General features: G+C 37.1%; 3 protein-coding genes and 1 non-coding gene across 5 annotated transcripts; 2 read left to right on the plus strand and 2 right to left on the minus strand.

Annotated features, from left to right (window-relative positions):
- Positions 1 to 21,562: 21,562 nt before the first annotated feature.
- LOC113304309 (anaphase-promoting complex subunit 6-like) lies at positions 21,563 to 33,954 on the minus strand. 2 transcript variants are annotated; one of them, XM_026553385.1, is made up of 17 exons: positions 33,711 to 33,954; positions 32,904 to 33,171; positions 30,909 to 31,043; positions 29,578 to 29,651; positions 28,570 to 28,609; positions 28,125 to 28,170; positions 27,898 to 27,977; positions 27,599 to 27,780; positions 27,375 to 27,500; positions 26,740 to 26,814; positions 25,866 to 25,991; positions 24,768 to 24,837; positions 24,568 to 24,650; positions 24,282 to 24,395; positions 24,023 to 24,122; positions 21,931 to 21,966; positions 21,563 to 21,787 (listed from the first exon to the last, which is right to left on the minus strand). In XM_026553385.1, the coding sequence occupies exons 2-17, from the start codon at positions 33,147 to 33,149 to the stop codon at positions 21,674 to 21,676; spliced, it is 1,647 nt and encodes a 548-aa protein (XP_026409170.1). In that variant the 5' UTR covers positions 33,150 to 33,171; positions 33,711 to 33,954; the 3' UTR covers positions 21,563 to 21,673. The 2 variants fall into 2 exon arrangements, with proteins under 2 accessions (XP_026409170.1, XP_026409169.1); XM_026553384.1 differs by having other exon boundaries at positions 33,706 to 33,954.
- A 193-nt stretch (positions 33,955 to 34,147) lies between these two features.
- Positions 34,148 to 35,815, plus strand: LOC113306884 (60S ribosomal protein L11-1-like). Its single transcript, XM_026555806.1, has 3 exons — positions 34,148 to 34,315; positions 34,364 to 34,559; positions 35,315 to 35,815. The coding sequence occupies exons 1-3, from the start codon at positions 34,162 to 34,164 to the stop codon at positions 35,499 to 35,501; spliced, it is 537 nt and encodes a 178-aa protein (XP_026411591.1). The 5' UTR covers positions 34,148 to 34,161; the 3' UTR covers positions 35,502 to 35,815.
- Positions 35,020 to 35,103, plus strand: LOC113307299. Its single transcript, XR_003339090.1, has one exon. It is a non-coding gene; the product is annotated as a small nucleolar RNA Z161/Z228 (small nucleolar RNA).
- Positions 35,816 to 38,220: 2,405 nt separating the features above from the next.
- On the minus strand, positions 38,221 to 39,276 carry LOC113305814. The gene is made up of 3 exons (XM_026554813.1): positions 39,032 to 39,276; positions 38,772 to 38,837; positions 38,221 to 38,659 (listed from the first exon to the last, which is right to left on the minus strand). The coding sequence occupies exons 1-3, from the start codon at positions 39,274 to 39,276 to the stop codon at positions 38,221 to 38,223; spliced, it is 750 nt and encodes a 249-aa protein (XP_026410598.1).
- Between the last annotated feature and the right edge of the window lie 32,813 nt (positions 39,277 to 72,089).

The raw sequence follows: 72,089 nt of genomic DNA on the forward strand, positions 1-72,089 counted from the left end.
AACCCTGATATGAAAGACTATATAAAGGAGACATCTAGTATTGTGTAAAACTAATCCCCACACTTCATTTGTGATACTAGTTTGCGTGCTAGAGTGGATTCTCCTTTAACCTTTGGTTTTCTTCTTCTAAAACCAGGTTAACGACTTAAAGACTTCATTGGGATTGTGAAGCCAGACCGGTAATACTTTTATCGTAGTTGTGTGATCTGATCTTGCATCTTCTATCGTACGATTACAATCATATTAATTGTCTTGAGATTAATATCTCCGATAGGCAAGATATAAAAAGTAGTCACAAACATCTTCGTCTCATTGTTTGTGATTCCTCAACATCTTTTTTCGCTACCATACGATTAAGATTGTTGTGAGGTGATTGATTTATCTAGGTTGTTCTTCAGGAATATAAGGCTGGATTATCAATTGGTTCATGTTCACCTTGATTATTATCAAAAGACGAAACAAAAACTTTAGGGTTTTCTGTAGGAGACAGATTGATCCTTTGATAGACTTGTCTGTGTGAGACAGATTTGTTTATTGTCAAAGCCTGCGATTTTGGGTCATAGCAACTCTTAGTTGTGGGTGAGATCAGCTAATGGAATCAAGTGCGCAGTATCCTGCTGGGATCAGAGGCGTAGGGAGTACAAGTGTACCTTGGATCAGTGGGAGACTGATTGGGGTTCAACTACAATCCAGTCCGAAGTTATCTTGGAGTATGCTAGTGTCTGTAGCGGCTTAATACAGAGTGTGTTCAATCTGGACTAGGTCCCGGGGTTTTTCTGCATTTTTGGTTTCCTCGTTAACAAAATTTCTGGTGTCTGTGTTATTTCAGTTTCCGCATTATATTGTTTTATCTTTATAATTGAAATAATACAGGTTGTGCGTTAGATCATCAATTAGAGTAATACAACCTTTGGTTGTTGATTGTCATTGATTGATCCTTGGATATTGGTCTTTGGTACCATCCAAGCTATTCCTTGTATTTGATTAGTACTCGCTGTTTCTGTTTGAGGAAATCAAATCAAGAGATAGAGATATAAACTCGTTGATGTAATTTTAATTGATTGAGTCTTGTTGATTCTCTTAAAAGTATATTCGAGTTTTTCCATACAAATTGCTAAGGGAAATATTGGGTGGTGTTGTTAGACCCCCGCTTTTTCACTAACATTGACAAACATGCTTGAGATATCAACGCATGCGAGTTCGACTGAGCAATGCTCTAACATCTTATCTCTTAGAGATTTACTTATTGAGTTATCTCTGTATTCTGAGCTATCTCTGTTTACTGAGTTATCTGTTCATCAGAGATGTCTCTTAATTTGGCTTATTTGCTTACTCATCTCTGTATTACAGAGATACCTTTGATTTCTCAGCATCTTCTCTTGCGAAGTATCTTTACTTACTCAGTATATGATCTTATGAGTAGATCTTATTTCGAACATACTTTTTACTTACTCAACAGTATTATTTCAACTGAGCTATCCATACTACTTAGTATATGATCCTCTGAGCTGCTCACATTACGTAGACTACGGGAAAATGAGTAGTCACAGTTAGTGTAAGTGTATCACTTGGTGTACAAAGTACACTCTATTAAATACTTAACGACTAGTATTTTCAAATAATATCCGTTGAGTGTGTTTTTAGTATAAAATTAGTTTCAACTTCAACATAACTTAAATAATGAAAGGTTCAAATAAAGCATTACCAATTACTTGTAATCTTTGTACATTATCTAGTCATTTTTCAAGTGATTGTCCCTTTGAAGGAATAAAATGCACCATTACTAATTGTAATGGGTTCTTCTTTCTCATGAAAGCCGCAAAATTAGATGTTGTTGATGGTGGTTTTTAGCTTAGGGTTAAAATCGTAAAACCTTAGTCAGACAGTGACGTTACACTTGAGTAATAATATCGCCACTAGCACATTTATTGAACCATTCAACATGTCTGAGTAAAATTACCGGTGAACTTTTTTATATGACATGCTCCACGACAGAGCCCTCGGTACTGACTGGCATCATCTCTGCACATGCCAGCCGCGCATGCTAGCCAAACGTGCCAATCACGCGTGCCACATATTTTAAACTAGGGTTTCGACACGCTAAACCCTAATATCCATATCTCCGCGCCAAAGGCATGCCAACCATGCTAGTCGCACCACCGTGCCAATGGCATGCCATGCCAGCCACATCTCCGCGCCAAAGGCATGCCAACCATTCCAGCCGCACCACCGTGCCAATGGCATGCCAGCCACATCTCCACGTCCAAGGCATGCCAACCATGCCAGCCGCACCACCGTACCAATGGCATGACATGCCAGTCACATCTCCGCGCCAAAGGCATGTTAACCATGCCAGCCGCACCACCGTGCCAATGGCATGCCATGCCAGCCAAATCTCCGCGCCAAAGGCATACCAACCAGGCCAGACGCACCATAGTGCCAATGGCATGCCATGCCATCCACACATCCGCACGAAGGGTTGCAACAATCAACGGCCACCCTTCCTTCTGAGATGCAAATCTCAGCCGTCCAAGTTCGCCACCAAACGCGTGGCAACTTTTGGCCCAATGCCAAGATCTAATTTTGGACGCGCCTAAACTATGATAAAACCCTAATTTTGGTCGTGCCAAAATCCTAGCTTGGACGCGCCTAAACCACGCCATAGCCATCCATGCCTCCATGCCACTAGCTTCCAAACGAAGGGTTGCAACAATCAACGACCACCCTTCCTTCTGAGATGCAAATCTCAGCCGTCCAAGTTCGCCACCAAACGCGTGGCAACTTTTTGACCAATGCCAAACCCTAATTTTTGCCGCGCATAAACTATGCCAAAATCCTAATTTTGGCCGCGCCTTCAACTATGCCAAAATCCTAGCTTGGCCGCGCCTAAACCACGCCAAAGCCGGCCATGCCTCCATGCCGCTGGCTGCCAAACAAAGGGTTATAACAATCAACAGCTACCCTTCTTTCTGAGATGCAAATCTCAGCCGTCCAAGTTCTCGACCAAACGCGTGGAAACTTTTGGCCCAATGCCAAGCCCTAATTTTGGCCGCGCCTAAACTATGCCAAAATCCTAATTTTGGCCGCGCCTAAAACAATGCCAAAATCCTAGCTTGGCCGCGCCTAAACCATGCTAAAGCCACGTCGGCCATGCCTCCATGCTGCTGGATGCCAAACGGAGGGTTGCAACAATCAACGACTACCCTTTCCTCTGAGATGCAAATCTCAGCCGTACAAACTTGCCACCAAACGACTTGTGGCAATCTCTTGGCTACAATGCCAACTCTTGTCCATGGTGCCAAAACCCTAATTTGGCCACGGGGCCAAAGCCCTAATTTGGCCACGGTGCCAAAGCCATGCCGGCCATGCCTCCATGTCGTTGGCTTCCAAACGGAAGGTTGCAACAATCAACGACTATCCTTCATTCTGAGATGCAAATCTCAGCCGTACAAGCTCGCCACTAAACCAAACGACTTGTGGAAACCTTTGGATACGCTGCCAACTCTTTGGCCACGGTGCACACTTAGCTATGCCAATTCTATGGTCACGGGACCAAACCCTAATTAGCCACGCCAAGAGCATGCGCAAGCCATGCCAGCACCGTGGCCACACCGCTGGCTACCAACAGAAGGTAACCATAATCAACGGCTAACCATCCTCTCAAGATGCAAAATCTCGACCATCGAAGGTCACCACCGAGCCGGCAAGCCTCCCAAGATCAACTTTCCAAACAATAACAACATGCTACACAAAACACTCGAGACATCAAAACATGTCACAAACTGGGGGATGCTCATCAGGGTATTTGTCTGGCGGTTTACAACGTGCGGCGTACACTACGCCCGTTACAAGAAAGTGTCATAAGAGTGAGGCGGTTAGTGAATACAAGAAGTAATGGTGAAACGTTTCCTTCATTATGGAAATATCAATTCCAGGCGTTATCCGTTACCGCTTTCTTCCATTTACTCAACCGTTTCCACTTCTTACGAGACCAGGGTACGTTTCGTTGCGACTTGTATAAACAGGTATCACCTATTTCCACCAAAGAACAAGTTTTGGGCAGGAGAATACAACACTCAGAAATCACTTGTTAGCTTTCCCATCTGTTAGCTTTCTATTTTCTGATACAAGTCGTCAAACAACTGCTCTTTCCAAATCAACTATTCTGGTCTCAACACTCTCTTCGCTTCCCTCCCTAGACCAACCCTTCTCCTTCACTTTGTGACCGAAGCAAGTCTAGAACATCCATTTCTTGGTTTAGGCCGGATTTGTACAGATTGATCTCTCGAATCAAAGTACTCCCTTGCAGTACATTGTTTAGGGTTTAGACTCGTTTCTCACCCACACACTCGAAATTACCAAAATCAGCAGAAACTGTTTTCACCCTCAAACTGATGTATATCAACAGTATGCTTGAAACCTGCTATGGGTTTTTCTATTGGATAGATGAGTACGCAGCTCCGCATGAATATGAATTACTAAAATCAACTTTATACCATGTACAAATCCATGTTAAGATGGTAAGTAAAGTTACTTACTCACCAAAACAAGTGTGTAATGGAAAAAGATACTACCTTTGTCCAAAATGTGTTTTAGGGTTAAGTTTTAATGTTTCTATGCTCTATTAAGCGTTCGGTTAGTTTCAATTGACGCCTAGGGTTATGTTTTTAGCATGTAAAATAACTTACCCCACGACTTTGGTTATCGTCAGCAGGTTTCAATGTTCATAACATGACGACTAAGCTTTTATCGACAAGCTTTAGTCTTTGTACAATAACGATTCTCTTAAGGTCGTCATGGTTATTATTAATAGAAAATAACGATGTTTTTTTTTTGTCCGGGAAAATGCTAATATTTACGCGTATGGTTGTCATGTTAAAGTTTTTTTAACATGCTGACTACTAATTGATTGTTATTGTTACACCATCATGACTAATACAACATTCTATCCAGGATAATGTCAAGTTTTGCCTATATAGTCGTCAACTTAAATATTTTTGAAAAGCGGGGGTCTACCCAATATTTCGTTCGGCAATCTGAATGGAATAACTCCAATATAATTCCAAGAGAATCAACTAGACAGTCAGACTCAATCAGGGAAAGATATCCAAGAGTTATATCTCCTTCTCAGATCAATCAGCAAATTAACAGGATGGAATCTGTGAACTGATTGGTATGAGAATAACTTGGACGGTATCAAAAAACCATGTCCAAGCGTCAATCAAAATCTATCCAACAAACAAGGTCGGATTTACCAATTGATTGAACTACGCACAACCTGTGATATTTCGATTATATAAAAATATAACGGGGAAAATAAATAACACAAACACCAGAAGTTTTGTTAACGAAAAACCCGAAAATACAGAAAAATCCCGGGACCTAGTCCAGTTTTGAACATCACACTGTATTAAGACGCTACAGACACTAGCCTACTATAAGTTAACTTCGGACTGGAACATAGTTGAGCCCTAACCGTCTCACACCGATTAAGGTACAGTCGTGTTCCTTTTTCCTCTGAATCCCAGCAGAACTCTACGCACTTGCTTCCCTTAGATGATCTCACCCATAACTAAGAGTTGCTACGACCCAAAGTCGAAGAATCATAAACAAATATGTTTCCCACAAAAAAGTATATTCTGATAGATAAATATATGTCCCACAGAAGTACCTATGATGTTTTGTTCCGTCTTTTGATAAATCAAGATGAACAGGAACCAATTGATATTCCGGTCTTATATTCCCGAAGAAAAGCCTATAAATATCAATCACCTCACAATAACTTAACTATATGGTAGTAGAAGAAGTTATTGTGCAATCACAAAGAATGAGACGAAAGCTTTGTGATTAATTTTTATATCTTACCTATCAGAGATAAATCCCGAGAAAATCTTAGAGAAGATAGTAGTCAACACGATAGAACAAGTAAGACCAGAACACGCAACTATAGAGAAAATAGTTGGGGCTGACTTTAGAATCCCAAGGAAGTCTTTAAGTCGTTAACCTATAATGGTTTTATAAAAAACCTAGTTTAAAGAAGAATCGACTGTGTGGGGATTAGGTTTTCTAGTTGCTAGAGTTCTCCCTTATATAGTCTTCAAATCCGGGTTTGATAGATTAGAAACAAAGCAATCAATATTCATCGTTAGATGAAATCCTGATTTAAGATTTAAGCTAAGTTTGCTTCAAATCAAAGCAATATCTCTCCACCGTTAGATGGTCTTAGCTTGTTACAGAAAAATGAAATATTCCTTCATTTAGATATGGGTTACCGTACCTAAACGTGTATATTGGGTTGGCTCAATAACAGTTAACCGAAGTTAGCCATATGAACACTTTTGTATTAACCACATTAATATAACACTTATAGATCAAATATGATGATCAATCAACTATGGAAGATAATCAAATGAATCTAATTATGTTACTCATAGAGTTATTCAATTGTTTATATTCTTATAGAAGTATACAAGACACAATTGAAACAAAATCGGATTTGATTCATGATTGTAAAAAGTACTTATTCAAGAATCAATTCATGAACATTAAACCACGGTTTGCAAAGATTGCATTCCTTAATTTATAAATGTATTTGTTCATGAGTATGAAATCATACTTAACCGATTTTAGAACTTAACCAACTAAGTTTGCAAACGGGTACGCAAACTTAAGTTTTGGACTTTGGTCTTGTCCGATAGTTTGCAAACGGGGATGCATACTGTCGTCCCGGACCTAACCCAGGTAGAACCGTTCGCATACTAGTATGAAAACTTGGTTCCCGGACTTTAACAGTTAAAAATGTTGGCATACTGGTATGCAAATTTGGTTTCTGGACCTGAATCATACCACAACAGTTTGCATACTGGTATGCATACTATGTTATATCCAGACAATGCTTAATTGTTCTAAACTCCTATTTCAATCATTGAAACATCCTTAAAAGATGACATGCTGTCTCACACATACCATTAGCTTATGATTAATTTTGAAGTGATCGAATGATCAGTACGAAACATTCCGAGTCGACATCAAATGACTGTCTCACACAAATCATGTAAGATGTTTCAAGGCTATTTTCACATGATCATCTTTTGATTTATTATTTAGTTTCCAACAAATAAATTGTTTCCAACTAAACTTGTCAAGAATAATGATGAACGTAGCTAAAGCAAAAAGCTTCCAACACATGTTTCGAGAAATATATAAGCGAGTTAAACTCAGCTCGAAATATCAAATGTGTATAATGTAAAAGTCTATATAGCTACACGACTTAGTCTCATTAGGAGATATAATAAAATAAACTTCTGAGTGATAGATAAGTTTTGGTCTCCACATACCTTTTGTTGATGAAGTTCCTCCAAGTTCTCCTTGGTAGATCTTTGTCTTCAATCGATGAACGTCGTGAAGTCTAAAGGTCAACTACACATTTTATCCTAATCTGAGACATTGCTATAAGTAGACTAGAAATAAAGATTTATAATTTTGATCACCTAAACTTGAACAAGGTTGAGATAGCAACGCTTGCTAGTTCGACCGAGCAGTGCTCTAACAATCTCCCCCTTTGTCAATTTAACATTCCTTGAATTCTTCGTCACTCCAAGTACTCCAGTGATCCCGAACGTGTTCAAATCAACATCATTGTTGTTGAATATCCGTAGCCATAACAATAAGAAAATAATTGTTCTCAATATTGTTATACAATGCCATAGTATTATTACATAACATCAAAGTTCAATTGTATCACAACTTTGACAATAATACTATGGTGATATGTATCACTCCCCCTTAGTCAATACTTCATCTCACAATGAAAATCACTCCCCCTTACATAATGATCCATAAACCATATGTATGTAGTGTGCACTACAAAATAATTCTCCCCATTTCTGTGAATGTAAATTGGCAAAGGTACGAAACTAGCGGGATCATAATGAAATTCTCAAAGAGATTATTCATGACTAAAAGAGAACATATCAACTTTGTTTCGACGATTTCACATAGTCGAAACTTAGTGTTTTCATCAAGGAGTTTATAAAGATACAAGATAACTCCTACAATATCCCACAGCCACACTCCCCATAAAGATTTGACAATTAAGCACAAATTTAAGGACTCTCCCTCATAAAATGTCATTCCCGAAAGAACAACAAGAGCGACCTTACTTTTACAGAAAAATAATGACTTTTTTGGACATTAACAAATTACATAAAACATGAATTTGTATACAGAAAACTCGAATAGATTAACCACAAGAAGACCCTAATGATTAATTTAATCGGAAATGCTCAACAGAAAAAAACTTACGGACTCAGGCAATACCTTCACATAAAAGTGGATCAGAGAAAAATCAATAATGCGGAATATTCAAAAGTTCATTCTATCTTTTATCAATATTTGCAAAATGACATAATAGACTTAACTTTTGACTTATATGAGATAATCATAGTTCACGGACGTAAACACACATAGACCATAAAATATTTTTGCAATATATAAACCAATAAAGATTAATACTGCAAAATCATCTTTCAAATAACTTGGAATTTAAATAAATAAATCTAAAACATTGCAAGATGAAAATCGTTGGCAATAGCTATGTGTAATCACAATATTTTTTATTCCAAACCCTATTTATCCTTCTTAAAACACAAGAATAAATTTTCATAAGAAGTTTCCTAGACAAAATAAATCAACTCCTAAAAAAAAAAAAACTCAAATTAAGTCAAAAAACGCTTTCGGAACTCTCACGAGTCTTGAAACATTTGAGCTTGTGATTGACAACATAAACTGCTTCTTTGGAGAAGATATCCTCATTGACAAGATCCTTAACATGTGTTTTCATGAGAATAAGGTCAGATTTAGCCTTTTTCAACTCAGTTCGTAACACATCGAGACCTTTCATAGTAATCAGCTGCAGTTTTGCTTCCTCAAAGTATTTAAGAAAATCATGAACCACTTCAGCATAAACCATTTATTCATGCTCTACATCTTGATGAGTATATGCATAATAACATGAGACATCAGAATAACCATCAGGATTTTGAGCTTTGACATCGTCAGCATCTACTAGTGTTCTTTTTTTCTTCCCTTTGGAACCTAACCCATACCTTTATTAAGAAATCCTTTCGTAAAATCACAAGTACGAGAAGGAATTAACATTCTTGATATGAGATAACTAACCTGGAGCGAGATAACTCAACTTCAATAGGATATGGTATATAACAGATTCCCAGGGAGTATAATTTTAGGGTTTTTAGAGTCGGTCCATGACATAACACAGGGGTACCTGTACGACACAAATTTAACCCATAAGAGGAAACCAAAAAAAACATTCCTTTCACAGGGTAAAAGGAATACATCAAAAAATTTCTACGTGAAAATTTTCTTTCACAAATCTTAGCTCAATAAATTTTATATTCTCAGACGAGGAAAATTTAAAGCATAAGAGTAGCTTATAAACACTCAAATTTTTCGAAATTTAAAAAGTAGACTCTTAAAGTGAATCTCAAAACAATCAATACTTATGCAAAGATGTCTGTAGACAATAGTCTAGCCATGAATGATAAGAAAATAGATCAACTAAACATAAAGCATTTTTACAACTAAGTATACCTGATTATTAACATATCTTACTCAACATGATTTTACATGAGTAAGGTTTCAACCATTGTGATTAATTAACACAAGTATGAACTTTATGCTCATCAAATGAGTATTGTTCATGGTTAATCCTCTTTTTCCTTCTAATTTTTGGAGGAAAACCTTTTTGATGTGAAAAAAGTATCATAAAAATTATTGTCATCAAAGTAAGAGACTAAGTTTGAATCCTTACCAGAAAAAGTTTGTTTGGAGGATTTTGACAGCCCGTTGATAAGATCCTTGTATCCATCAATTATCATATTTAGGTTGTCCTTCATAGATCCATTGTTATTTTCGATTTCTGGTACTTCTCTCACATCTTGAACAACATCCTCCACCATAGTTTGAGGAGGACCTTTCTGAAATCTTCTTGACCGATTTGTGTTAATGCTACAATTACGAGTTCGTACATTGGTCGAGTAGATTGAACTGACTTTACTGGAAGAATTCACAGGGTGAGTACTAAAGCCAATTGGTTTAGATGTACGAATTTCGGTTACACCTTTGAGTATTAAATCTAAGGTGTGTTGAAGTCGACCAAAATAGTTGTTATTCAACCTCAATTTGCACTTCCGTTGAACCCGTCCTTTCGAATCACAAAAGAGACACACTTTCTGAAAACCGGTGCGATTAGAGTGAGTAGGATTAACAACATTAGAAGATTTTTTCCTTCCATGAGATGTGGTGATTCCTTGATTAGTGGAAGTTGCAACCACATCTTTAGCAAACGGAAGGTTTTGTAATTTAGCTTCTGAAACAGGTTTCATTGAAGAAACATGACTACGTGTAGTCATATTTTCTAACATCATTGTTGAGTCAGTAGCAATTTTTATACTGGACTCCATAGACCATCCTTGGATAGAGAGATTACTCAACCGACATTCTATTTCCAGGGCATCTTCCTTGAGTTTAGCCTCGAGTAAGGTTCGGGATGAACAAACTACAACATTTTCCTCACGAAGAATCCTTAATTGGGAATCACAATCTTTAACCATACCAATAATTATATTGACCTTGTGTTTCAGCCTATTGATTTCAACCGCCTGGATTCTGACAAGTTTTAGAATCGCTGCACTCTCTTGGGCTTCTTCCCTTTCTATTTCAGAGTTAGACTAGTCAAAAACAAAATCAGGATAACACTTATCAATACTTGTCTCTGGTGATGCGTTTGTCAGAGATAGCACTTATTTCCATAGAGTCAGATTGCTACAAACACAGACTTATGAGGTCTTTAACGTGTTTGCCTGCTCTGATACCAATTGAAAAAGCGGGGGTCTAACAACCACACCTAATATTTCGTTCGGCAATTTGAATGGACTAACTCCAATAAAATTCCAAGAGAATCAACTAAACAGTCAGGCTCAATCAAGGAAAGATATCCAAGAGTTATATCTCTTTCTCAAATCAATCAGCAAATCAACATAATGGAATCCGTGAACTGATTGGTATGAGAATAACTTGGACGATATCAAAAACCAATGTCCAAGCGTCAATCAATTTCTATCCAACAAACAAGGTCGTATTTACTAATTGATTGAACTACGCACAACCTGTGATATTTCAATTATATAAATATATAATGCGGAAAAGAAGTAACAAAAAAACCAAAAGTTTTGTTAACGAGGAAACCGCAAATGCAGAAAAATACCGGGACCTAGTCCAGTTTTGAACACAACACCGTATTAAGCCGCTACAAACACTAGCATACTACAAGTTAACTTCGGACTGGAATGTAGTTGAGCCCTAACCAAGTCTCACACTGATTAAGGTACAGTTGCGTTCCTTACACCTCTGAATCCCAGCAGGACTCTACGCACTTGATTCCCTTCGCTGATCTCACTCATAACTAAGAGTTGCTAAGACCCAAAGTCGAAGAATTATAATAAATCTGTTTCCCATAGAAAAGTCTATTCTGATAGATAAATCTGTCTCCCACAGAAGTACCTATGAAGTTTTGTTCCGTCTTTTGATAAATCAAGATGGACATGAACCAATAGATAATCCGGTCTTATATTCCCAAAGAACAGCCTAGAAATATCAATCACCTCACAATAACTTAACTATATGGTACTAGAAGAAGTTATCGTGGAATCACAAATAATGAGACGAAGAGCTTTGTGATTACTTTTTATATCTTACCTATCGGAGATAAATCTCGAGCAAATCTTAGAGAAGATAGTACTCAATATGATTGAACAAGTAAGTTCAGAAAACGCAACTACAGAGAAAATAGTTGGGTCTGGCTTCAAAATCCCAATGAAGTCTTTAAGTCGTTAATCTATAATGGTTTTAAGAAAAACCTAGGTTAAAAGAGAATAAACTCTAGTTGCAAATAGTATCACACAAAAGGTGTAGGGATTAGGTTTTCCAATTGCTATAGTTCTCCCTTATATAGTCTACAAATCAGGGTTTGATAGATTAAAAACAAAGCAATCACTATTTACCGTTAGAAGAAATCCTGTTTTAAGATTCAAGCTAAGTTTGCTTAAAACCAAAAAAATATCTCTCCACCGTTAGATGGTCTTAGCTTGTTACACACAAATGAAATATACCTTCATTTAGATATGGGTAATCGTACCTAAACGTGTATATTGATTTGGCTCAATAACAGTTAACCGAAGTTATCCATATGAACACTTTTGTATTAACCACATTCATCTAACACTTCTAGATCAAATATGATGATCAATAAATCATGAAAGATAATCAAATGAATCTAATTATGTTACTCATAGAGTTGTTCAATTTTTTATATTCTCATAGAAGTATACAAGACACAATTGAAACAAAAATAGATTTGATTCATGATTGTACAAAGTACTTATTCAAGAATCAATTCATGAACATTAAGCCACGGTTTGCAAAGATTGCATTCCTTAATTTATAAATGTATTTGTTCATGAGTATGAAATCATACTTAACTGATTTTAGAATTTAACCAAGTTTGCAAACAGGTACACAAACTTAAGTTCTGGACTTTGGTCTTCTCTGACAGTTCGCAAACGGGTATGCATACTGTCGTCCCGGACCTAACTTAGGTATAACCGTTCGCATACTGGTATGCAAACTTGGTTCCCGTACTTTAACAGTTAAAACCGTCCGCATACTGGTATGCAAACTTGGTTTCCGGATCTGAATCATACCACAACAGTTTGCATACTGGGATGCATACTGTGCTATATCCAGACAATGGTTAATTGTTCTAAACTCCCATTTCAATCATTGGAACATCCTTAGAAGACGACAACGGATGTCTCAAACATACCATTAGCTTATAAGTAATTTTCAAGTGATCGAATGATCAATACGAAACATTCTGAGTCGATATCAAATGACTGTGTCACACAAATCATGTAAGATGTTTCAAGGCAATTTTCACATGATCATCTTTTGACTTATTATTTAGTTTCCAACAAATAAATTTTTTCCAACTAAACTTTTCAAGAATAATGATGAACGTAGCTAAAGAAAAAATCTTCCAACACATATTTTGAGAAAAATATAAGCGAGTTAAACTCAGCTCGAAATATCAAATGTGTATAATATAAAAGTCTATAGGAGATATAATAGAATAAACTTCTGAGTGATAGATAAGTTTTAGTCTTCACATACCTTTTGTTGATGAAGTTCCTCCAAGCTATCCTCGGTAGATCTTTGTCTTCAATCGATGAACGTCGTGAAGTCTAAAGCTCAACTACACATTCTATCCTAATCCCAGACATAGCTATAAGTAGACTAGAAATCAAAACTTATAGTTTTGATCACCTAAACTTGATAAACAAACTTGAGATAACAACGCTTGCGAGTTCGACCGAGCAGTGCTCTAACAATTTTTTAACGTGTTGGATACAAATTCATCGTCAACCTTTGCATTATACTATTGATAAGCACGTATGTGCTACATTTTGTACCCATATTTATATTAGCTAGGACTCGATATTGTTGCTAATAATACTATTTTAATGCTTTTGTAGAAAGTAGAAGTAAATCCAATCATCCAAAAATAAATGGCGAAATGTGAAACTAAAATAGTGCTTGTCAGAAAAAAAATCCAGCAAGGTTACCCGAGACACCAAAACGAGACATAGAAGGGATGATACACAAGTGGGACGGTCTAATTGAAAACAAGGAGGTCAAGCACGTACACATACTTTCCCCTGAATCATGGTTTTGTGGGGCTCAGAAGAACAGTCGTGTGATTTTGAGCAAATTGCAAGCAGAAAACATTTTAGTGGGTTACTATGCCATGTGTCGTCGCATATTTACACATCCAGTTTTGGGAAGTTGAAAAGGCATTAGCTGTTAAGGAAATCTTGTTAGGTAGTGGAATATTGGAACAAATAAATGGGTCCACGTGAATATCTTATTGGAGGGAGAAAAATGAATTAAAAATATTTTGCTTTCTCACTCGTGGGATTCTTTTTAAGTCTACCAAATATGCATGCAAGCAAAATGAAGAAGAATATATACGGGGAGATCACATTGATGACCACCATGAAAGTTTCAATTAAGGCTAATTAAGAGGATGACGACACGCCTTTATTTGGTATATATTTTCTTCATTGTGAAGAAGAAAAAAGGGGGTTCTGGTGACTGTTGGGGAGGTCGGTTTTGGAAGCTCACTCTTGCGAGAGGCCGAAACCAGAGAAGAGAAAAGAGAGGCGCGGCTACGGAAGTGAAAAGAAGGGTTTGCAATTCTTGTGATTTCATTTCCATTTTTATTTGCTAGTGATTCTCTTTAATTTGTTTATGGATTTTGAGAAAGTCATGTCTAGCTAAATCCTTGTAACTAGGGTTTATGTTGAAACCACTTAGAGTATTAGGTTATTTTCATAATATTTAGGAAAAGACTATTATGATTTGATTAGATTAATTCTTGAATAATATTTATTGATTAATCGAAATACAAGTTGTTGCTTCACCGGTTTTAAAACCTATGTGCGTAATCGATAGTTTTACAAATATGTTGTCTTATTATTTGATGATCCATGCTTGGTTAATTTCTTTGATGGGTTATGCTTAGAAAAGCCAAATAAAATTTGTGAACTTATATATAGTTTCGTGTAATTTTCTCGCTAACGCAATTTGATGGTGCATGCTTTGGTTTAGTCTTTTGATGTACCATGCTTAGGGTGTCTCAGCAATATTTGCGACTCTAATACTTATAATAGGTGATGTCGATAGAACGAACAATAGACAAATATTCATGGATTATGTTTCATTTCAGTAATTAAATAGAAGTTGTGGTGGATACTATAAACCCTGGTTACCGAGTCTCCCATTGAATTTCTTTTATTACTTTAGTTTAATTTTATTATTTCATTTTACATTTCTCAATTACAAAAATCTCAAAAAAAGATATTATTTCTGATTATTAGAGATATTGATTACAGTATTTCCACCGCTCCTCGTGGGAACAACCCGTACTTGCCTCTGTCTACTAGTTAGACACCGTGCGATTGCGGTTATTACATATAGGGTTCTCCCAGAATCCCATCAACTATCATGACGATTAATGTGACTAAAATGTTCCTAGAAAAAGAAGATGTTTTGACCTTGTGGTCATCAAGTTTAAGATTTTCAGTCGTGCCGACACACTTTTAGTGGTTAATATGTTGAATGTACGACCATGCCAATTAATCCAGGCTTTCTGTCACAAGATTGTCAGACTAAAATAGTCGTCGACCTGAAAAATTTAGACCATGACGATCCTGAGAAATATTCAAATAAGAGTTGTCAGAATGTAATGGTCGGCATGGTCGTATGATACATATGATGCCGAATAGTAAGTAAAACATTCAGTCAACATGTTCAGTATTAGAGAACAATGTTTAAAATTGCGATGTGTAAACACAAAAAACCAAATCCACTTCATTCAGTAGTAGTAGTTCAACGTACATTACACAAAAAATAAAACCCACTTCATGCATCAGTAGGTCCCAAACACAATCATCCTTCATTCAAATCTATTGGCCACCCTTCATTCAAATATATTGGACACCCTTGGCTCAAATATATTGTACCCTTGATAGACACACCTAAAGCATTCCAGAGGTTCATGTTGTCCTCGTAAAGTTTCACCTATTCCGCACTCTTATTTTTGGAACTTGTCCCAATTAGTGAACCTACAAATAGGAGGTGATGAACATTCTTTATGTAGTTGTAGACCAATGTAATGGTTTTTATTCATTATAAAAATTGTTCTATAATTTAGCAGCTCAACACAAACACTTCTTTTTGGTGCAAATGTAAGACAACCTCTAGGAGTATAATAATCAACTACACTGACCAAGTATCCGCCAATAGATGGTCACATTGCGGCATTCTCATCCAATGGTCCCTTGTAATTAGTGCATTTCCCTCTAGGCCTTGAACATGAGCAACAAAATCCTTCAAAGTAACTTCTTATCTTCTATTGAACTTTACATCATCATTGAAATATAAAATTCCTTCTCGATTTCTAGTTGGACATCCATCTTCGTTATTATATATTGACATTGGGTAAGGTTCTCCGAGACCGCTCCACCTAAGTGTTCCAAATGTTGGAAGGCAACGTGAAACGCACAGTTTCCATCTTTTGGGACGTCGTAAGTAGACATAACTAAAGAGGGATTTCTTTGAGATACTCATCCAATACTACTTTTATTACCTTCCTCGGACGACTCTTTTCCTTCCAACATCTTGTACACTTGATTGACTCTCAACATGAGGATTAATCTTTTGCTTCACTTGTCGAAAAGTCGTTGTAGTTGTTTCCTTCCTTGGGCGACCTCTTTTCTTTACAACATCTTCCACACTTTCTTGGCTCTCAAGAGGAGGAGTATTATATGGATTCACTTGTGAAAACTTTGTTGTAGTTGCTTCCTTCCTTGGGCGACCTATTTTCCTTTTAGCCGGCGCCACCTCCTTTTTATATTACGCCTCGATATGTTCATGTCCAGATGGATCTCTATCCGTACTCAATAAGTGATTTAAATCTTTCCTTTCTTGTGCCCTTGACTTTATAAGTAGGTGGTCTACCCGTTGAATCTTGCTTCATGGGTTCATAAATTTATTCCATAAAATAGTAAACGATTGGCATCAACATGTGCTTTAATACTCGTTGTTCCAACCCATTCATTTTTGGGGTACTTGAGAGGAGTATTCTCCCATGTTCCATGTCCCCAAGGTCTTCACCGAGAGTTTGTCTTGATGTTTGGATAAAAGATAGTTGCCTCCGGTAATGATCAATATCCTAAATTGGAGTCGGAGCTCTATACCTACCAAGCATATGACGACAAGGAAGTCTGAGTGCCGACATCGTCCTATAATTACAGGAGTACTCGGGTCATTGTAGTCTTGATACAATTTAAGTTGTGTCATCATAAATCTTTTTCCCAATGCGAGACGTTATAATACCCACAAGAAACCAATCATATTTATAACTCGTTAACTTTTGGTGACTACTTTATTCGGATTGCTTATATATATTATTGAGATCGTTATTAGTGTATTCATGGACAACATGTTCGCCAGACACAATCCTATTTTGACTCGTGCTAAGCATACATTTTAGTTTTCCATGAGCTTGCTTTATCATACTTGTGGACTCAAATTTGAAATGTTTATAATCATAAGTAAAAAGTATACACAAACCTCTCTTTGAATGGTTCAACCATTGTCTTTTGCAATACGCCACTACTTTGGGTAATTAGTATCACAACCATCCTCAAACTCCTTTAAATTTCTTTCATATCTTTCCACGGTCATCAACCAAGCAAACTTATTCCATGCTTTCATAAATAACCCAAATTTAATCTTACCTTATTTGAATTCTTCGCCCTCTTTTCTCTTTCTCTCTCTCCATATTTCTCCTCTTGAGTTAGTTTAATAAGACGTTCATCTTTCTCTTTTGCACGTTAAATACCTTTTTTGCCTTTTTCTTTTGAATATAATGCATGCAGTTTTTCCTAAGATTGCATTGTATGTGCCACGTGCAAAGAAAATTTTGTGCCTTGGGAAAAACTAGCCTCATGTCGTTCATTAGTGCTTTCACATTTCCAGTCACTATTGAAAAGGAGAGGGTATTAAGTGTACCGCCAACTTTTTCGTTCGGCAACCTGTATGGACATAACCTAATATATCTCCATCTCTTTTTCGTTCGGCAACCAACTTAATTATCCTTGATATATCTCCATATCTTCACAATCAGAAAGTCTAGACAATAATTTCCATGAACCTGATTGTTTTGAAGAGTACTTTGACGATCTCAAAAATCAATATCCAAGATCAGTCTAGTCGTATCCAAATAACTACATCGGAAATATGCCAAGTATGAAACTTTTTATCCATCTTTCAAGATACGAATTCTACAGGAACGAGTCTCATAATTAATCACAGTTAATATAGATTTATCTACTAAAACTGAATACGTACTACTTGTGTTATTCTTATTATAAAAATAAACAATTAAATGCGAAAATTAGGGGAAAACACAAGACACCATAAGTTTTGTTAACGAGAAAACCGCAACCGCAAAAAAATCTCGGGACCTCGTCCAGATTTGAACACCGAACTGTATTAAGCCGCTACAAACACTAGCATATTATCAAACTTCATACTAGAATGTAGTTGAGACCTAATTCACCGTCCAAGCAATATACATGTAATTGCGCTCCTTAGTCTCTTGAATCTCGCAAGACTTTACGCAATTGATTCCCTTAGTTGACGTTCTTTACAACCTAAGAGTTGCCTCAGCCTAAGTGAAGATTTTTGATACCAATCTTCCTCTAACTGATAAGCCTATTTGATTTCCCTTTAGATCGAATGGATTAAGGCTTGAAAATCCGTTTGTAACAGACAAAGCTAACATACCTTACAAATATGGAACACTTACACTCAGTTAGCTGAAAATCCTGGATTCTTAACCACTTCTCAAGAACAATTGTGAACTAATCAATTAAGAATAGTTTTCAGATATCTATCTTGAGAAATCACAAAGTCTGTGACGAAGATAACTTTGCGATTTATATTTATCTCGTTTCTGAAAGAGATCACTAATACCTCGATAACAAAAAGAACAAGATAAGAACACACAAACTATCAAGGTAAATATAATTGGACCTGGCATCACGAATCCCTAAGTGAAGTCTTCAGTCAATGACCTAATTATGTTTCTCAGAGGAAACCTAATTCAATAGAGGACGACTCTAGCATTCAACTAGGATACAAAAGTGCCAGGGATTGAATTTTCCAGTTGAATGAGTCTCTCTATTTGTAGATGTTCAAGACCGAGGATTGCTTAGAATCAATCTAAAATAACTTGATATTAAAGCAAACACTTTATTTGTTTAGCTGAAACTCTAGTTAGGGTTTCAAGTAAGCATGTGAGAAGTGTATCTTGAAATCATATAGAAGAATATACACTATGGTCTGGATATGTACCGGAATCGTGTATGATGGTTCTTGGAAAATATGCCTTTCGAACTAATAAGCAATATTGTGTTCATTCAAACACTTGAGACTTGAATCATGATGCACATACACAAGATGTTTTAGTGATCAATAATGACTTAAAGGTGTTTATGATAGTCATGGAAATGTTAATATTTATAAAAATAATCTTTGACCATTTGCTAATACTTTACTGGGATTGTTGGTGAAACGGTTCGTGAACCGTTAGCCAGTTCGTGAATTCAGGATGTTACGTTTCGTGAACTGTTGGCTATTCAGGAACTCAGATCACCACAGTTCGTGAACTGTCCATTCAGAACACCACGGTTTGCGAACTGTTTCACCTACCTAGCTATATTCTGAAGATCAAATATTTATGGTTTGCGAGATGATTCGCCAACCTATGGTAAGTCCATATTTTAGTAGTTCTGAAATACTCTCTTTTAACGTTTGAAATATTCACATTTGTCATAGATATAAATATAATTGCTTGGGCAATTTTAAGATGATCCATATGACACAAAAATAGTTCCTGGACAATAAATTGCTTCGAACTAAGATTTCTAAGGACCAATGAACATCCATTGCTTAAATCATATTTCGAGATGTTTCACAAGACAAGCTTGACACAAAATTTCTTCTTTGAAATATTTAATATACTAGAAGTCATTCGACATAGTCTCATATAAATAGAATGGTAATGCATGTGAGTCAATATAAGGATTATAAACATATGTACCCCTATATTTACATCCGACTTAAAAATGTATTCCCGTTTTTTTCCCATTTACAAATATAGGCATGTTGGATGTTTTCCATCCAAATCCGTTGGAAAAGTCAATTTCTCGGTCGTTAGAAATTTCAATTTCTTGGCCAAGAGTGAGGTTTAGGTTGGAAAACATCGGATTTCCACACCCTAGATCCGTTGGAAAAATCAATTTCTCGGTCAAGATAACAGCCAATCATGGCGTTACAAAATTCAAAAGCATGAGAGATGTTAAATTTTGTTGGAGAATGCAAATTTACATTTATAGAGAGTGAGGTTTTGCATTCTTCAATGCAAATTAGCATATCTCTTTAATTATTATTATTATTATTATTTTGCGTTTCTCAATGCAATGATTTGTTTTTATCTTGTGCATGGAGGTTGGATAACAAATTTTTTGACAAATATATGGCTAAGGAGTTTAGGTTTTACTGCCTGACGACCCTATTTTGTTTATTACCTATACCCTAAATAATTTGGGATATCCCAATTCAGCGGTTTTTAAAAAACTAATACTAGCTTCCAGGTAAATAATTCTATTTTCCAAAGCAATGCGCACTTCGGTTTCCAAAGCAATGCAGCTATCTGTATCCGATATACGTATTTCAGATAATATCTTAAGAAGGCTATTATTGGGGCCTCACATTCCATTAAAGGGGCGTCACCTAATAGGACAAAAACAGGTCACCCATAAGTAATATCAAAAACCCCTTATCTCAAATAATTTTGTAATGACTAAACAACCCTTATTTAGTTAATTTTAATTTAAATTAATTAGATAATAATTAAATTAATGAATTTTGTTGTATACTTGGTAATTCTGGGACAAAATTTTTGTGGGAAGAAAAACTAGAGAGAAGAAGAAAAAAATTAGTCAATCACACTGGCCTTAAAATAAACTTATACGGTTAGAAATAATCCAAACCTGGACGTAAAATCACTTCTACGATTGGAATTAAAAGGAAACTGGACGTAAAATCAGATTTTATGATTGGAATGAAAAGGAACCTGGACGTAAAATGAGATTCTACGGTTGGAACTATCCAAACCTGGACGTAATTCATTCCAACCTGGACGTAAAATGAGCTTCTACGGTTGGAACTATCCAAACCTGGACGTAAAACTACATGCAAATAAAATTCTACGGTTGGAATTAATCCAAACCTAGTCGTGATTTCTTTATAACCACTTTTACGATTGGAATTAATCCAAACCTGACAGTAAAACTACATGCAAATAAAATTTTACAGTTGGAATTAATCCAAACCTGGCCGTGATTTCTTCTACGGTTTTTAAGTTTTTATTTTAGTTCAAAGGTAATCTAGACATTTTGTATATGTGTTAGGATATCCCATAACCACTTTTTTGGACACTAAGAATCCAAGTGAATCCCCTCTATTGGAGTGTGACGTCCCAATATTGACAGGCAACTAACATGGAAATCAGAGTTTTTTAAACAATAACTAGGATTAGATTGTGATAAAAAAAGAGAGGAAAGGGAAATTTTTGAAAAAAATATCAAACGGGTTTAACCCAAAATCGCCCAATTTGGACTGTCTCTAACAGATATTTTAACACTTATCACCTTTTGGTTCATTTCTCATTTCTGTTATTTGTAACTGTTGGCTATTAATAGTTTCTGTAAAACTATTTTCTATAACAGTCGATCATTATCTTGTGTGGGTCTGTATAATATCATGTGTCTAGCTTTGGTGCAAAATACAATGGTACACATGCAAGTTTATGATAAAAAGCATATAAATACATATGTGTGTTCAGGTGAACATTATTTACTTCACAAAATAAACTCCGTGATAGAGAAATAATTTTTTTTTATCATAGAACATTTTCACTTTGACGCAATTCAACAGAATTATGATGGCATTCATCCACAAGAGCTAGTGTTAACATCTCTGTGCAGAATTGATCATCTGGTTTCAGCCATAATGCCTGAAAATAAAAAGTAACAGCAAAATGTTTAACTACTCTTTGCGCACATAAAATTTTAGATGAACACAAACTGAACTTGGAAGCTGGAACACATAGCTTGATAAGGAAAGAGAAAAAAAATAGGATCATTCAGAAGTGCTTACCTTATGATAACAATTAACTGCTGCATCAAATTTATCCTGTTAAACATGAATAAGAAGAAAAGTGTCAGAAAGTGAAAGAATCTCGTAGAGGATCTAGTAAAGACCAGGCATTAATGAGTTCGAAGACAAATTTGGGAACATAGAGAGCCAATGAAAGAGTTAGCAACAGGAAGGGCACATGGTTTTGAGTCTTGGCCCGGACAGTGATAGAAAATGAATCCCTAAAATGAACTTATAGATGCAGTTAACAATCCAAAGTTACATGCTTCGCAAAAATTGGAAAAGTAAACTACCAACACAGCAACTATATGTCAAACTAGTTACTGTAACATGTTTGTACTAAAAACGGAGAGAAAAAAAAGAAGTTACTGTAACAGGTTTCTTTCAGCAAATTCCTCAAGCCAAGTTAACACACAATAGAAAAGATTGAAATGGAGCCAGAGTTCCATAAGGCAAAAATAGAAAGTTAGCTTAATACTTCGATCATATTATAATGACGTACATTCACATCATCCCGTAATAAGCTAAAAAGCCTGAAATAAAAGGTCTCAGAACTGAGCATCTGATTTAAGCCATAACGCCTAATATAGAAAAGTAATAGCAGCGCTGCTTAACTACTTATAGACGGGGTTTAGAAAATTTTAAAGATAAAAGCAAAATGAATGATGTCAGTGTTGAATATGAAGCACCTAAACAAATTTAGGCTAATACTTCGGTCGTCCTATCTAAATAAAAAACAAAAAGGAATATCTGCTTGGTGGGGTATGCATTTTGATGACATACAGCTTAGTGTGGGGTATGGCTGGAAATAATCATGTCGCACTGGGTTATGAATCCGGCTTTGAGACTTGATGGCTGCTACATGGACTGATCCATCTGATAGCAAAGAAAGGTCTGGTTCCAGGATTTTAAGTTTCTAAACCAGATACCATTAATAGCTGTTCAGTGTGCATTTGCTAGCCACAAGAACCCCGCAAACAATTTGTATGTTGTACCAATGTAGTTCATGCACAAGTTAAAGCTAACAAGAATAAATCATGAGATTGCAAATAATGAAATCCGAAACTTCCGTAAAAAAAAACTTCGGCTACTACAGAAGAGAATAGATCAAACTGAGGCATGTTCACAAAAACTCAATTTAGCAACTGAAACATGCTATCAGGAGAGCTGATCTGCAACGGCAATCCGATCAATGGTAGCACAAATCCTTAACAAAATCAGGAACTGTAGAGTTGTCTCTCTGATTTTAACCGATGACATAACAGGAAAGAAGACTATTTACCCAATTTCTCAAGTATAGCACATATACACATAAAACCCGTGATCAATAAAACTTCGGGAGTCGGGACTATTATGTCTACCGACTTAAGATCCACTACTCATATACTCCCTCTGTTTTTGGAAAAGAGATACTTTCACTTTTTCATTTTAGCCTAAAAATATGCCAAATTGAAAAAGTGAAAGTATCTCTTTTCCAGAAACGGAGGGAGTATTTAACAATGGTCGTGAGGTCTTGTAGGATAAGCCAGCAAGATTTACAAGGGCAGTTAGTTGACTAATCTCAAGGTTCTAGGGATGGCATATTTTACCACATTGGATATACTTAGATGTGTGGTATATGCAGAGGGAATTGAACTAAAAAACATATAGCTTTTCTTCCTTTAACTACTCTCACCGATTAACACCAGAGAGACACTTCCTTTAGTCCGATTAAACCATAATGCTACTAAGGATAGGGTTGTTATTGTATCCTAAAGGGCTATCATCCATATCCTAATGCTAATGAGGGCCGAAATTGATCTTAAGGTCAGTGTGGAATCCCGCCTCGGTTTGGGTCTCAGCCTTTCTCTGGATACAAATGAATCTCTTTGCTCGAAGTTCACTCATTTCCAAAACTTTCAGCTCTTACCTATATACCATAACGGGCCCAGGGACCGCAAGTTGCTATCACAGAAAAGTAACCTTAGAAGAAACTGTTTGATATAAAAGAGACAACCTCTAAGTTATCGCAACAAAATTACACTCTGAGCGCTAATCACAAATTTATTAACACACAACAGCCAACTTAAAAAGAGGCTGATAGAAAGGGTACCTGTAAATGATACGTGTACGCCAAACCCGCGTAAGTGCTTAAACTTCTAGTTGACAATGCTAGTGCTTTCTCATAGTACGAAATAGCTTCATTGTATTTCCTGGCGGCAATAAGGCTTATTTTATAAGAATACTGATCTAAGAATTAATTATTTCCAATACAATACCACACATATTTTCAGAAATCAGAATCCGTAGTTTCTAAACATCAATTAAATAGGTACAGATGTTAGTTATACGAATTTTATTGAGATACTTACTTCAGCTTCCTCAGCGCATGTGCAAGATTCACGAAAGTTGGTTCCCACATTTCACTTATAGATGATGGAACGTGAGACAAAGTCTTCTTAAACCAGTGTTCGGCCTTTTCATACCTAAAGATATTATAATTACACAGACTTTTAATATTAAGAAAGCTTAGGGAAATAAAGTTTTACACGTGTACAACTTAAACAACAAAGTTGATATTGAAGTTAGATCAAGGAAAAAGCTCATAATAGATGATAGTCCAAATTTAACTCAAATGGATTTAAAAAGGCGCCTTACTCCTTCATATGATACGCAACTACCCCAAGTTCATTATATACAAGTGGATCGGATGAACAAACTGTTTCTGCCTGCATAAAAAACTGAACAAAACAAAGTGTCACTAATATTTTTGATACACTTTAGTTTTTCTCCTCTAAGGATGCAAATAAAAACTGGAAAGTGCTAAATTTGTGACTATTATGAACATGTATTGTCACCTGTTCCGCAAGTTTAAAGCTGTGTGTTCGTGTATACTCCATTCCAATGTACAAAGTTGGTAAATGACACCTGGAATAAGAAAACATCAAAATTCACGCTATAATCAAGATTTTATTAATCATAAGAGGATCTAATTGTAAAGACATCATGAACCGAGAACAAATTACAGTTTTTAAGGTGAATATAAAAACGCCAAAGTTACGTGGTTGCACCATGATACCATCAAGACTAAGTAACTTAAGGTATCATGTGCATTAATCTTGTCACGACATTGACAGTTATCGTGCTTTCCACTTCTCCTGAACACAAAGTGAGGCAGATAATTTCGTTTATTAAAGTATGCATATCAGGGTTTCATACAACATCACAATTCTAAAGTTCTGAGTATGTCATCAGGAGTTCTTTTACATTATAGACGACTACTTGGAGGATACTGCAACACAGTTTGTCAGTTCAGGTGCATGTAACTGGTTCTACCATTAATTACCTCTAGACAACATATTTGAGCTTTCAAAGATAATACGAAGTTTCTCAAGAATATCGATCATATAAAGTAAAAATTCATCTGGATAGCCTGACCAATTTCATGCGGAACCGTCTGATGGAACCAAACACAAACTAACTCAGGAATAATTATCATGAATGTGACCAAATAACCAAGGAGATAACTTGAGGAATAATTCTCCACATCATCCCCAAACTAACCATTGGATATTTCCGCTTTTATGAGAATCTTATGTAAAATTTAAGATGTCCTGCAAACCCAATCCTTAGTCATTCACTTAAAGTATATTTGCTCGCTGCACAGAATTCCCTCCACCAAGATGCACAAATATTTGAAACTTTTACTCCACTAAGGTAGAGGATTAGAAGGAGCAAAAAGAATGGCCGAAACTGATGATGTGGAAGTAAGAAGCAGTAAGAACTAAAATATGTTTTACTCTTGATGCTTGACAACATCCACTTTCCTCATGGGAAAGCTAAAATTAGCCACATGCATGTTAACTCGGATTAATTTTTCATCAACTGTATAAAAATCATCAAAACATGAAGCTGCTTTGGGTCAGCAAACACATAATTTAAAACAGACAAATTACCCAGGAAACAAACGCGCTGCTGTTCGGAAAGAAGACATTGCTTGATCACCCTCTTCTTGAGCAGCATAAGCATTTCCAACACCTATCCAAGCAGGGGGGAAAGTTCCATCCAAATTTGTTGCTTTGCTATAAAACAAAAGATAGATCCAATAAGAAATTCATGTGAAAAAATTTAGAAAGCATCAACTCGCTTCAATTTTCAAATACCTCATGAACTTACTTGACTGCCTGTCTGACTAAGAAGTAACCAAAACAAGTACACGACAACAGCATAAAACACCTCGTAGTATATTATGTGGAAAAGTGTGCATTGCAAACTTTGTTAACAAGCATGCACATTACATAGTCATATAGCTATGATAACATGCATATAGCCAATGAACAATGCGAATGTGTATCATTATATAATACAATTACACGAAGACTAGGTGATAGAATAATCAAATTTAAGATTGCCAAATCTGAGACAAACTAAAGATTGCCAAACTGACCCACTTGCAACTACAACTCTTAAAGCTTCCCAAACTTGCTAAAAGGCTATGGAACACCAAATACTGATACTATATGAGATCTAACCATGTCTAAAACTAGTAGTTGACTGTGCAGAGGTATTGAAATAGGTGTCTCTCTTGTAGATATAACAAATGTCATTCAGAGTTGAACCAACGTCTGGAGACCGAAATTCACCTACACCCTAACTTCTAACAATTTATCACTCCTCTGTTACAGATCCAAAAACAAGTATCAAAATGTACTACTATACTCGATGAAATCATACAGCCCTTTATGGTGATGATAAAAAATAAATAAACTGAAGAATATAACATCTCAAACAAGTAAAAAAAAAAAACAATCTGCCCAGTATGTGTATTACCTGAAATAACGCCGTGATTGATCATACTTCTTGATGCAATAATAGTAGCAACCAACAGCGTACCATGACAAGGCTCTAAGAATGAGAAAGCTGTTAGTAATGACTTCATACCGGCGAATTCGAGAAGCTATAAATCTTTATAAAAACTATGCTATCTAATTGGTAAACATGCTCTAACAAAAATACCAATTAGCTGAAACTTGAAAACCAATAATCCACCTACTTAAACATATGAAACATTAACACACAAAAAAGGAAAAAAAAAAGAAAAGAAGATCACTTCACATTTTCAACGCATACCAGCAAACTGAAACCAGGTTTCTCAGTCCACCAAATTTAAAGATGAAGCATGTAATTTGGATTGTAACGATGCCAGCAGTACATCAAAGCCAACATGCAGAATGGCGTACATTAGTGACCCCACAGCCATCAAAGAAAGAACATGCTTATACGAAGTAAATGAAATGAATTTCTTAACTGTGGACATTGGACAGTATTTGGATCTTCAACTTGACTACCAATTAATTATACATATCATATGAATCTTCCAGCAGTAAGCAAGTAAATGAAGGAAAAACTATCACAACAAAGATACATACTAGTTGAGCAGAAGCAAAGTAGAGACCATGACTCACTTTTGAGGATAATCCTTCACTAAACTGGACGCCAAAAGATAGAGCTCATTTGAATGACCAAGCTCCATAGCCGATCCTAAGTGTACCAAGGTGCATTTTGAATGGAAAGGGTCTCTTTCAAGTAATCTGAAACAAACATGTTGTAGTTATACTAGTGACAGATAAGAGACCACATAGAGCTTGACATAATCATCAACACTGTTCAGTTTATTTTATCAACTTACACAGATGTGAGCTCAAAGCATTTCTGATATTCTCCACATTGATGGTAATATTCAGCTTTACAGACTAAAAGATCTGTGTTGTTTTTAAGTGTGCGGGTAAAAGATGGACCTGAAGGAATAATATCAAAATTTTCTTTTTCCAGTTGTCTGAATTTCGCCTCTACAACATTTTCCTTCTCATACTGTAAATGAAAAGGAGCCAACGTGTCAATTGTATCAAAAAACCCAAAAAGATGTATACAGGTTACAAGCTTTCCGTTTCTTTCAAAAAAAACAGTTATAACTTACAAAGTGTTTACCTTCTTTATCAAACATGAATAAAATGAAGAAAGCCAACCATCTTCTGAACCAAATTGCAATGATGATAGGAGATCTGTTTCTGTAATACAGTTCACAATATGTGCTATCAGAAATCTGTTTAAGCTAACTGGCATCACAAGCAAACTGATTGAATAGCATAGTTCAACTGGAAAGGAAGGCTAGCACATATTAAAGAAAACTATAGAACTGAACTTTACAACTATACCTTCCTTGCACGTTAGCATGTGGTTATCAATAAGACATTCCAAAGCCTGAAACATGAGAGTTAAGTATATAAAGGCATACTTCTGGTAAAAAGTGATGAGGCAATTATGACGATTAAAATAGGAAAGAAGAACAAAAAGGGTTATCCTCTAAAGCAAACATTCTAAGCATTATTATCTTAAGGTACATGATCAATATTGGTCATACAGGTTTAAAAAGACTCTGCATGAGATACTCACGCGTTGTTTCTAACTAAAATTTTATACTGTCACTGTTTCTGGAAAATGATACTAATGACAACAAAAGTTCTCAAATAGTAAACCCTTATTTCGATGTCAAAAACAGTTCAGGTTTTGTTTTTATCAAATCAATCACATCGTGTTTTTTCTCATTCAAGACTGACACATTGAAAAAAAGAATATAAAAATGATAATAACAACAAATACCTCATAACATAAAGGATCAGCTTTGATAGCGGCTTTGTACCTAAAAGTGTGAAAAAAGAAAATTGTATTGAGTCCTTCATTAATATAAAGTCCAACCAATAAAACATATATACAATTTGGATTCAGCTTAGAAACATAATTGCAGAGTCAATGCTCCCAGAAGATAGGTCCAAGATTAAATGTTCAGCAGAAACTTTGACCACATAATAGAAAGACACATGCACGTCTCAGCAGTTTCAGTAGGCTAAACTGTAAGCTCCAGAAACCATTGAAATATGAAATTCAAGGAAATCGAAGAGGCCAAAGGCATAACGAAAACAAATATGCTAAGGTCCGCACATATACATCCTAGTAACTAATGACATGAGATCCCTAAATCACCCTGGCATCATTTCATTGTTCATATCCATAACTTATGTCAGCCTTGGCATTAAGCATGCATTGTTGTCTCATTGCTAGTTTACTGTAAATCCATTCACCTATATATCCCTTCTTCAGCATATTAAGCCTGAAACTACCTTTCAGAATTACAAATGATAATCAATACCTAATATTATGATGATGTCCCTAAATCAAAGTGATATCAATTTTTGACATGCATTTCATCAGCATGTGTACATGTTTCATTATAAGTTCGTTATATTACAGAGCTGGACAACCATTTTCATGCATATTTTGCTTATATTAAACTTAAATTCATCACCAGATGATGACGAATGAATTACTTTTCTTCCATTTATTTGACATAGTCATGATTTTGAATTTCAATTAACATGTTTAGATGTGCCTTCACTCCCACGTTAATATCCATTTATCAATCAGTATGAAGATTGAATGCTATTATAATGTTTCAGATAACATCAAATTAGCCTCGATACATAAGAAACACCAATGAGAAACACCAATGAGAATTTATTTGTTGTTCATTTAACGTTGAAACCCAAAAGCTATGTCTAACTATGAATTAATATATCCCGAGTTGCATGACCACAAACTATTGTATCTCACCATTGGCGAGCCTGGACATGGTTTTCCAAAGCTTCATATGCCTTGCCTCGTAAAAAGCATATTGCTGAAGAAATCTGTCACAAAGAGAAGGAAGTAAAGAAAATGCAATTCCATCTGTAAGCCATTTAAGGACTAATATTGAAAAATGATCTTTTTTTCTTCTATTTAACAGCAAAATTGGCAGCGTGAATAAAACGAAGAAGCAACTAATGATGCCACAAATATCCTCATAGGATTTACGATCATGGGATAGTCAACAGCCACACAGCCACAAATAGCACAAACAAGGAACATCATGCAGACACAAGAAGTTAGTGACAACAAAACTCCCAGTACTATCATCACCGTTCATATAGCTTTATCCCAACAAAGTTAGCAGCACAAACTAAAATCAAGGATTGGCTTTTGGAATTTTACAGTTGGATCATTGACATTCAATATTTTTCTGGATTTCCCAAGTTCAAACTCAGAAATCAAATTACAAACTTCGTTATTCCTGTCCATTTCACTTTAGACTGCCGCCCCTTACATGCATACAGAAGGGACCACATGACCTGCATCTCTAGTCCTTATTGACTCTATGCAACATGCAAGCTAAGGACACATGGAAAGGATTCAAGGGCGAATTCACCACAAAGATCACCATCAGCAAAAATGGCTGGTCGAGAACTGGCACAGGCATCAAAGGAATAAGTAGAAGCCAATCAACGCATAGCATGGACGGCTTGCTTAATGGTGTTCCTTGGAACTAAGATCCCAGGTTTCTCATCAAAACCAAGCAGAAAAATGTTCTGCTGTCTCCTTATTCAATATTTGCTCATAAGTCCTTTAATCAAACTGTTATATCACCTCTTTCAGTTAATACGGACCAGACAGTTTAGCGTGCCGTCTAAGGAGGCAAAATAACAGATGAAACCTAGTTGAAGGCACCATGAGATAAAGCTGGTCTGAGAGCACTTATGACCATTTGGTACGCCAGACTAGGAACTAAGATGAATGTTTTCCTTCAAATGATCGGTTTATAATGGCAACTCCCAAATTAGATGCTTACCAAGAAATGGAAAGAGTAGTCTTACGTTTAACATGTTAATAATCCCATCTTACTGGCAAAAGGTTACTTAGAAAGAAGACACGTTTAAATGAATCGTAATGGCATTGAGCCTGAAGAGGACACCAGAAGTTAGTTCAGCTTATGATTATGAGGAAATGATGCACCACGAAACTTTTGAATCTAGTACGGCTAAGATTGATATACACTTTAAAAGAAAGAGATACACACTTTAAAAGAAGAAAAAAAATCAGAAATAAAGCACTATCAAAACAAAGCTTACATTTATTTCACGATCTTCACCTTCCTTGTCCAAGTACATGACGTTAAAATCCTTCACATCAAGAACATTACCCTGTTCATCAACTTTAGCATCTCCAAGCATTAATAGACATTGATCCCACTCCTTTAATTCCTCCTGATGAAAACACAATGAACAGATAGTTATCCACAACAGAGATGTGCCTGCAGATTGAAACATTATACGCAAAGAGTGGTTTCTCCAATATGTCTTTAGTAGATATCTTTTCAGCTGCTAGCTTACCAACTGATATATCACAATTAGCAAGAAAATCCAAAAAGTAACTATTATGTACTGTATATCACACAATTAGCCATCTAACTCTGGCTTCTAATGTTTCTGGATTTTTTTTTTGTTGTGTTAGAAATCTTCTTTGTTGTGCTAGAAATCTATGCACATCTTAAAATACAAACAGAACCAATTCATATCTCTCTGCATGACCAGGGACCAGGGGAGGAGATAGTATATGCTTGAGTGTATCACATGACCCGGGAAAAATCCTTAGATTTTCAATGTACCAGTACTTCTATCTATCTTTTGGCATCTAGTTAACAGTGTTTCCCTACCCAATGTGGTATAAATTTGAAAAATATCACGTCTAGTTACTTTACATAAGTTGGTGGTACACATTGGACTTTATGGAGTAATTTTTTTTTTCCCATTACTGTGCACCTATGGACAAGAATGTGAGAGAAATAACTCGACTCTATTGTTTTTTACTTGGTTCCATGAGACAAAGATGTTTGAGGAAAAAGGTAGCAGTTTTTCTTTCATCAATTTGATTTATACAATTTTATGAGAAATAAGAAATAATCACCAAGTAAATTGCTAATCTGTATCATTGAATTATGATTTATGACTAATTCCTAGTTCATTCATAACTTTTGTAAGTAATGCTTAATAGTTTGCATTTATGATTCACTTGAGTTAATATTATTTGATTAATACCAATTGGCTTAAAAAAAACCCTAACTTTTAACTACTAATCCTAATAGCTTTTAAATATGGAACGATTATGGGCTATTAATAGAAAAAGTACATGTAGAAAAATTTCATAAAAATGTATATTTACCATCTTATAGACAACTTTCAGATATTTGAATTTTGTAATTGACTATATGTGGTTGATTGCGTGATTTCTTTAGCTATAGAGAGAAAGTTTAGAGAAGCATAGATAGTCCACTAATAATCAAGTGGAACCCCAACCACAACAGAAAATATATAGTCAATACAAAATTACTTATACAGAGTGAGTTTTCTTTTTCCTACTCAACCTTACAAATTAAAATGCCAAGCCCTGCCACTGCCAGAGACAGAGCTACATAGGGGAAAGAGGGAATAGTTGCCCCCTTAACATACTTAACAATATAGAAAGAATATTATTGTACTCTACACACACAATATCGTACAGCGTTAATAAGATACACTAACAATGATCCAAGATTAGCATTACTATAAAATGCTCATCCAAGATCTTATGCCTTGCGGATCTGAAAAGCAAAGGTGACAACCTTTTTACCATCCTCGCCTAAAATTTACTATTTCATCCATATTTCTGCGAGTTTCACATGCCACTACAAACTAAACCTACATTTATGAATTATAACTAGTACTTACAATTTGCATTCTGAAAAGGAAGAAGCGGTCCTTACTATTCATATCCTCGCCTGTATTCAGCCTTAGAATCACATCTCTCATATGATGGGTGATTTATCCTGTCCTAGACAAATGAGCTCACCCATTCACTTAATTTGCCAACTCATTCTTGCACTCATTCCCAGTTTAATATTTTTCCTTAGTCTGATGATTGTGGTCTTATAGTACGTGTATAATATAGCTCGTATTACACTTTTATTGTTATTATCTACCATGATTTAGTTAAAACCCTTTAACTAGATAATAATAAAACAGAAAACCTTGTGAAAAAGTGTCAATATGAGACACTGGTTAGTCTAAAATGGATAAGAGAGAAAATACCAGGCACTTGGCAGCGAGATAACGAAAACGAAGATCACGAAGAACGATCTGAGAAGCATTGAGAAGGTGGAAAGCACGTCGATAATGTCGGCCGAGGAAGAGAGCTTGAGCTTGCATGTATATATCAGCAGGATCCGAAGTGAAAGCAGCAACTTTATCAGCAAAGAAAATGGCTGATGAGTAAAGATGTTTGCTAACACAATCTCTTACTACACCTCTGAGCTTCTCCACCACATCTTCTCGCATTTTATCAGTGGTTGAGTTCACCCTACATTTATCCAAGGAAATCTTACTTATTTCAAACATAAAATTACCTCTCTTCTAAGCATCAGTATCCAAACATCGCATAGTTTTCTCAATCAGTTACTAAAGTAAACAAACAAATTCAAAGTGACCATGCATTACTAAAAGCATATCTTTTGCTCGCAATCCACATAACATAAACTAAACAGCCATGTACAAATTGCTAAGAATACGAGTACTAAGTCCAGAACCAAGGTTAAACCAAGTTCACCAAAATCCACAATAACATAGACAAAATTAAACAGGGTTTTATTTGTTTAACTAATCAATTGAACAAAAAGTGTTGAAGATAATTTCACCCAACCAGACAAAATGTTTAAATATGAAATCAAACAGACCACCAACAGAATCCCTAAACCTAAACAATGAACACAAAACTCATATAACCAATTAGTATATCAGAAAGCCTTCAAAATGCAAACAATTGAAACCAAGAAAAGTAGAAAATACAACAAAAATAGCCAAATATGAACCAAGAAGAATCTAAATGTGAGAATACCTTACTTTGGATGAGTTCGAAAAATGAATTGGTTAAGAAACCCTAGGTTGGCTTCGGAGGAGAAGTACTTTCCGTTTTTAGGGGTTCCTTTTGAAGATCTAGAGTTTAAGATTAAGGTTCTCAAACTGTGACCAGTAATGATCGAAAACGTGACTGATTTCAGTAAGAAATTGATTACTTTCTCTGGGGCTGTGGAACTGAAACTGAGATAAACTGAGCAAGTGAGATGTTGGATGAAAGGGCGGGATATTTGGCAAGGGTTTGAGTTTCATCACATATATCAACGGGCCAAACCGGATTAACCTTGTCCGACCCGACGAACTGGATTTTACTCGGGGGTATTAAAGTCATTTAGAGAAAAACCCTAGAAATGCACCAGCGACCAGCTATTTAATTACCTAGGTTGAGCAGTAATTTTTGCTTGCTTGTCTGTGATATTCGGCACAGACAGTAGTGATGGAGTCGGAGAAGAAGCTTACGAATCCTATGAGGGATATTAAAGTTCAAAAACTTGTTCTAAACATATCTGTTGGTGAAAGTGGTGATCGTCTCACCAGAGCTGCTAAGGTGGTGGAGCAGTTGACTGGACAAGCCCCTGTGTTTTCGAAGGGTAGTTTTTTTTTTTTTTGAGTTGTTTTCTGGTGTTATTGATGATCAGCTAAGAACACTGTAGGGTCGTTTGGGATTAGGCGTAATGAAAAGACTGCTTGTCATGTAACTGTAAGAGGTGACAAGGCAACGGAACTTCTTGAGAGGGGATTGAAAGTTAAGGAATATGAGCTTTTGAGAAGGAATTTCAGTGATACTGGTTGTTTTGGATTCGGTGTTCAAGAACATATCGATCTTGGATTGAAGTAAGCACCCACCCTTTTTTTTTAATGTATTTAGTGGTACAAATTATATTTGGTGTTTTTTTTATTAATGTGATATGAAATGATTCCCTTTGAAATGCATTGCTAGGTTATTAGCTTAAATTTGATTTGTATGTTTTTGGTTTTTCTTTTGGTTTTAAATTAGATTTTTGCAAGGGATTTTTAATAGACCATGATTGCATACACCTTTATTTTCATGTTATAAATTGAAATTACATTATTCTAGCTGTAAAATATAAGATGTCTTCAGTTGGTCTCGTTGTCTTTGCTAGTGACAAAGTTTGTCAAGTATGCAGCAGCAGTGCCTTTCCTCTTGGACATTTTATTTCTGTCTTTGTTAACTATTGAGATGGGAATTGGCTTCTGCATATGGAATTTTAAAGTTTCACCCTGTCTATATTTTTTTAAATATCAGGAGTCTAGTTAATTTATTGTGTGGAGAGACCAGGTGATGAAGTACATTTTGATATCTCACAATGGTCGTCTGAGACTTTGTGTCGATGTTGATCCAATCTTACTGATGGTCTATTCAATTCCATGCAAGTTTCATTTCACAGTGTCTTCCTAAGCTGTTCATTGACTTCACAAGTCTTACTGTTGTCATTATTTAGTCATATTCTACAAGGACAATGACTACTTATTTCAGAGAGTGTGATCCATATTCTGAATTTATTTCAGTGCATCATTGGTCTCCATTAACTAACTGGTTTCCCTTTTAACATGTTTTCCCTTCCTAGATACGACCCTTCCACCGGTATCTATGGTTTGGATTTCTACGCAGTTCTGGAGCGCCCAGGGTACCGTGTTAGTCGTCGCCGTAGATGCAAGGCTAGAGTTGGAATTGAACACAGAGTTTCAAAGGAGGATGCAATGAAGTGGTTCCAGTCTAAATATGAGGGTGTAATTCTTAACAAGTCTCAGTAAAACACTGCATAGTTTTCGAAGAGTGCTACGTCTCATCTAACAGGATGATTTTCATGAGTAAAGATTTTTCCTTAAATTTTATTCGCTTGTTATATCTACTGTGTTCTTAACTTCTGTGTTATATTTTTGTTGTAAATAAGAACCTCTTTCTCGAAAAAAGATCTGGGAAATGAGAGTTTGGTTAACCTTAATAATTGTTGGTTCCAACTGCGAACCAACCCAGTACAGGATGATTGCTGTGTGATTATAACTGAGGGTGGATTGCAAGTTAAGGAGTATGAACTTTTGAAAAAAAAATCAGTGATACTGGTTGTTTTGCGTTCGGTGTTCAAGAACATATCGATCTTACAAATCGTATTTGGTGTTTTATGAATGCGATATATGAATTGATTTCCTTCCAAATGCATTGCTAAGTTATTTGCTTCGATTTGATTTGTATGTTTTGGATTTTTCTTGTGGTTTTTAAATCAGATTTTTGCAAGGGATCTTATGTAGACCATGGTTATATACACCCTAATTATAATGGATTGTAAAAACTACCATGTCATATATTGGCAGTGCCTTTCCTCTGCGACTTCTTCATGGATTTTAAATCTGTTTCGCCTCATTGGCTTCTCCATATAGAATTTCAAAGTTTCACCTTATCTAGGAGTCCAACATGGTTGCTACACCCCTAAATTTATCGCCTGTATTTTCTGAATTTCAGGAGTCTAATACGTTCAGTGACTTCACAAGTCTTACTCTTGTCATATTCAGTTATTGATTTCAATAGAGTTTCTGTGCTAACAATGACTCCTCGTTTCAGAATTTTCAGAATGTGAGATTCATTTTCCGCATTCACTTCAGTGCATCTTTTGTCTCCATTCTAACTGGTTTCTTCGGTTTGGATTTTTTTTATTTTTTGAAGCCAAAGATAAATTGATTAAGCTGAAGATGAGTTACATGAGTTCTGTCTATCTATACGTAGTTGAGTTCTGATCTCAACAGGAGATAAACTAGACCAAGTGCATGAAAAGCCATTTACTCTAGCTAGTCTAGAGAGAATGTCAGCTACATTATTTCTTTCTTTTGGAATGTGATAACACTTCCTAGAGATGTTTCTACTGAAATAAATTTGAATATCTTTAATCATGTTGAAAAGTCGCCAGTCCATAGGAGATTTCTTCGTAGCAGCATCCACCACCGTCTTAGCATCCAGTTCAAAATGCACCTTCTCTAGTTTAAGAGAATTAGCCCATTTAACAGCCTCCCGCAGCCCCATACATTCAGCCTCCTCGGCGCTTCTTATACCTTCTAGTTGGATACATTTTGTTGCCTGCTGTTCACCTGCATAATTTCGAATTATTAGTCTTATACCTCCTGAGGAATTTAAAAATGAGTCATCACAGTTAATTGTAACAAAACCAAAAGGAAGTGGATTCCAACGGGTTAATCTATGATAATTTCTGTTATTAGTAGAAACAGTTTTGTTCCACTGAACTGCATGATCTTCAAAGAAGCTCTTACACTTTTTAATCGACTTTTCTGGTTGGACTGCAATGTTTTGGAAAACTTTGTCACACCTATCAGACCATAAGCACCATGCTGTTATTGCTCTTTACAGATTTCCTCTACTGAGATCTTTTTAGCATGTAAATCATCAAACCACGAACCAATCCATTCTGCAAAAGAAATGTTACCACTTGCAGACCAGCCAAAGAGAGCAAACCAAACCATTCTAGGATGATTACAATCTCGTAAAACATGAGAAGGCGACTCTTGTTATTGTTCACAGTACGGGCAAATATCAGCTACTCCTGGAACTTTCAGACTGAGCACATCTCTAGTGGAGAGAAGAGAAGAAGAAGCCTTCCACAAAAAGTGTCTAATCCTGGGCAGGAGCGGCAGTTTCCATAAGGATTTAAACATTTTCACCATTCTCACACCAACTGAGTCTACGCCAAGCTCTTCTTCATACATCTTACGTTAAATGGATTTGACAGAAAAGGTACCATGTCTCTCTGGAAGCCAAACTAATCTGTCTTCATGGGTTACATGAATGGTGATATTAAGAATGTAATTCACAAGAGAATAGCTGATGCACATACTTGTATTGTAGGTGAGAGGAACTTCCTTGTTTAGGAGTAGGTGGAGTATTCAGCTCTTTAATCCATCTATGCTTCCATATTAATATCTTCTTACCGTCACCCAAGCACCATCAGCTGTTACTGAGAATAAAACTTAACTCAGAGCTAATGCTTCTCCAAGACCAGGTTGTATTTGACTTCTTCTTCAAGTTAAAAGGATCACCATCTGAGTAATATTTAGCTTGAAGAGATTTAGTCATCATAGAATCAGTATCAGAACACAGCTTCCAAGCAGACTTTGCCAATAAAGATCTGTTGAAAATCTTTAAATTCCCGAAACCCAAACCACCTTCTTCTTTGGGTTTTTAGGTTTGTTTCCAAGTAATAACATGATTACCTCTATAGGATTTCCTATTTCTCCAATATTTTTGTTGAGAAGATTTCATCTTACTGATGGTAGAATCAGGTAATTTGAAACTTGTCATATGATGAATGGGAATGGCACTGGAAACATTTTTGACCATGACAGATCTGCCTGCTTCACTAATATTGATTCTGTTCCATTTTGCAAATCTATGATCCATCTTGTCGCAAAGAGAATAGAATGGAATCCACTTCTTCCTCACAACAAAAAAGGGTAACCCTAAGTATCTTTATTTTGAGATATTCAAGTAACGAACTTGTAAAGCACCACTGATGGGCTGACATGACTCTGGATCCATATTGGAGCTGAAGTAAATTGCAGATTTGTTGAAATTTATCAACTGCCCAGAACATTTATAAAATTGATCAATAACTTGGAGGAGCTTGTTAACTTGAGTGTCGTTATCTTTACAGAACAATAAGCAATCATATGCGAATAACAGATGATTTATTTTTGGTGCTGAGCGAGAGTTCTTGATACCAGTTAACTGACCAGAATTTTCACAGTGCGCTAAATACCTTGAGAAGGATTCCACTGCTAAGATAAACAAATATGGTGACAATGGGTCACCTTGACGTATACCGCGGGATGGCTTGAAAGCTGATGTTGGTGAACCATTGAGCATGACTTCTATTTGTTTGGTAGAGATACACTGAGAGATGAGCTGTCTAAACTTATCCGAGAATCCAAAATGCTTGAGAATATCTAACAAGAAGCTTCATTCCAGCCCGTCGAAGGCTTTTGACATGTCCATCTTAAGGGCAAGATGACCACTAACACCTTCTTTTCTCTTCATTGCTTGTACAATTTCCTGTACTAAACATATGTTTTACGAAATCAATCTTCCTGGGACATATGCAGATTGCATAAGTGAAATGATTGAAGAGATATGCTTTTTCAATCTCAAAACTATAATCTTAGATATAATTTTATAGATTGTATTACACAATTCTATCGTCCTGAATTCTTCTGGTTTTTGAGCTATATGGACCTTGGGGATTAAAGAAACTCTTGTGTTGTTCAACTGCTTAAGAAGGTACCCTGAGTGGAAGAATGATTTAACCAGTTTGCAGACGTTATCCTTCACAGTTTTCCATTGCGTTTGATAAAAGCCAGGGGGGAAGCCGTCTGGACCAGGTGAAGTCCATGGCTCCATTGTCATCAAAGCTGAATGAATTTCTTTCTCAGTAGGAATTGCTTCTAACTGTTGATTATCCTCAGCTGTAATGCATTGGGGAATATATTGGAGAAAGCTGCTGCTGTCTGCTGGAGAAGAAGATGTCATTATATTTTGAAAGTGATTCTTGAGGAGATCTGAGAGAGAGTCTCTATCATTACACCATGTACCATCTTGAGCCAACAATGAGTCAATTATGTTGCGAGATTTTCTTCTATTCATTCTAGTATGGAAATACTTAGAGTTCGAGTCCATATCATTGTAAAAATGATCTCGAGCTTTCTGCCTGTTGGAACTAGCTTGAATTTCGTTGAGCTTCCTGATTTCTTTCTCTAAGGCCGGTTCCTATGGAAAATGCCTAAACCCTCCATATGCCATGCCAGCTGGCCTGGCAAACTGGCCGTACCACTATGGGAGAAAAGGTAAGCGGTCGAGTCTACACCGGTAGCGGTGTAGTCTCCACCGTTCGGTGTATTTGAAACCTCCAACGGCTCTTTCTTCACCGCTATTAAAAGGGAAAAAATTCACACAAAAATTACACTAAATTTTTTACACAAAAAATTTCCATCTTTCTATCTTATTATCTTTCAAATTGGCAAAGTTTGAATCCCAACTTGACTTGGCTACCCAACTTGATTTTTCTGGAGTGGTGCTTGAATCCGCCCTTAATAAGATATGTGAAGGTTTTAAATAAATAGGTAAAAATCAAAGAAGTATACAAGTTTTGGATATTTACCAAATCAAACCTCCAACTAAGAGAAGACCAAGAAAAGTTCAAGGGAAGGAAAATTTGAAGACAAAGAAGAAGATAAACAAAGGAGACTCCGTTCAAGAGCGCATTGATTGGAAGTTTGGTCAAATGAAGAAGATAAACAAGATGAAGAACATTGTCCCAAATTTTTACTTTTAAAGTTTATTGTAAGTTATGTCATTATCTAGATGAATGAAAGAGGCATTAATGTAAATTAAAATTCTAAACTTTTAATGAAAGATGCACTACTTTTATATTAATATCTTAAAATTAAAATTTGATACAAATGATAGTTGCATTATACAGATGAAAGATGCATCATATTCGGGCATTTACTCTAAACTGATCATATTTAGGCAATACCCTCAAGATAAGATAACAACCCTCAAAGTGAAAATTTTGGCCAACTTTGTTGCGCCGTTCGAGCCGACACATTTGATCCATATCATTTATGTTTTGGCCATTTTGTCGGTTTCGACAGCCTTCAGCAAGTACAACATCCCACAACTTCACATCCTTGATGATTATTCCGAAGCGATGACACAATCCATCTGCATTTCGATTATTGAGGTTCAATGTTTCTTCTTGAAATCTATGAAATATGCGACTCCGTACAACCTATTGATGTTGATTTTCTCCACCATCGGGCATATCTTGCATAACAAAAACATAATGCCTGCAAATGGATTCATCTTCAGATATGCTAAATTTGCGAGTTCTAACTCGAACTGCTATATTGGATTTGTGGAGTGAAAGAATGGAGATTGAAGAAATGGTGTGAGTTGAAATGAAATTTGATATTATATTTATAGGCAGATGAAATGATGACCGTTGGATGAGATGATACGAGCGGTCTAGTCTACAGTCTCGAACGCTCGGTGGAAACTTGACCTGGCCTGGCTAAGTGGCAAATTTGCCACTTAGCCAGGCCAGTTTGCCAGTTTTCCCCCTCCATAGTGGGTGCTTAAATGGAAAACAATCATGTTTGCCACACCCGTAGGAAGGGGACTAAAGTAACTATTTCTTCAGTATTTGAGCCATTGATGTCTGAAGCTTGAAGAGAAGAAATATTCTGTTACAGCTGAGCAATAGAGTTACTGATGTTGTTGAACATACTTTTACTCCATTGTGATAAGGAATATCTCGTGGCAGACAACTTATTAGCAAACACAAAAGCATTGGAACCAAAAAATCTAGCAGACCAAGCAGTTTTAATTTCGTCTAAACAACTACTCTGAGATAACCAATATTCAAAAAACTTCTACTTTCTACCCATAACTCTGTTTTCCTTACATAGTTCTAACATAATAGGGCATGGTCTGAGCCATTTTGAGCTAAATGAGTGAGGATGGAATTTGGGTAAGAAGTAAACCAGTTACTGTTAACTAGAGCCCTACCCAACCTAGATTTGAATTGACTAGTACCGTGTTTATTGCTAGACCACGTAAAAGGGTTTCCACAAAAACCCATATCAGATAGATCGGCATCATTGATTAACTCAAGAATATCACTAGAAGTTGTTTGAGAGAACTGAGTATTTATATCATTAGGAGGAGGAGTGATATTTAAATCACCAATTAACACCCAAGGGGTATCTATAGAGCTACTAAGTTGATCGATATAAGTCCATTACGCAGCTTTTTCATGGATATAAGGAGTACCATAAATACATGTCAGAAACCAAACTCCTCTACTCGGGTCATTCATAACTTTAGCATGGATTATTTTTTTCAAATTGTTCAACAATATCTAGTTGGAAACCATCCTTCCAAAGAAGAATAATACCAGGGCGTTGGTTGTCCCTTGATGCAAGGCTAGTGGTGGAATTCAACACAGAGTTACAAAAGAAGAATACAATGAAGTGGTTCCAGGTTAAATATGGCGGTGTCATTGTTAACAACTCTCGGTCAAACACTGCATAGTAAAAGTATCAGATATTCAACCTGCATTCGTGGACCTATTTAGTGGATTCATTTAGAGATTGGAAAATAATAATTGTATTTTGTAGGCATGTATGTTTAGTCCTGTCTAGGACTATTTCGAAATCCACTTTGTTCTAACTTATGTTTTATAATTAATAGTATTTTGGTAAACAAGAATGTTTAACCTTGGCAATTGTTGGTTCCAAGTGCAAAACAACCCAGTACAGGCGTGATTATAACTGGGAGAGCTTATTTGTGTAGAAATCATTACGAGCAAGGAGCAGAACTGTAAAATTTCTTAGAGGCTAGTTAACAAAACAAGTTGTCTTAGGGAACTCCCGGAGAGAAAATCATCCACATCTTTCATCCACACCTTTATGAGTGTCCTTATGATGGATGTTTTTATTTTGATCATCCATAGTTATAGGAATCCTCCGTGAGATATGGATGTTTTAACATCCATACTATAGGAGTTGACCTTACACAATTGGGCAGCAAAATGTTACAAACCGATTGCACACTAGTGAAATAGTGTAATCCATGTTTTTCCCATTAAGGGTATACTTGTAATTGTTGTAAAATATGTACTAGAAATGAGCCTCTTCTTTGAGTATTTTTACACTCCTTCACTCACTCTCTCGTTGTTTCCATATAGTATCAGAGCTAAAGAAAGAGAGAGAGAAGAGAAACCCAAATAGATCTATTGTAGCTTAAATTTGAGATTCAGATTTGTAAATTAGATCCTTAAAGTTGTTCTGGAAGATCTGTGAGCTGATCTCTAGACTTTCGTGATAATGACAATATGAGTGTCAAGATGACATCCTATAAGTTAAATGACACAAACTATCTTGTTTGGTCTCATTATGTGAAAATTTACATCACTGGTAAAGGAAAGGTGGGATACTTAAGCGGAAGCAAGGTATGTTCAGCAACCACGTGACCTGCATATGATACTCGGGTGGAAGAAAATGCTTTGATAATGAGTTGGATACTAGATTCAGTGGATCTTGATCTCAAGAGTAGTTTTATGCATCTAGTCACTGCAAATGAAGTAATGGATGTTATTGTTCAGATTTTTGTTGTCAGTGGTGATGCTACACAGATGTATGGTTGAATTATAGAGACACGTCAGAATGATAGACCTTTGTTAGTTTACTATATAATGCTCTTCAAGCTCTATGACAATAACCTGATTTTCTCCATCCATGCGACATGAAGTGTGTAAATGATACCACCAAGTTACATAATAGAATTTGAAAAAGGTCGAAGAATTGAGTTCCTTGTTGGTCTAGATTCAGATTTTGACCCTATAAGGATACAAATATAGGGAAAATACCCATTGCCGACATTTCCAGGAGTTTATGGAATTGTTAAATTTGAAGAACTCACCTAGTTGCCATGATATCTCCAATATTTCAAGGGAATTCATCTTTAAATGTTGGTACTCCATCTACTCACGCTTCACCGGTCATACTAGAAAGCAATCGAAAGCCTGACGAGAAAGACTCTTTTTACTCTTTTCCTTTTCTTAATGACTAGGACATCCCATATTTAAGAAAGTCGCCCTAAATATTTTTGAGTCACCCCTAAAAATGCCATGCTAAATACATGCCCAAATCGCTTAACCGCCGCCATCTTCTCAATCATCTTCTTCTTCAGTAACGTTGTAAGAGAAAGAGAGAAGACAATGTCGAGTATGCCTAAATAGCTTAGCTTGAAATCTTGATAAGATTTTCGGTCAAATCCATATTCAAATGTAAGTGTGTTTCTAAATCTTGGATTTACCTCATTTCCAACCCTAATTTTGTCAAGAAACATTTTAATTTTACTGTCCAAAACAACTCTAGATGTAGTATTCCCCTTGCTGAGATAAATGCAATCTACTCTATATAGGTTATGCTTCATTAGATTCACCAATACTTACTGAACACCAAGATTATGATGATGAAATCGAAGTTGATGATGTTGAAATCAAAGATTATGATGGTGATGATAATAATGATGAAATTGTAGATTACCTATTCAAATCTTTAGGGTTTTCAATTCGTTTAGTTGGGTCTTCTTGTAATGTTCTTGTTTGTCTTGTATATTATGAGACAAACAAGATCTCTCGCTAACACTATTTAATATATTACATCACTGTACGGTGACCGACCTCTCTTTAGTTCGCATTATAGAACTTTCTAAGTATAACTTACTTTAGCTTTCTCTAGAGTATTCTCACTAACACTGTGGAGAATTCCTTACACTTATTTAAACAAATCTAGACAATTCTAGATTACTATTCCCAACATCTCCTCCTAATTCGTAATCTCCATTATGTAGTTTTGATCTTCACCCAATTTTCCATCCATCCTTCACTTCTCATGCTCGTGGTGTATTTTTCATTTTTCCATGTCCGACATTTCCTCGCGTCGACACTCCTCGTCTTCTCATGATGTCTCCACAGGTCTTGTCTTAGATCCTTTTTTTTCTTAGCTAGCTTAGCATCCTTCTATCCTCTTAGTGGGTGTGTTCCTACCATCTTGGCCTTTACTTATCCTGGCCTTTATGCGGCCTTCCATCAGCCTTCACTCAACTTTACCTTAACCTATACTTGGGCTATTTTTGCCACGAGTAGAGGATTGACATCTCGTGACAACATGGGTTTCTCATGCCATGATCAGAAGTGCCTTTTTTTGTGCACCTCCCACAATTTTTATTTTCTCTTTCTAGTTTTCCTTTCATGGAGAAGTTTTTCATCATCAAAATAACTTTAACATAACTTGGGCCTTCTCACGAGCAACATTTTCTTATTTCTCACCTTCTCTTTTTACATAGACATGGGTGATAATACTCATATGGGGATCTAAAACAAACAATCAAAACTCAAAAACTCAAAGTACAAATAGTCGAGTCGTACCTTTCATCATGTTTCAATTTGCGCTAGTCACCTATACGCCCCATAAAGATCGAAAACCCATAGGGAAAACCAAAACTCATTGAGTTTTACACGAATGCCACCATCCAAAATAAGAAACCAATTTTTATTGTGGACGGAATTAAACTGAAGAAAAAGAAGAAGAAAGGAACAGTAGAGTTTTGGAGTCTGTTTTAGAAAAAGGAAGAACGAAGGAGAATAAATAATGTTAGGGTGAGAAACACAGTCGAACAAATAGTCAAACATATTTAAAATAAACTTTATTTTTAATCTTATCTTATATTAATGTAAAGAAACGAGGTATTTTTGGTGAAGCCTTGATCTAAACATGTTATTATTAATATGACCCTTAAATATCAACCACTACTATACATATGTTAGGCCTATTCCTATGCACGTAGCTAAAAAAACCTGTTTGACATACCAGGTGGCATGGCAAATGAGTTGCGCCACTATGGAAAAACCATTGAGTGGCAAAGTTTTTAGAGAACGATATTCATTAAAGCACTAGCGATAATGTGAATATCATTGGCATCATCAAACCCATCGCGCGATATACATAATAACGATGTCGATATTATGATTATCAATAGGTAGTTATTTTGCAACGGCTATTTCCCTATGTTGGTTCCTATATATACGCCGTTATACTCAAATTACTCACACCTATTTTTACATATATTTCACAAATTTCTCTATATGTATTCTTAATTTTAAATTTCATAATCATCAATAGCGAGATCCAATGAAAATAAGAATGTTCTTATGTACCGGTTTAGATTACAACAAGAAATGCATCAAAGGAGGTTGCAAGAACTTGACGATAAAGAAACTGAAGATAATAAACTAATCGACACTATGATGCTCGTACATACGGGCCAAATACCTAGAGTTCCAGAGCCACAAGAAGTATTCTCAAGAAGATATATGTATCGAGGGAGGGAATTTTACCACCAGACTCTGATGCATGATTATTTCTTCCCAATTGTGTGTACTCTGATCAAGGTTTCCAACGTCGATTCCGCATGCCTCGGCATCTAGTGAAAAAGATTATTAAAGAGCTTTGTCTAGTAGTACCTCAATTTAATTATCAGTTTGATGCACTGAATATTAGAGGTCATAGTCCTGAACAAAAAGTTACTTCGGCTTTAAGGATTCTAGGTCATGGAAAACCAGCAGATGCGAACGATGAGTACCTTTGTATGGGAAAAACAACTTCATTCACTTACCTTTCATTGTTTAGCAAGGTAATTATTAATTATTTTGGTCCAACATAATTACGGAGACCAACCGAGGAAGATGTTAGATAAATATTGAGGGAGAATGACGATAAGGGATTCCCAGGAATGCTAGGTAGTCTTGATTGTATGTATTGGGTATGACAAGGATGTGTTTTTTATTCGACCAGTCAATTAATATAAGGATCGTTATCCGAATCCAACCGTTATCCTTGAAGCTTCCGCTTCTTATGATTGTTGGATATGGCACACTTTTTTTGGTCTTCCGGGTTCACAAATGATATTAATGTTTTGCACAAGTCGCCTCGGTTTGAAGATCTGAAGTACGGAATTTGTCCCCAAGTCCGTTTCAATAGCAACATCCATCGATAAACTCATAGGTATTATCTTGCGGATGGTATCTACCCAAAATGGTCAACCTTGGTTGAATGTTACCGCCATCCCTTTGTCGGTGCATTGGGCCATTGAGACCGGCATTTAAATGAACGCCAAATGGCGGTGAGGAAGGATGTGGAACGCGATATTGGAATTTTAAAGAGGAAGTTCGTTATCATTTATGGGTTGTATCGTGGGTTGAGTCCTCGTGAAATGCATAAGACTATGCTTACTTGCATTATTCTTCATAACATGGTAATTCAGGAAACTCGTCGCGATAATGAGTGGACTAACTATGAAGATCAAGACCTGAGGCTTGAGATTCAACCACAAAGAGGCTTTCCTGCAAGAAATTATGGGCAAATGACAAATTACATTCAGAACTAGAATCTGTATGACCAATTAAGAAAAGATCTGAAAGTGAATCTCTGGGCAGACCATGAAAGAGCGGGTAGGCGTGATTATTAAGTTATGTATTTCAGTTTAAACTGTTGATTTGTTTGTAGTTTATTTTATTCAATATTAAGTTAATGAGCGAAACTTATTTAAGTAGACTGTAATAACATTCAAATTAATCAACTTTTCATTTCAAACTAATATTTAGTAGAATGCAACAACATATCAAATTAAAATGCAACACTTAAAATGAAAACTTAAATTAATACATCAATTATCTAGAGGTTCTACTACATCGAACTCATCATCATCATCATCACCACCAGGTTGGTTGTTATTAAATCCAGCTTACTGTTGCTTGAATCCTGTCAAATTATATTTGCCACATTTTTTTTGCTGGGGGTTCATAATTGAAGTGTCAGCTTGAAGAATGTTATGCTTTGTCATAGTTATTCACAAATTTTTCTTTAGAAAGGCGACTTTTCTTACTCTCCCTGTTTTAAAGTTTCCTATCAGCCTCTCTTTGTTTCTCGACGGTCTTCTGATGTTCCATAAACTCCGCCATGTTAAATCCATTGGAGCTTCCACCTTCTTGAAAACTAAGTTGACATTTGAGTTTCTTGGGGTATCTGTTGAAGAATTTGATGGACCTGCTGAAAATGGTGAAGAATTTGGTGTTGAGGGGGAAGAATTGTATGGTGACTTTTCAGATACTTGTTGATTAGATGCTAACACTTATGGATTATATTTGTTCAACACCTTCAAAATATAATAACAACTTTCGAAAGCGAAATTTTTGCTATTTTTTTGCTGCCGTTTTATACGAACATGTCTTTCAACATCACAATCCACAAGACCACTCTCTCGGCCTCACTTGGCTTGCATTATCAATGCAACATAAGAGACGACTTCCATATTGATTACGATGAAGCGTTCTGACAACGCTTTTGCATCACGACTATTGATGTTTGTGGTTTTTTCGTCATATTTACGAAATATGTTATCCCACATGGTGTTACCATGTTGTTGCGCACCATCGGTACAATCTTGGATAAAATAAACACAATTAGGACAAACGTGTTAGAGAACTACTCGGTCGAACTCGCAAGCATTGATATATCAAGCTTGTTTGTCAAGTTTAGTTGCCAAAACTATAAGTCTTGATTTCTAACTTTAATCTAAGTCTCGGATTAGGATAGAAGACGAAGAACTACTAAGGGGAGCTTGTGGAACTTCATCAACAAAAGGTATGCCGAGACTTGAACTCATCAATCACTCAAAATTCTATCTACTTTATCTCCTATTTGAGACAAAAGTCGTATAGCTGTATAGACTTCGATTATACACAATTGATATTTCGAGCTGAGGTTAACTCGCTTACATATTTCTCTAAATATGTGTTGGTAAGGTTTCGCTTTAACCAAGTTCATCTTATATTCTTGACGAAAGTCAAAATATGATCATGTGAAAATTGCCTGGTAACATCTTACATGATTTGTGTGAGACAATCATTTGATGTAGACTCGGAATGTTTCGTATTGATCTATCGATCACTTGAAAATTGCTTTGAATCTAATAGTTTGTGTGAGACAACTATTGTCGTCTTCCAAGAATGTTTCGATGATTGAAATGGGAGTTTGGAACAATCAACCATAATTGGATATAACACAGTATGCGTACTTGTATGCTAACTGCTGCAAGTTATTCCAAGTCCGGGAACCACAGTATGCATACCCGTATGCGTACTGGTTGGTTTAATGAAAGTCCGGGAACTTAGTATGCATACCCGTATGCGTACCGGCATAAGTTCATGTCTGAAAACTCAACTGAGTTTGGAAGGTATGCGTACCCGTTCGCATACTGACGAACCCAAACTAAGTCCGGCCACTTAGGTATGCGTACCTGTTTGCATACTTGAGTAGGTTATATTCTAAAATAGGTTTTTTCATGAACTAGTACATTTATATAATAAGGAATGTAATATTTTGCAAACCGTGGCTATAATGTTCATGAATTGATTCGAGTGAATCAAAATTGATTTTGCTTCAATTGTGTCATGTATACTTCTATGAGAATATAAACAATTGAACAACTTTAGAACTAGTTTCATTTGAGTCATTTAAACTAGTTGTGTTAAGATGAACAAGGTTGATATGAAAGTTTCCATATGGCTAACTTCAGTTAACTATTGTTGAGCCAACAAGTTGTACACATTTAGGTACGGTTACCCATATTTAAATGAAGTCACTTTTCATTTGTGTGTAACAAGCTAAGTTCGATCTAACGGCTGAAAGATATTAGCTTGAGTCTAATCAGGTTTCATCTAACGGTGAATATTGAATGCTTTGTTACCTAGGTAACATTGATTGCAAACCCTGATTTGAAGACCATATAAGGGATAACTCTAGCAACTAGGAAACCTAACCCCCACACCTCCTGTGTGATACTAGTTGCAACTAGAGTCGATTCTCCTTTAACCTAGGTTTTTCTAAAACCATTATAGGTTAACGACTTGAATACTTCATTGGGATTGTGAAGCCAGACCCAACTATTTTCTCTGTAGTTGCATGTTCTGATCTTGTTGTTTTCTATCGTATTGAGTACTATCTTCTTTAAGATTTGCTCGAGATTTAATCTCCGATAGGTAAGATAAAAAGTAGTTGCAAACATTTTCGTCTAATCGTTGTGATTCCACAATATATTGTTTCGCTACCGTACGATTAAGATTATTGTGAGGTGATTGATATTACTAGGATGTTCTTTGGGAATGTAAGTCCGGTGTATCAATTGGTTCCTGTTCACCTTGATTTATCAAAAGACAGAACAAAACTCATAGGTATTTCTGTGGGAGATAGATTTATCTATTCAATAGACTTTTCTGTGTGAGACAGATTTGTTTATCAAGTGTTCGACTTTGGGTCGTAGTGGCTCTTAGTTGTGGGTGAGATCAGCTAAGGGAATAAAGTGCATAGAGTCCTGCTGGGATTCAGAGGCATAAGGAAAGCGAATGTACCTTGATCAGTGTGACATTGGTTAGGGCTCAACTATATTCCAGTCCGAAGTTAACTTGGAGTAGGCTAGTGTCTGTAGCGGCTTAATACAGTGTGGTGTTCAATTCTAGACTAGGTCCCGAGGTTTTTCTGCAATTGCTGTTTCCTCGTTAACAAAATTTCTGGCGTCTGTGTTATTTCTTTTCCGCATTATATTTGTTTATATAATTGAAATATCACAGGTTGTGCGTAGTTCAATCAATTAAATAATCCAACCTGTGGTTGTAGATATAAATTGATTGAGACTTGAACATTGGTCTTTGGTACCGTTCAAGTTGTTTCACATAATAACCAGGCTCGCGGATTTCTATATGTTTGATTTGCTGATTACATTGTGAAACAAAGATACAACTCTTGGATATATTTCTATTGATTGAGTCTGACTGTCTAGTTGATTCTCTTGGAATTATATTGGAGTTTGTCCATACAGATTGCTTAAACGAAATATTGGGTGAGGTTGTTATACCCCCGCTTTTTCAATTGGTATCAGAGCAGGAAAACACGTTTAAGACTTCATAAGTCTGTGTTTGTAAGCGATCTGACTCTATGGACAGAAGTGATATCTCTATAAACGTACCGCCAGCCTTCGATGCCTCAAATTACTTATGGTAGAAAATTGCTATGCGTTCCTTTCTTCAAGCGCGTGATTTTCAATCATGGGTTCATGTAGTTAATGGCTATGATCCTGCGATAGTTACATCCAAAGGATACTGGTAAATATGATGCTGCCGAGATTCTTGCTGCAAAGCAAAATTCTGACAGATTAAATGCTATCATCCATGCCATTACCCCAGATCTTCAACACCATTTGACTACATGCATTAAGTCTAAAGAAGCCCCGGATATCTTAGAAACGGTATTGAAGGAAACTCCTATGAGAAAGAAGCTAGGCTTCAAAACCTAAATTCTGATTGGAAAAACCTTCATATGGCTGATGAAGATTCTTTTAATGAATTTAATCACAAGTGTCTGAAATTGTTAATGCATCTTTTGCATTGGGTAAGACTATTCCTTAAAAGGACATTATGATGAAAATTCTTAGATCGTTGACGGCCAAATACGATTCTAAGAAGCATGTCATCGTAGAAGGAAATAACCTTAATACTCTATCCAGAAATACTTTGGTTGGGAAGTTAAATATCTTTGATCATGAGCATATATCCAAATCTGGAAAGGATATTGCTTTGAAAGCATAAAAGAGCACAAAATTGCTTGACAAGAGTAAATGTGTTGGCAACTCTGTAGATGATCCAATAGAGACTGATTCGTCATATGAGTATCTTGATAACTCAGTCTCTCTGATCACAAAACAGTTTAGAGATCTTCTTTTGAAGAGAAGTAAATGGATTGTCATAGATAATCCTAGATCATCATTTACACTTCATGACTGGGTTCCTCCTAAAAACAGGGATACAGTCGATATTAATGATGAGGATATGCCTTAATGCTTCAAGTGTAAAGGTTTTGGTCATTTTTCAAATGAGTGCCCAAATCGTCGAAAACACACTGGGAACAAAGGTCTTGCTGCAACTCTTGATGAAATGTCTGATCATTATGATTAAAATGAAGATGAAGAATCAAGTGTTGCACTCCTCTATGGTGTCTGAACCATACTCCACTTTGACATGTTCTTACTCTATCATTAAGGGTCACAGACTCTCTAGTTGTTTCAAGTACAAGCATAAAGTAAGATATGTCAATAAACTTCAACAGAGAGCAAACCGATTAACAAACAAGCTCAAACTTGTTCAGAAGTCGTCTGAGGTATGTAAACTCAACTCTTCTCCAAAGAAGTTCATTTTTAAATAAAATTTAGATCACTACAAAAAATAACAAGGTCTAAACATTCTATGAAAGATGATTTTAGGAACTCTTTCCAAAAAGGTCATGGTGGACAGGTTATTGTTCACCCCAACACAGCTTAATTGTGTTGGTTGTGCTTATTGTCTCAAGTGCCTGATCTCAAAGAACAAGAGCTTAGTATCTTCAGGCCTTAAGAAAAATAAGTGTATTATTTATTCTTTTTGTTTTTTGGATTTCGGCCGATCTTTTCATATCCTAGTTCGGTATTGAAAAGATGTTTCCATGTTTTGATTCATTAAAAAAGGGTTAAAATCGACAATTCTGCCTTCTTTAGGGATGAGAGTTGTGCGTACGTGAATCTTCTTATTTGTATAAAGGTTCCGTAACCCTACATTCCTTTTTCCTTTCTTGAAAAACTCTTTTTTATCACAAGTTTGCTTATAGAGCTTACTTTGTGAATTTCTCTCCCAAACCCATACTTGTATGGAGACTCCGAGCATTATGAGTTCTGACGGAAAAGAGGTTAATATGGTTGTTAAGCCATCAATCATGAAGGAAAAAGATAAATCTCTGGTACCCTCTTCCTTGAAAAGAAAAAAGGAGGAATGTAAGGAAACCAAGGGCTGTCCCTTCAAATCTTCAGAAGTTTTCTGGTGTTCTTGAAGAGTTGAAGGAAACAAGAAAGGAGATACAACAAATAAAGGCTATTGTTTTTAGGACTCTTGAAATTCAGAAGGCCTTGGCTCGGCATCAATCAAGAAGGTTTGTTGGAATTGACTCATTTTTTCATGAACCTTATGTTCCAATGGCTGTTGACGACAAGGAGTTCGGGGACGATAAAGAATTTTTCAAAGGTCTTAATGTCTAGGAAACTTCTTATGAGAATTTATTCTTGTGTTTTAAGAAGGATAACTAGGGTTTGGAATAACAATTATTGTATGTACACATAGCTATTGCCAACGACTTTCATCTTGCAATGTTTTTAGATTTTTTTTTTAATTCTAAAGTTTATTTGGAAGATGATTTTTCTTTATTAGTTTTATATATTGCAAAAATTGTTATGGGATATGTGTGTTTGCGTCCGTGAACTATGATTGTCCCATATATATCAAAAGTTAAGTCTATTATATGTCTTTATGCAAATATTGATGGAAAATAGAATGAACTTTTGATAACAAAGATTAAGTCTATGGTATCATTATGCAAATATTGATGAAAATAGAATGAATCTTTCAAATATTCCACAATATTGATCTTTCCCTGATCCACTTCTATGAGAAAGTACTGTGCGGCTCCGTAAGTTCTCTTATGTTGAGTATTTCTGTTGGATATTTTCTTCTTATGTGCACCTGTTGGATATACTTGACAAATAACTCTTCGGAGAGTCATGTCTCTTCACGAAGAGTCATATTTCTTGGGAAGAGCTCCTTCATGAAGAATCATGTCTCTTGGCATAAGCTTTCAATTCAAATCAAAAGGGTTTTACTAGTAGACACAACCCTTCATATTTGGTGTAACTAACCCATCCTAAATTCTATTCAATTTTTCCAACAATCCCCCACACTGAATAGAAATTCATAGAATGCAAAATGTATGGAGACACTAAAGAGAGATAAAATGAAAAGTCATTGCATGGGGATAGGTAGCTTTTGGCTTTGAACCTTCCTTAGTGAATAACTGTCGGATTTACTCACTAACCAGTGAACGCGATGTCTTGAACTGTTCAGTTTTTAATGTAAACCAAGAAAATAGTTATCACACAATGCCTTTTCTCACTAATTTGGTTCTACGGTTGTGTTCATTTCGGCCCTGAACAAATCCCGGATTCATGAGTGCTTTAGAAAATTAAAACCTTATAAAATTTCCATAGAATCGGACACAATTTTACTCTCACATAGGTGATTTCCCATTAAGAATACCCTGTAATATCCCACTTGTAAATACAAGATATAGGCATCATTAAAAGCATAGCTTATCCTAAAACACGTTTAAGGAAACACTCTTTTTCACCGTAGGAATAGGATGGAGTTTAAACTCCTAGTGTTTATTCCGAGTTATACATAACTTAGTTGTCCCTTTTAAACCTAGATTTTGGGATCTCCTGTCAACTAGGTTGGGTTACCATTATCTTCACTCATAATTAGTAAGCTTTAAATTAACCTATTCCTCTCGATGAACACATTATCTCTAGTCATCAAAAAAATATTCACGCGCGGTCTTTAGTGACTATTTACTATGCACTCATCACTACAAAAGTAGCACTATTACAAATCTTTGTAATTTCTTTTTTAATTGTGTCTGCTACAATTATCTCCAAAAATCATGTCTTTACAGATTCACGTTTATGTGTGCATGCACTAGTGATTATGTAACTACTCTTTCTTGATATTAGGTTGGCCACCCCTAATCATCTTAGAAACATATCACTATTAATCCAATTAATTAAGTAGCTACCTACACGACATGATTTAGTGGACTTGAAAATCACACGCCCCCACATTTCATGGCTATCCATAACTGTCATGAACTATATATAAAACATAAATGTGTATGTTCACATTTCTCAGTTACCTTTAACAACAAAACTAGGGCAACTTAAGTTGTTTTCCAACACTTAGTGATGAAATGCTGAGATATCAATAGTCAGTGAGACTTTACCGTTTCCAAGATTTCAATTATATAATTCTTATCACAAGAATTTTATAATTATATACCTCTGACTTCAAGGCGTCGTTCCATATTTTTCAAGGATGCCATTGATATCTTTATAGGATTTCACTCAAATCAACTTGAAGTCGACGCTCCAAACGTCGGTCATTAGAATGACATTCTAATCCTCTACCCTGTTCCTCCCTTTTCACGACATTTTACATATGCCATGAAACACCACTGTGTATATGTATCACTTATTTCATTCACATCAGATTTGATACATTAACCCCTAATTGGTGGAATCTCTCACAACCAAAGTTTCAAAGATACACATTCATAGTTTCTGTATGTCTCTCGCCACTCACAAACGAAATCTGTTATTCCTTGTGCAATGCAATTAGATAAATACCAATTATCATTTCTAGGTTAAAATGAAAATCCACTTGATCTTTTGGTAAAGAAACCAACCAAACAGGTTATACTCCACCATTATGTGACTCTAACTAGCATTTCCCATTAAATGTTTAGAGGATTAGGGTATTGACAACTAACTATGTTGTGAATTTGTAATCTTACGCATTTTAGCATAATGATTAAAAAAACAAAATTTAACTCAAATTCAAAACTTATCTTTGCACAAAAACTAGTCGAATCGATGTATTGATTAATGTACTAACCTTTTTTCCGCTTCTTCCATGCATCGATTTCTTAGAGATGAGATCCAAACTTCCATTATAAATTAATGGCGACCTTGCCATTAGATTCTTGAGATTTTTCGGCACTTTCCAAGTGAGTGCTTTTGGAAGTCGCATCTTAACTCCGATGGGAGATTCTCAGAAAGAAATGGTAGTCCGTTTACTTCAATCTCTACTGCTACTGCAACTCTTCTCCCTATTCACGGTTCCAATTAGTTCTAATGATCCTGCTTGAAACAAACTATGCAATAACTTCAATTAATGCTGCAGACAAATTCCAAAAAGAACCAAAAAGAAAGAAAAAAATGGAAGACATAGATACTATATGAAAACGACGTTAATTAAATAACGTGGCTTTCAAAACAAACCGTCAGTTGGTGCTGAACACCAAATTGGATTTGCTTGCTTCCACTTGAAATTAATTAGTTCCAACGGTCGCCCAATGGACCCAGCGTACAACGTACAGAAGAAAGAAGGAGATAAAGAAACTTTGTGATTCAATTTTCAACTGTAACCGCCGTAGCCCAATCAATCGTCGCTTAATACTAACAGGCAAGCAATGTGCAGAACAAAGAAAGAAAATAAAAGAAAATTTCGTCTTAAGATTGTTGGATATTTTCTTCTTATGTGCACCTGACGCTGATCCGAGACACGAAAACAAAAGAAATAAGAAGATTAAGAACCTATGTATAGATTGAGTCGAGTATTGGATACTCTGTTCTTAAGAAGAAATTCGCCCCACTCCGATGCTAATGGGTCTTACTTGCGAAACGTCTCCCAGGATACAACGATCTTTCTTCCCCGAGTAGAAGCACTCCAAACTCAAGGAAATAGCGAACCAACTTAGTGTTTATCTCTCTTAAAGGTATGATAACAATTGTTAGTAAAATCTAATATTCAGTGTAATTTTATCTACCTAGAATGAAACAAGAGTGGGGTTTATATACTTGACAGATAACTCTTAGGAGAGTCATGTCTCTTCACGAAGAGTCATATCTCTTGGGAAGAGCCCCTTCATGAAGAATCATGTCTCTTGGCATAAGCGTTCAATTCAAATCAAAAGGGTTTTACTAGTAGACACAACCCTTCATATTTGATGTAACTAACCCATCCTAAATTCTATTCAGTTTTTCCAACAATTTCCGATTAAATTAATCACGGATTCTCTTGTGGTTAATTTAGTTGAGCTTTCGGATACAAGTTCATGTTTCATGTAATTTGTCAATGTCCAAATAAATCCTTCTTTTCTTATAAAAGTAAGGTCGCTCTTGTTGTTCTCTCGGGAATGACATTTTATGGGGGAGAGTTCTTAATTGAACTTGTGCTTAATTGCCAAATCTTTGTGGGGAGTGCGGGTGCTGAATATTGTAGGAGTTTTCTTGTATCTTTATAAACTCCTTGAGGAATATACTAAGTTTCGACTATGTGAAATCATCGAAACAAAGTTGATATGTTTTCTTTTAGTCATGAAGTATCTCTATGAGAATTTCATTATGATCCCACTAGTTTTCGTACCTTTGCCAATTTATATTGACAAAAAGGGGGAGAATTAATGTGTAGTTTACACTACAAATACATATGGTTTACGGATCATTATGTAAAGGGGAGTGGTTTGCATTACGAGATGAAGTATTGACTAAGGGGGAGCGATACATATGACCATAGTATTGTTGTCAAAGTTGCGATACAACAATTGGACTTTGATGCCGTGTAATAATACTATGATACTGTATAACAATGATTGAGAGCTATTGTTTTATCATTGTTATAGCTACGGATCTTCAACAACTATGATGATGATTTGAACACTTTCAGAATCACTGGAGTACTTAGAAGTGACAAAGATTTCGAGTAATGTTGAAGAACCAAGGAAATCAAGCATTTGGATGAGAAGCTACAAAGTTTATTTATTTTGTAATCCATATGTATTAATAGTATTTCACTAAAATTGACAAAAAGGGAGATTGTTAGAGCATTGCTCGGTCGAACTCGCAAGCGTTGCTACCTCAAGATTGTTTGTCAAGTTTAGTTGCCAGAACTATAAGTCTTGATTTCTAGTCTACTTATAGCTAAGTCTCGGATTAGGATAGAAAGTGTAGTTGAGCTTTAGACTTCACGACGTTCATCGATTGAAGACGAAGAACTACCAAGGGGATCTTGTGGAACTTCATCAACAAAAGGTATGTGGAGACTTGAACTCATCTATCACTCAAAAGTCTATCTACTCTATCTCCTATCTAAGACAAAAGTCGTCTAGCTATATAGACTTCGATTATACACATTTGATATTTTGAGCTGAGTTTAACTCGCTTAAATATGTGTTGGTAAGCTTTTGCTTTAACCAAGTTCATCTTATATTCTTGAAGAAAGTCAAAAGATGATCATGTGAAAATCGCTTGGTAACATCTTACATGATTTGTGCGAGACAGTCATTTGATGTAGATTCAGAATGCTTCGTATTGATCTATCGATCACTTGAAAATTGCTTTGAAGTTAAAAGTTTGTGTGAGACAGCTATTGTCGTCTTCCAAGAATATTTCAATGATCGAAATGAGAGTTTAAAACAATTAACCATAATTGGATATATCACAATATGCGTACTTTTATGATAACTGTTGCAAGTTATTCCAAGTCCGGGAACCATAGTATGCATACCCGTATGCGTACTGGTTGGTTTAATTAAAGTCCGGGAACTTAGTATGCATACCCATATGCGTACCGGCGTAAGTCCATATCCAGAAATTCAACTGAGTTTGGAAGGTATGCGTACCCGTTCATATACTGGCGAACCCAAACTAAGTCCGACCACTAAGGTATGCGTACTTGTTTGCATACTTGAGTAGGTTATGTTTTAAAATCGATTTGTTCATGAACTAATACATTTATATAATAAAGAATGTAATCTTTTGCAAACCATGGCTATAATGTTCATGAATTGATTCGAGTGAATCAAAATTGATTTTGCTTCAATTGTGTCATGTATACTTCTATGAGAATATAAACAATTGAACAACTTTAGAACTAGTTTCATTTGAATAATCTGAACTAGTTGTGTTAAGATTAACAAGGTTGATATGAAAGTGTTCGTTTGGATAACTTCAGTTAACTATTGTTGAGCCAACAAGGTGTACACATTTAGGTACGGTTACCCATATTTAAATGAAGTCACTTTTCATTTGTATGTAACAAGATAAGTTCGATCTAACGGCTGAAAGATATTAGCTTGAGTCTAATCAGGTTTTCATCTAACGGTGAATATTGAATGCTTTGTTACCAAGGTAACATTGATTGAAAACCCTGATTTGATGACCATATAAGGGAGAACTCTAGCAACTGGGAAACCTAATCCCCACACCTCCTGTGTGATACTAGTTGCGACTAGAATCGATTCTCCTTTAACCTAGGTTTTTTCTAAAACCATTATAGGTTAACGACTTGAAAACTTCATTGGGATTGTGAGGCCAGACCCAACTATTTTATCTATAGTTGCGTGTTATGATCTTGTTGTTTTCTATCGTATTGAGTAATATCTTCTTTAAGATTTTCTCGATATTTTTTAATCTCTGATAGGCAAGATAAAAGGTAGTCACAAACATCTTCATATAGTCGTTTGTGATACCACAATATCTTGTTTCGCTACCATAGGATTAAGATTATTGTGAGGTGATTGATATTACTAGGATATTCTTCGGGAATATAATTAAGTCTGGTGTATGAATTAGCTCCTGTTCACCTTGATCTATCAAAGGACGGAACAAAACTCATAGGTATTTCTGTGAGAGACAGATTTATCTATTCAATAGACTTTTCTGTGTGAGACAGATTTATTTATCAAGTCTCCGACTTTGGGTCGTAGAAACTCTTAGTTGTGGGTGTGATCATCTAAGGGAATCAAGTGCGTAGACAAATTTGTTTATATATTCTCCTTTAATCTAGGTTTTTCTAAAACCATTATAGGTTAACGACTTGAAAACTTCATTGGGATTGTGAAGCCAGACCCAACTATTTTCTCTATAGTTGCGTGTTCTGATCTTGTTGTTTTCTATCGTATTGAGTACTATCTTATTTAAGATTTTCTCGATATTTTTAATCTCCGATAGGCAAGATAAAAGGTAGTCACAAACATCTTCATCTAGTCGTTTGTGATACCACAATATCTTGTTTCGCTACCATAGGATTAAGATTATTGTGAGGTGATTGGTATTACTAGGATGTTCTTCGGAAATATAATTAAGTCCGATGTATGAATTAGTTCCTGTTCACCTTGATCTATCAAAAGACAGAACAAAACTCATAGGTATTTCTGTGGGAGACAGATTTATCTATTCAATAGACTTTTCGGTGTGAGACAGATTTGTTTATCAAGTATTCGACTTTGGGTTGTAGCAACTCTTAGTTGTGGGTGAGATCAGCTAAGGGAATCAAGTACGTAGAGTCCTGCTGGGATTCAGAGGTATAAGGAACGAGACTGTACCTTGATCAGTGTGAGATTGGTTAGGGACCAACTACATTCCAGTCCGAAGTTAACTTGGAGTAGGCTAGTGTCTGTAGAAGCTTAATACAGTGTGGTGTTCAAATCTGGACTAGGTCCCGGGGGTTTTCTGCATTTGCGGTTTCCTCGTTAACAAATTTTTTGGTGTATGTGTTTTTTATTTTCCGCATTATATTTGTTTATATAATTGAAATATCACAGGTTGTGCGTAGTTCAATCAATTAGATAATCCAACCTTTGGTTTTTGATATAAATTAATTGAGACTTGAATATTGGTCTTTGGCACCGTTCAAGTTGTTTCACATTATAATCAGGCTCGCGGATTTCTATCTGTTTGATTTGCTGATTACATTGTGAAACAGAGATACAACTCTTGGATATATTTCCATTGATTGAGTCTGACTGTCTAGTTGATTCTCTTGGAATTATATTGGAGTTTGTCCATACAGATTGCCTAAACGAAATGTTGGGTGAGGTTGTTAGACCCACGTTTTTTGAAAATGCATTCATCTTCTGTGATGTTGTATTTTGCACCCCGTACTTTGACCTTTTTAGCTTTACCGTTGCCTTGACATTGAGATGTTGAATCCATATTATAAGAAATTAAGAAGTGTAGAGAACGTGTGAATGTTTTAGATTTGAAGAAGATTGAGAAATTCTGGTGTGAGTTGGAATGAGTTTGAAATTGTGTATTTATAAAGGGGAAAATTGTAGTCCTTGGATGAGGAACCGATGAGCGATAATCAAACCAACGAGCGACAACATGACTATTGCTGGCGCTGGAATGACCAACGAGCGATATTGTGACCATCTGGCGATGGACACTCTATCGCTTGTTAGAAACTCTGTCATGTATACCTAACTGCTATTCCTGGCACATAGACAAATACTTTGGCATACCCATAGTGGGTGTTAAAGTGGCAAAATCAGCTGCTTGACACGTGCATAGGAATAGGCCTAATCAATGGTGAAAATATACATTGAGTTAATGTTTGTATATTCACATGAATGCCATTGTTTTAAAAATAGATCAACAATTTTAAAATTTATACCCTTTCTCATCTTGTATATATAAAAAAAATCAATTGAGAGAAATTCTTTGCGAATCGGGCGACGCAATTGAGTCAACTCAGTAGTTTAGTTTATGCATTTTTTCATCCCTTTCCCCCCAGATTCACTTGATTTAATGATTACTGTTTAAGCTTAAATTAAATTTTTTGTTTCATTTAACCATATATTTATGTTTTAAAACTATTTCTTACTCCCTTTTTCTTATTTGATCACTTAATCTGAACATATTTATTCTCTTAAGTTCTTATTATGTGTAACTAATCTATCTTTCTGATTCTCTAAAATGTGTTTACAGATGAAGTTATTACTAATGGCGTTTTCCTGTTTATATGTTGTGATTATGGCGTTTCCCGAGCTTGTTATCATTCGTTTGAAGACAAATAAAATCTATGTAGGAATCAATGGTATGCGGTGGATGAAGAAATATTCCCGATTCAACTCAGCGAGCTACAATGTTAACGAAGGCCGTAATTCCCTCTATTCAAAATTTTTAAAATTCAAAAAAATCAGTTACTTTCCAAAATTTTGTTTCCTTAATTTTCTCTGGTCAACTTCCAGCAACACAACTTTCCTTGAAAAAGAAGATTTTCTTTCAATCTGTTTCAATAAGAATATCCAAAATATACAACCTAACTATATATGCTCCAATCCTCTTAACCCTAATCAACATATGTTCTCAAGCAAAACTGCATTGCTTTCTCGTTCTCAAAGCAGAAGTTTCACAACATCAACTATGGAAGGCGACAATTCTATTCAAGTTGGAGATTTAGTTAACAAGTTCAAGCAGGCTGCTCTGGACTTAGGAGACACTACTGAAATAGTTGTTTGTTCTCAATCAACGGATAAGGAAGATGAAGAGGACAAAACTTGGGAATCCGGTGCAATTGGTAAAATCATTATCGAAGGAAGAGTGAGAGTTGAGACGGTGGAGAAATATATAAGCTTTACTTGTACTTTCATGACTTCTGCAGATTTGAAGATCATTGAAGCTGATCCAAATATCATGATTTTCAAGTTTAGCGATTGGAGCCTGTTGAATAAACTGATTGATGAACGTCCATGGAGCGTAAATAAGCATGTTTTAGTAGTTCATGTCTATATCCTTGATATGAATTACACAGAAAGACATTGGGCTTGTCAACATTTATGGATACAGTTAAAGTTTCTATTGCCTGAATACTTGAATGTCGATGCAGTAACCAAGATAGGAGAAATCATGGGTTAGGTTATAGCTATTGAACCCAAGGATTCCATCCCTGTTGGAAGTGACCTTGTAAATGTTTGTTTCAATATAGACCTCACTAACCCTTTGAAAAGAGGTGTCAAAGAAGTTGCAAATGCTGGTCTTTCGCGCTGGATCAATTTTTTTTTTACGAAAGACAACCAAGTGGTATCTGTGCGGAATGCTATGTTATCAAACACTCAAGGGGGCTTGTAAAGATGCAACATTATTTATACAGAAGGCTCATGAAAAACCATATTTCTTTGGCAAAGTAAGTAGCATCAAGAAGAATATAGTTGTTAGCACCATAAGGAATGCTCAAGTCTCTAAGAAGAGTAACAAGACCTTTATTAAAACTAATACTTTTGTACCTTCAAAAGATGGTGTTCCAGTGAACCTAGATTTCTTATTAAAAAAGACTGTGGATTTGGAAGATGAAGAAGCTAATAGACTTGGAAAAAGGCATAGAATTACTGAAACCTACCAACAAATTTTTGTTGCTGAAGAAAGTTCAACCACCACTACCATCAATGGTCTTAGCACAGATTCCCAGACAGCTCAAAGTGTCACAACCAAAGATAACTCAAATGCAAATGAATTAAGAGAGAATCAAGTATTTCTTTCACTTATAGGCTCATATTTTTTGAAAACAGTCTTATATGTTTTCATTTATTTATCTTGGTCGTATATATCTTCATCTCTGTGCTTATAGTAGGTTATACTTGAATCACCTGTTTCTTAAAAAACATTGCATTGTTAGTTATTTTTGTTTGATTTTCTTTGTAGTCAACACGAAAATAATTTCATGGAATATGCAGGGTTTTAAAGATGCATCCACTAGGAATCACCTGAGTGACTTAATTAGGTCCCATAACCCTGACATATTTTTTTTTTATGTGAAACCAAAATAACTCAGGATAAGTGTAAACCCCTTTTAAAACAATTTCAATATCCTAATCTTGCCTGCATTAAACCTGAAGGGCTTTCTGGTAGACTTGTTCTTTTATGGAAGAATGGATTCACATGTGATGTAGTTGATGCCTATAGAAACATGTTTAATGTTATTGTCCAAACTGATGCTAGCAAGCCAGGAGTTCTTTTAACCTGTATGTATGGGTACTAAAATTACTCTAGGAAAAAAGCTCAACGGAAATATGTCCACCAAATTAGTAGAGCCAATAATGGTCCTTGAATTATTTTGGGTGACTTCAACTTTCACTTTACTGACAATGATCTAGGCACTTATTCCTCTATAGATGGGTGGGTTAATAGTATTGTCCATAGTTGTAGTTTAGAGGATATTGGGTTTGTAGGAAAGGACTACACTTGGACTAGTAATAACATGGGTACTGGGGCTAAGAGATCTAGAATAGACATGGCAATAACAAATGGTAACCGGAGCTTAAATTTCCCAAATTCTAAAATCTTTCACTTAAATCAAGTAGGCAGTGACCATAGCCCTATCATGCTTGTCTCTGATTCAACCATCCCAAGATGTTAGAAACCATTTAAGTTTTTCTAACATGGTTAAATGATGAGTCTTCTGTTGTGGTGATTGCTAATGCTTGGAAAACAAGTGTGAATGATTCTCCTGGATTTCATCTGGTTACGAAACTCCAAACTACAAGAAGGGATCTTTCCTTGTGGAACAAAGAGCATTTTTCGGACATAAATCAAAAGGTTGATATTCTACAGAATAAGTTAACTACTCTTCAAGGTCAACCTCATAATTCTTCTACCAGCAATGAGATTATTAACATCAACAATGAATTGAACAAAATGACACAAAATTAAGAGTGAATTCTACCAACATAAGTCAAGGGTGCATTTCATCAATAACATTGACACAAATAACAAATATTTCCACACAAAGACAAACAGAAAGAGAACAAGAAACAACATAGATTCTCTTCAAGATCATGATGGAAATTGGTTGGAGACAAGGGAGCAAATTTCCACTCATTTAACACAACATTTTAAGAATATAATTACTTATTCAAATCCAGTGTTAGAAGAGAGACTCTACAGAGTGCTGCCTACTACTATCACAGCTGAAAATAACAACACGCTTGCAAGAATTCCATCAAACTAAGAAATTTATGATACCCTAAAAAACATGGAAAATTGGGATGCTCCTGGTCCAGAAGGTTTTCAAGCTGGCTTCTACAAGAGTCAATGAAACACGGTAGGAGAGGATGTTTGTTTAATGGTGACTGGGTTTTTTGAAACTAAGCACATCCTTAAGCAGATTACAGGCCTATTGGGTTATTTAATACTTCTTATAATATTATATCCAAAATCTTAGTGAACGGGATGAAGCCTTTAACGGGGAAGATAATTTATCCATTTCAAGCTGCCTATATTTCTAGAAGGTTGATAAGAAATAATTGATAGACACATTTTTGTGTCTGAATTGTCCTCAGTGTCTATATTGCTAGTGCTTGATTTTGTACTTATTATGGTGTTTTTATGTTTGTGCAGGTGTTTTTGGAGAAATACACTTGTGTGGAAAAAGTTGCTCAAAAAGTGCTATTTGAAACCCCCGGAGGACACCTACTATCAGGACTCTCATTTTGGATAAGGGGTACTTCAATTACTAAGGGGCAACATCACTGCTATTTGCACCCCAGATGTGTTATTTACACCCCCATGGCTATTCCCACCCCTGGTCTGGATAAGGGGCACCTTTCATCTTCACCGTTTTGAATACAGTTTTGGCGGGAGAATTCTTCACCACCTGCGTAATTCTCTGGATCGATATTTGGACGAGATTCTTGAGGAGTTTGTCCTGGATATTAACTGGTATCAATCTTGTACGACAAAACAGGGTTGGTAATACTTTTTGAATCAAGAAAATAGGAGATAAGCACCGGTTTTGGATAATACTGGAGGATTAGTTTAGGATATTCTGTTGATGATTTTCGAAGATACGTGGAACCTGAGATGAGAGAATTGTATGTTTTTTGGTTATATCTAAATTTGGAAAGAGGATTGGAGACAGTATAGCATCCGCATGAGATAAAAAATGAAGATATCCTATCCTTTTACAAAACAGGGCATTCACATACGGGAGAGATACTCTGGATTCTGTGGAGATATTTTGGAAAGTTTGCGTATCCCTACAACTTGTTGACTCAATCATATGCGTGTACCAGCATGGTTAGAGTGTATCTGCATCATTTTAATGCATGGGAAGGCAAGAAGGGAAAGAAAATATTTTATTTATGGCCTGAAGTATGAAGTGATTATTCGGAGTAATGAGGAGATATTCGAAGGCTTGTGTAGTATATATAGAGTGTTTGAGTATCATAGAAGGGGGATGGAGAGTTAGGGGAAGAAACAGAGCGTAGAATAGGAAGTTGCAGAGTTTCTCTGCTGCTGCATGAAGAACAAAACACGAAGAACATTGCACTATCCAAGAAAGTCGTAAACCACTGTCTTATTTCCCTTCAATTGCAACAGTTTTTCAGCGACTGCACAACAGTCACTGCTACACTTTCCTTTCATCGTTCCTAGCAACAGTTGATCTGCAACGTTTATTTGCGTTGCAGTTTTCTGTTTTATTGTATTTTCACCTCTTGTAAGCACTTTTGAGCAATGAAAAAATTCTTTTGAGCGTGTTTCCAACATGAGGAGTTAAACCCGACATTGGGACAACAGAGGAAGCTAGATTTCATCATTGGAGTAACTTAATTAATTGTTTATTTACTATTTGCATTGTTTTTCAATGAATTATGATTTCTATTAACTACTCGTGACTTTGTTTGATGGAGCATGCTTAGCTCTAGGTAATTTTGATGCGCCATGCTTATGACCTACGTGTCATATTTTATGAAATCTACTTTGGAAAATAATAGAGTTGATATTTTCTTTGTTTTGAGCTATAAATGTCTACAATTAATATTTGAACCCCATGAACATGAAAAACAGTGGAATCCTGAGTCCCAGCCTCTCTTCATCCTGTCACCATATTTGTATATATTTTCCTTATTTTCTTTTAAAATCTTAAAACAAATTCTCAACAAGTCTGAGTGAACGACAACCTTCTTACCACTATATAAAACACATCAATAATACTTTGATTGCTCAAGAAATTATTCACTCAATTAAGAAAAAAAGAGGAGAAACAGGTTGCATGGCTCATGCTTGCTCTTGGCACGTCCAAATTAGGGTTTGGCGCAAACCGCAGAATTTTGGCATCGCAGCCAAGAGGTTGCCACAAATCGTTTGGTTTGGTGGCAAGCTTGTACGGCTGAGATTTGCATCTCAGAAGGAGGGGTAGCCGTTGATTGTTGCAACCCTCCGTTTGGTAGCCAGCGACATGGAGGCATGGCCAGCATGGCTCGTGCATGCTCTTGGCGTGGTCCAAATTAGGGTTTGGCACAAACCTCGGAGTTTTGGCATCGCATCCAAGAGGTTTCCATGCGTTTGGTGGCGAAATTGTACGGCTAAGATCTGCATCTCAGGAGGAGAGGTAGTCGTTGATTGTTGCAACCCTCTGTTTGGCAGACAACGGCATGGAGGCATGGCCGGCATGGCTTTGGCATGTTTTAGGCGCGACCAAATTAGGGTTTAGGCATAAACCGTGGAATTTGACATTGGGCCAGAAGTCTCCACGCTTTTGATGGCGAACTTGTACGGATGAGATTTGCATCTCCGAGGGAAGGGTAGCCGTTGATTGTTGCAACCCTCTGTTTGGCAGCCAGCGGCATGGAGGCATGGCCGGCATGGCTTTGGCATGTTTTAGGCGCGGCCAAATTAGGGTTTTGGCATAAACCGTGGAATTTGGCATTGGGCCAGAAGTTTCCACGCGTTTGGTGGCGAACTTGTACGGTTGAGATTTGCATCTCAGAGGGAAGGGTAGCCGTTGATTATTGCAACCCTCCGTTTGGAAGCCAGCGGTATGGAGGCATGTCCGATATGGCTTTGGCATGTCGTTGGCACGGCGGTGCGGCTGGCATGGTTAGGCCTTTGGAGCGTGAGGTGTGGCTGGCATGGTTGGCATGCCGTTGGCACGGTGGTGCGGCTGGCATAGTTGGCATGCCTTTGGTGCGGAGGTGTGGCTGGAATGGTTTGGATGCCGTTGGCACGGTAGTGCGACTGGCATGGTTGGCATGCCTTTGTCACGGAGGTGTGGCTGGCATGGTTGGCATTCCATTGGCACGGTGGTGCGGCTGGCATGGTTGGCATGCCTTTGGCGCGGGGGTGTGGCTGGTATGGTTGGCATGCCGTTGGCACGGAGGTGCGGCTGGCATGGTTGGGATGCCTTTGGAGCGGAGGTGTGTCTAGCATGCCGTTGGCACGGTGGTGCGGCTGGCATGGTTGGCATGGCTTTGGCGCAGAGGTGTGGCTGGCATGCCGTTGGCATAGTGGTGCGGCTGGCATGGTTGGCATGCCTTTGGCGCGGGGGGGGGGGGGGGGGTTGCTGGCATGGTTGGCATGTCGTTGGCACGGAGGTGAGGCTGGCATGGTTGGCATGCCTTTGGCGTGGAGGTGCGGTAGGAATGTCGTTGGCACAATGGTGAGGCAGGCATGGTTGGCATGCTTTTGGCGCGGAGGTGTGGATGGCATGGTTGGCATGCCGTTGGCACAGTGATGCGACTGGCATGCCTTTGACGCGGAGGTGTGGCTGGCATGCCATTGGCACACTTGGCTAGCATGCGCGGTTGGCATGTGCGGAGACAATGCCAGTCGATGCTTGAGGGTTCTGTCGTGGAACATAGCGTATAGATATCTAAAAAAAAAGTACCCTGGTAAATTTCTCGTAGACGTATTGAAAGGCTCAATAAATGCGCTAGTGGAGATATTGGTACTCACGACTCCGTTTTCTTACAGAGTGATGTCACGTCAGACTAAGGTTTTTACAATTTTAACCCTAACCTAAAAACCACCATCAACATTAAGTCCCCTGCTTAGATCGGAACAGGAATGTTGTTGCGAGGTAAGCCTAAGATGGTGACAGACAAGGACAAAATCAAAACGGCAAGTCATGAAAAGATGGTCAGGAAGATCCGGCTAACCTTTTTCGGAGGCAAGGAACATCTGCGATTCCCATGTTGGCGGCTTTGCGCGAATTTGGCTCGGTGGGGAGCCGCTTGCATTGCTTGGCGCGAAGTGAGCCGCTGGCGTTGCTCGGCTTGAAATGGATCCGTTAGCGTTGTAATGGCTTGGAGTGAGCCGTTAGCATTGGTCGGCTTGGGATGGAGCCGTTAGCATCGGTCGGCTTGGAATGGAGCCGTTAGCATTAGATTGTCTTGGAATGAGCCGTTAGCATTGACTTGGCGGGACGTTGGCTTGGGCTTGGTACGGCGTGAGTACTGGTTTGGCGTGGGCGTCGGCTTGGCATGGGTATGGGAGATGGCATGGCGTGAGCGCTGGATCGGTGTGGCGTGAGCGCTGGATCGGTGTGGCGTGGGCGCTTGGCACTGCTCAGTTGGGACGCGGACTGTTGGCCTCGTGTAGCTTGCCATTGCGGGCCCGATTGCTCTTTCCATGCGTGGCTCAAATGGGAAATCCCTTCCTTATTCAAATTCCAAAGGTGTCGTGGCTACAAAAGGGGCGTCACTCCTCCTCCTCATGTCATATCTCCGGTTTTTTCTTCCGAGTCTCGGTGCTGGCGGCAGAGCAGTAGCAACAACGTAGGCAAGCGTGTCTCAAACACGTGCTTTCACGTTTTCTCATCAAATCCTAATTATCTCGCATAGACAAACATATGTTCCAGCTGATGTCACGCCTTAATTCACGGCTAGTAGAAGGCTTTCCTTTTCCAGACTTCATCGCTCTGTTGAATATAAGAGGCGATCTTGAATCCTTCGTTCGCACAGGTCATCCTAAAATCGCGCCCATCCTCTTTATAGGTACCGTCTCGTGTTTTCTCCTGGTTCCCTATTTTGTTTTCTTTCTCATGTAGATTGCTGGTACATACAGGGCGAAAACTTATCCCCCTCTTTGGTTTTGTAGCATATAATGGGATCTTCCAGTGACAACCGTACCTCTGACTCTTCGGAGAGAAGCTTTGGAATCGGCGAAAACCAGTTTTCTTCTCATGATGAAGCATTGGACATAATTGATTATATGTTTCGTGAGGCTGGAGAAATCATTCAGGACATGCCTTCCACCTATCTATGCGGAATGCATATGCGTGCTCAGGCTTTCATGGCTTCGGTGGGCATGGAGGAGAAGCGGGGAGGTGACGAAGCATCCCGGCGCGTTGAGAGATTTCAGGGCAACGAAACTTCTACAACACGGTGCTAGGGCTAAACGATTCACCTCTCGGTTGAAATGGCGGAAGACTGAGTCCGTGAATCTCCTAAGGAAGAGCCAACTTAATTTCCCTGTCTAGGACGGTGTCATAATCCCTGATTCTGATGTGGATGAACTGGGGTATCCTCGAAAGGTTACTGAAAAAGCTTCCGAGGAAGACGACGCTGAGGTTGATGAAACTGAAACAGCTTTTGGAGTGGACACCGAAACTGCTGTCGGTGGCGTTGGATAAGTCATGGTGGCATATGCTAGGACGACTGTTGAAGTGGATGTCGGGCAGAAGGCGGAAACTGTTGCTGCTGAGGCGGTTTCCGGGTGGGATGCTGAGGTTGCTGCTGCTGAGGCGGCTTCTAGACGGGATGCTGGAGTCACTGTTGCTGAGGCGGATTTTGGATGGAACGTTTGCTGCCCGAGAGATTGTTGGGGAAAGTGCTTGAAAGGGTTCTGACAGAGGAGTTTGCGATCCGTGCATCTGTTTTCGATGATCAGTTTCCCCCTCTCTTTTTTTCTTTGGCGTGTAGCCGTTTTGATGTTTCATAGACTCATTTTTATTTTTCTTTATATTCATGGCGAAGTCAGGGCTTCGCCAGGTAGTATTCCGTTCATCTAGTTTCCACGGTTTCACATCTTTGAATGAATAAAACCTCTTATTTGAAAGATCCAATCCTTTCATCAGAATAAGTTGTTTGACATTCCATATCTTTTCAATCGTCTGATGGTTTCTTGTATATTCTTCCCTTCAGAGCTTCAAATAAGGTATTTCTTGCAGGGTTTCGGCTTTTCCGGTCGCGATTTGATGGGTAATGGTTTCATGATGATTCAGAATTTATTTGGTGTTTTTTTTTTGAGATACGGAAAACTCGTTTGAAAGAAAAGGTACGTTTTAAAAAGAAATCGGAAACCTAATTAAGAATGCAAGCGGTGCATTCATCTTGGAGGGAATACAAATATTGAGTGGAAAGGGAAATTGCTGAAGAAAATACTAAAGGAAGAACGTTGGAGGAGGAAGTAGCACAGTGCTTTAGGTATTGAAGGGCTTGAGCCATCGCGAGTGAACCGTTACGCCTTCCAACATGTCGGTGTCGATGAGTTTGCAGTAACCGCCTAGAAGAACATCTGCCACCAGATATGGCTCGTCTTCCTTTTCTTCAGGTGAATCAGTTCGAACAACTATCTTCACCATTATATTTCCGACTTGAAATAAGGTTGCCTTGACTACCATGTCTCCAATTTGAAACTTTGGGCGTCGTGTAACCGCTTGACTCTTGGTCTCGTCATCTTCGAACGCAGCTTCCAAATTCTTGGTGAAACGCTTGAAAGACCCAGCTCCCCACTCACATCTCTTAACAATGTCTGTGCTGATAATCGGACCAAGTCCCTATGACGGGCTAAGAGAAGAAGTGACTGGTTGTAGAGAAGGTTGTTTGACCAGACTTACTTGTGTTTGGAATCTATGAGCGAGCGCCAACGGGCTTTCTCCGGGTGATCGAGTTCCATTGGTAAGTTGTTCATACGCAGCAGGTTGGACGGCTTGTTGGCAACTCTTTCGGGTGTCGACACTGGCAGAGGGAATGCTCCCAATTTTGCTTTGTTGTCAAATACCCACGAGCACCCCAGGATCATGTCATAACTTAGTTCTTTGACAATGTGGAATTTTCTATGCGTTGTAGCGTCTTCCACCTTGATCTCGAGGTTAATGTATCCATATGCGTTCATTGCTTCTCCTTTTGAATTCTTGACCACAGATGGGGAGTAGGTAGCCTCTTGCTTCAAAAAACCTGCAGCTCTCAGAGTCTTGATGATGACGATATTGAAGTCAGAGGCCGCGTCGATCAGTGCGTTGTCGAGCTCAGTGCCTCTTAGATAGGCCATGATCCCAATTGTGTTTTTCGGCAACGTTCCCTGAGAGAGCTTGGGCTCCTGGCATTGCTTCCGTAACAGGAAAAAGTCATTTGCCCGACACAACACGATTGAGGTATGTAAATATATATTGATGCCGCGCCTTGGAAAGGTAGAGAATTTCGCATACATGCCGCATCATGGATTGTACAGTATCGTGTACAGAGTCCCCATAGATCCCGCAATTCCTGACTGGAAGTGGATCTCTATGTACTCCCTCGTTTCCCAGCTGAAGTTCCCCTGCTTCTACCTTCTCCTTGAAGATATGCTTCAGTCTGTTGCAGTCACTGGTCGGGTGGTGAACAAACCTGTGGTAGCGGTAGTATTTGGGGTTTGCCATCTCGGCTTCGGTCAGTGGGCGCCTGGGAGGTGGTAGTCTGATGACATCATCCTGGATCCATGCCTCTAATAGTTCGATCACCTCCTCGATCGGGAACGGGAAATCCAGGACATCTTCTTCAGCTTCGTGATGACGCATGGGAGCCTTGGCGACGGCCCTCCATAGGAAAGACATCCGTCATGCTGGTGTCGTGCTCTTAGGCTGTTGGTATGCCGCTGAGGCCTTTCTTTTTCCTCCTTCGTCTACTACGCTCACATAGGAGGGGCCGGAGTTGTATTGCTTGTTGATGAGTCGTCTACTTCCTCGAGTTTCGCATGCGTCTTCGCCTTTGGTTGGCCTGGTTCTCTGTAACAATGCTGGTGCTGTCATGGCCGATCGTTTGGTTGTCTCATGGAGTTCAGAGAATGTCTGGAACCGCAGGTTCACTAGTAAGGCACGATAGATGGGATCCATACCCTTGATGCAGGAATTCACCAATTGCTGTTCGGTCACGTTTGGGTCGTGACAGTCTAGCGCTTGAACCCTGAATCTCTTGACAAAATCATTTGGATGTTCGTTATCTCGTTGGAACATTCTTTCTAGGTCCGAGAAGGTAACTTGCTCAGACACGAAGAAGTACTTCTTGTAGAAAGTCGTAACCATGTCACCCCAGTTGGGGATGCTGTTTGGTGTGATGCGGTTGTACCACGTGTATGCTCTTCCAGTAAGCGACTTCGAAAACTCCCTCATACGGAGAACGTGATTGTACTCGTGTTCGCTTAGGGACTCCATGAATCGAGAGATATGTTCACGTGCTTTCCCGGTGCCGTCGTATAAAGTGAATTGAGGAGAA

This window comes from Papaver somniferum, chromosome 8 (assembly GCF_003573695.1).
Source record: "Papaver somniferum cultivar HN1 chromosome 8, ASM357369v1, whole genome shotgun sequence".
NCBI classification, from domain to species: Eukaryota; Viridiplantae; Streptophyta; class Magnoliopsida; order Ranunculales; family Papaveraceae; genus Papaver; species Papaver somniferum.

Bases quoted from the DNA above. Each gene is read 5' to 3' on its own strand.
- LOC113304309 (XM_026553385.1), bottom strand. From the start codon at position 33,149: ATGCGAGAAGATGTGGTGGAGAAGCTCAGAGGTGTAGTAAGAGATTGT. The intron at 31,044-32,903 runs GTATTTTCTCTC...TGTTTTCATCAG, and splicing joins ATCTCGCTGCCAAGTGCCTG to GAGGAATTAAAGGAGTGGGA. The intron at 21,967-24,022 runs GTACCCTTTCTA...CATGTTTAACAG, and splicing joins CGTACACGTATCATTTACAG to GATAAATTTGATGCAGCAGT.
- LOC113306884 (XM_026555806.1), top strand. From the start codon at position 34,162: ATGGAGTCGGAGAAGAAGCTTACGAATCCTATGAGGGATATTAAAGTT. The intron at 34,316-34,363 runs GTAGTTTTTTTT...ATTGATGATCAG, and splicing joins AGCCCCTGTGTTTTCGAAGG to CTAAGAACACTGTAGGGTCG. The intron at 34,560-35,314 runs GTAAGCACCCAC...TTCCCTTCCTAG, and splicing joins CATATCGATCTTGGATTGAA to ATACGACCCTTCCACCGGTA.
- LOC113305814 (XM_026554813.1), bottom strand. From the start codon at position 39,276: ATGACATCTTCTTCTCCAGCAGACAGCAGCAGCTTTCTCCAATATATT. The intron at 38,838-39,031 runs GTACCTTCTTAA...CATATGTCCCAG, and splicing joins AAATCATTCTTCCACTCAGG to GAAGATTGATTTCGTAAAAC. The intron at 38,660-38,771 runs GTGTTAGTGGTC...GGATAAGTTTAG, and splicing joins AGCAATGAAGAGAAAAGAAG to ACAGCTCATCTCTCAGTGTA.